The 71,795-nt window shown below is 42.0% G+C and overlaps 3 protein-coding genes across 3 annotated transcripts; all 3 read right to left on the bottom strand.

The window, feature by feature from the left end:
• Positions 1–12,503: 12,503 nt before the first annotated feature.
• LOC139160265 (vomeronasal type-2 receptor 26-like) lies at positions 12,504–32,129 on the bottom strand. The gene is made up of 7 exons (XM_070738368.1): positions 31,897–32,129; positions 29,536–29,827; positions 28,335–28,544; positions 21,486–22,310; positions 20,766–20,984; positions 15,368–15,497; positions 12,504–13,399 (listed from the first exon to the last, which is right to left on the bottom strand). The coding sequence occupies exons 1-7, from the start codon at positions 32,127–32,129 to the stop codon at positions 12,504–12,506; spliced, it is 2,805 nt and encodes a 934-aa protein (XP_070594469.1).
• A 4,612-nt stretch (positions 32,130–36,741) lies between these two features.
• Positions 36,742–49,836, bottom strand: LOC139159516 (vomeronasal type-2 receptor 26-like). Its single transcript, XM_070737173.1, has 6 exons — positions 49,607–49,836; positions 47,948–48,239; positions 46,667–47,488; positions 45,419–45,637; positions 42,438–42,567; positions 36,742–37,646 (listed from the first exon to the last, which is right to left on the bottom strand). Exons 1-6 carry the CDS (start codon positions 49,834–49,836, stop codon positions 36,742–36,744), a joined length of 2,598 nt encoding a protein of 865 aa, XP_070593274.1.
• Positions 49,837–55,151: 5,315 nt separating this feature from the next.
• On the bottom strand, positions 55,152–68,609 carry LOC139158550 (vomeronasal type-2 receptor 26-like). Its single transcript, XM_070736206.1, has 6 exons — positions 68,241–68,609; positions 66,918–67,268; positions 60,298–60,516; positions 59,868–59,921; positions 59,612–59,741; positions 55,152–56,056 (listed from the first exon to the last, which is right to left on the bottom strand). The coding sequence occupies exons 1-6, from the start codon at positions 68,607–68,609 to the stop codon at positions 55,152–55,154; spliced, it is 2,028 nt and encodes a 675-aa protein (XP_070592307.1).
• Positions 68,610–71,795: the final 3,186 nt, after the last annotated feature.

Here is a 71,795-nt window from a genome sequence, read left to right as displayed (position 1 = left end):
AGTAATCGAACCTCGAGGTGATAAGGGCATGAGTGACTGTGAGTAATGACTCCCTGTCCAAGTAGGGCCGCAACTGGTGCACCAGGCGAACCTGGGCAAACGCCCTCCTCGCCACAGCCGAAAGATGATGTTCCAATGTCAGCTGTGGGTCGAGGAGGACGCCCAAGTTGCGCACCCTCTCTGAGGGGGTCAGTAGTTCCCCCCCAGGGTAATGGATGGACAGATGGAATTGTCCTTGGGAGGCAACACCCACAGCCACTCCGTCTTGTCTGGATTGAGTTTGAGTTTGTTGACACCCATCCAGTCCCCAACAGCCTCCAGGCACCGGCACATCACTTCCACTGCTTTGCTGACTGGACATGGGGTGGAGATGTACAACTGGGTATCATCCACATATTGATGATACCTCACCCCATGCCCTTGGATGATCTCACCCAGCGGTTTCATAATGTCTGGTAAGTCCTCATTTTTCTCCTCCCTAAGGTTTTGAAATCTAAGGAAGTGGTTAGCTTTTTCACTCTCAAGTTGGATTACAGTATTTTCTAGTTCTTTATTGGAATGGACTAATTTTTCAGTCAGGTCTTCCATTTGTTTATGATCCTGGTCAATCCTATCTTCCAAATCCTGAATTTTTTGTTCTTGTTTTAACATCTGTTGTTGAAAAGCCTCATGCCTTTTATCCATATTTTGCATCCTTTCTTTTAACTCGGATGTATCGTTTCTCACTTCACCTATTTCTTTTTTGATATCTTCATGATTTTTAAGCATTAACTCCTGCATTTGGAGCAACATAGATTGGAGATCTTTGTATGAATTAGACCTTTCCCTGGGCAGCATATCATCCAGTGATCTTTGGGTAGAGGGGCTAGGTATAGCTGAAGTGGATTGATTGATTGACCTCTTCCCTGATCCCAATCTAGTCAAGTTAGATAGGCTTGTCATTTTAGCAATATTCCACCAGCTAGCCCACTTATATAAATCTCTGATAGTCCGTTCCAGAGTTAGATATAGAGAGAATGCTTAATTAGTGTATTAAGTACTCAGATGGAGAAATAGCAATTCAGATAATTAGTATTGAAGATCCTCAGATCAGTTGGCATATAGAAATAGAAGGGTAGGTGATGAAAGAAAGATGAGAGTGTAGTTTTTATCAGGCAGAGCAGATAGATATGGATAGCACTGTACCCAAATATGCGAAGTTATTAGAAGGGAGTACAGTAACTTAGCTTCGATTGCATTCAATAATTATAGGATTTGTGAGTAGATCTTCCCAGCTAAGAAGTTCAATCAAATTTTATAGTAATAACAGTATATATATATCAATGGGGATATTTCCTTATATTTTCTAGAAAATAGTGAACCGTCAAAAAGAGGGATTTATAATTCAATCAAAATTCCTTAAAAGGCAGGAACCTTACAACACTACAGACAAATGGTTATCCAACATCTTAAAAACTTCCAATGTTGGAGCATTTACAACTTCTGGAAGCAAGTTGTTCCATTGATTAATTGTTCTAACTATCAGAAATTTCTTCTTAGTCCTAGATTGTTTCTCTCTTTGATTAGTTCCCCCCATTGTTTCTTGTTCTACCCTCAGGTGCTTTGGAGAATAGTTCAACTCCCTCTTATTTGTGGCAGCCTCTCAGATATTGGCACACTGCTATCATGTCTCCCCTAAACCTTCTCTTCACTGGACTAGACATACCCAGTTTCTGCAACTGTTCTTCATATGTTTTGGCATCCAGTCCCCTAATCATCATTTTTGCTCTTCTCTGCACTCTTTCTAGAGTCTCCATATTATTTGTTTGTTTGTTTGTCAAGCATATATAAGATAACAGATATAAGTATAAATGTGATTATGAATACAGGATAAGGATACAAATAAATGGGGACAGTAGGATGGTAGGCACATTGGTGAATGTATGCACACCCCTAACAGACCTCTTAGTAATGGGGTGAGGTCAAAAGTAGACTCAGGTTAAGGTTTTGGGGGTTTGGAGCGGAAACCACAGAGACAGTTAGTGCATTCCAGGCATTGACCACTCTGATGCTGAAGTTATTTTCTGCAATCGAGTTTGGAGTGGTTTATTTAGGGAAAGAAAGGCTATCGAAAAGCTCTTTATTGAAATTACCCTGCATTAAATTGGTTAAGGGCAGGAAATTTGACCTGTGGGGGAAGGTGAGTTTAGCTCAATAAACTAAGATGCTCTGCTGAAAACTATGAATACTTTGAAGCATGTCAATCCTATCAAAAATTAATCGGAAACTTCAGATCGTGCAGAATGCAGCTGCGAGAGCAATTATGGGCTTCTCTAAGTATGCCCATATTACTCCAACACTCCGCAGTCTGCATTGGTTGCCGATCAGTTTCTGGTCACAATTCAAAGAGTTGGTTATGACCTATAAAGCCCTTCATGGCACCGGACCAGAATATCTTCGGGACCGCCTTCTGCCGCACGAATCCTAGCAACCGGTTAGGTCCCACAGAGTCGGCCTTCTTCGGGTCCCATCGACTAAACAATGTCGTCTTGTGGGACCCAGGGGAAGAGCCTTCTCTGTGGTGGCTCCGACCCTCTGGAACCAGCTCCCCCCTGAGATTGGATTGCCCCCACCCTCCTTGCCTTTCGTAAACTCCTTAAAACCCACCTCTGTCGACAGGCATGGGGGAACTGAAACATCTCCCCCTTGCCCATGTTGTTTTGGTGTTTGATTGATTGTGAGCTTGTTTTTTATATATATTGGGGTTGTTTTATGAATTTCTTAACTTAAAATTGTAATTGGATTGGTGGGTATTGGATGTGTCACTATGCACTGTTTTTACCATTGTTGTGAGCCACCCCGAGTCTGCGGAGAGGGGCGGCATATAAATCCAATAAATCTAATCTAATCTAATATGAAAACATTTATATCTGCTGAATGGTGTCTTTTTGAAGACCTAATTTTGAAGTGCAATCTACCTGTCCTATCAGAAATAGTCCCTTCTGGACAAGGGTCACATTGGTAGCAGCAAACCTCCTTGCCCTCTGGAACGCTTCTCCTCTCTCCTGCCTGACACCTCTTCCTGCCACACCTGGCAAAGGGCACCTTCTGAAAGAGAAAAGAATAATCCTTGAGATGGCCTAAGCAAGGAATACACTTCATTATTGATTTACGTATTTATTTTTCAATGTTCAGAAGGACTTCAAAATAAATGGTTCATTGTGGTTTACCAGGAACAGCTCTTGAGAAATTCAGGCCAGTAGCATTCTTGACTCATCAATGGAGATTGGGGATTGGAACGCGGAACTCAGTCTTGAGAGAAAGAGGAAAACCTTGAGCTTTGTTTTAAAAAAATATTCATGAGGATCCAACTGAACAGGAATGGTCTATGGAAATTGTTCTTGTCTCCTCCAATTGCATCCTGGGTTTCAAGCAGAAGGTTTTTCCAGTCCTGAACCTTTGAAGATCTGCCACATGTCTGACCTCAGTTGTGTTACATGCAAAGAATATTTTCCACCAAATGTCTGCATGTTTTCAAATTCAATAGTTCCATTTCCAGTTAGAAGGTTATTCTGCATCCCCAGGAAAGAATAAATCTTTCCCTGAATTTAAAGCATTTCCTTCCATCTCACCTTTGTGGCCCAGATGATTGCATCAGACCGGATGGTGAAATCTTGACCTAGGGGAGCCCCAGGATCTATTTGCCCAACTTTCATAGGGACAAAAGATTGATTGGGGAGGAAAACCCAGTTGAAAAGATCATATTGAGAAGATCCAAGTCCATTTTCTGAGAAGGAAACTTCATCTCCAGCACTGTTGTTAAAGTGGACATTCCTCAAATAGGCAAGGATCTGAAAGAGAAGAAATTGTCAGTAATTAAAGTAATAAACCACAAAGGTGACATCATAGCTTTGATCCTTCTGTGTCAGGTCCCATTGACCTCTATCAGGACCTTACCATTCTGGTGGGAGGGAGAAGGTTGGGAGCTACGCTTATATGGGGTTTTCATTTGTTCCTTTCTATGCTTTGGTGTACCTTTTGGAAAGTTGGGAAGGAAGAAGAATGTGCCTTGGGACATCTGTTCTGTCTCAGCACTGGAGGAGTGAGATCATAACTCACTCATAACTACAGGCCAGTCAACTTGACATCAGTTAAAATGATGGAGACTCTACTAAAAAAGAGGATAATTCAGCACCTAAAATCCAATAACTTATTGGACCCAAACCAGCATGGTTTTACTGAGTGCAAATCATGTCAGACTAACCTCATTGATTTCTTTGACTATGTCACAAAAGTGTTGGATGAAGGTGGTGCTGTGGATATTGCTTATCTGGACTTTATTTTTTATTTATTTATTTTTATTTATTTTTGTCCAATACACAATACATATTGAAGAGAATAGAAATGTAGAAATATATTTAAAGAAAAGGATAGAAGAAAAGTTATAAAAATAGAGGAGAAGATATATGAAAAGTAGAAAAGATATATGAGATAAAGGAGAGATAATTGGTCAGGGGACAAAAGACACACTGGTGACTTCAGCAAAGCCTTTGATACGGTTCCACTTAAAGAGCTGTTAGATAAATTAGTGAAGATTGGAGTTAATCCCTGGATAGTTCAGTGGATTTGCAGCTGGCTGAAGTGCAGATATCAGAGGGTTGGTGTTAATGACGAGTATTCTGAGCAGAGACTGGTTACAAGCGATGTGCCACAAGGGTCTGTTCTGGGTACTATTCTTTTTAATGTTTGTGAGTGACATAGGGGAAGGTTTGGTAGGGAAGGTTTGCCTGTTGGCCGATGACTCTAAAGTGTGCAATAGGGTTGATATTCCTGGAGGCCTCTGTAATATGACAAATTATTTGGCTTTATTAGATAAGTGGTCAAAGCAATGGAAACTGCAGTTTAATGTTTCCAAATGTAAAAAAAATGCACTTGGGAAAAAGGAATCTGAGTATTGTATTGGCAGTTCTGTGTTAGCAAAAACTTCAGAAAAGAAGGAATTAATTTAATTTAATTTAATTCATTTGACTTCTATGCCTCCCAATCCCGGTGGGACTCAGGGTGGCTTACAACAGTATAAAATACAGTACAAAAATAAAAAATCAAATATGAAATATTTTTTTAAAAGAACAATAAAACCCATTATAAAACTGTGTAAAATATCCAGTCATACAGACATCCATACCAAACACTCACATTTGGGCCATGACAATATGTCAACATTCACGTCCCCCAGGCCTGCTGGAAAAGCCAGGCTTTCACAGCCTTTTGGAAGGGTGGGAGCAGTCCAGACATCGGGGGAGAGTTGGCTCCATAGAGCTGGGACAGCCATAGAGAAGGCTCTTCCCCACAGCCCCATCAACCTGCACTGCTTAGTGGACAGGACCTGGAGAAGGTCCATCCTGTGTGATGTTATTGGAAAGTATGCGGCAGGAGACGGTCCCATAAATAGTCTGGTCCTAAACCATGTAGAGCTTTATAGGTGATAATTGAATTTTTGATCGGAGACTAATCGGTAGCCAGTGCAGCACATGGAGCATCAGTGTTATATGGGTGTATCTAGGTACACCCATGACAGCTCATGCAACTTCATTCTGGACTATCTGCAGTCTCCAAACAATCTTCAAGATTCATTTAACAACCACATGATTTGTGTAAAAATGTCATAAAATGGGTCAAAACTCACTTAACAACTGCCTAGATGAGCAAATTTTGGACTCAATTATTTTGTATTTTTATACTGTTTTAAATTTATTTATTTATTCATTCCTTTATTACTAGAGTTGGAGGGGACCTTGCAGGTCATCAAGTCCAACCCCTTGCTCAAGCAGGAAAACCTGCATCACCCCATATTGATGCAGTCCAATTTTATTTTGAATGTATCACATGATGGAGCATTCACAACCTCTTCTGGCAGGCTGTTCTACTGGTTGATCGCTTTCATTGTCACCCCCTCCTCTCTGTGGCAACCCCTCAAATGCTCTGAAGTTGTTCTGAGATAGGCTGATACATTAGCATACAGATATTGAATCAGTAAATTCAAGAAATACATACAGGAAGCTTTCTTTCTAGGGCTCTATGGACTAAATAAAAAGTCACATAGATTACCTGCCATGGATGGACATTTGAGATCTTATTTCCAAACCTCATCATGGATGATCGGGCTCTGGATCCAAACATCATATGTAATGCATGTGCCAGAGCAAAAATGGCATTATAAATATTGTAACTTTCACCTGTCATGCTTATTTCAAAAATGTGAGTGGGCACATTTTGTACATTCTCCTTTCCTGTACATTTCTTCTTATTCTTTGGAATGATCCTTCCTGGTTTCTGGATCTCGCAGTCAAATATCCTTTCCCACCACTTTGGGAGAAAGAGGTCCCTTTTTGGGTTCAAAGGGTCTAAAGATATGAGAAAATGGCTGAATTGTGAGATATCTCCTGTGTGCTCCCTTAACTGCAAAGCTCCATGGAAGGGCTTTATAAGTGGCAATGCATCTTTAACTGCTCCCACATTATGTTTCCATTGGGAAGTTAGGATCCAAACTTTCTGGGGTGGTGACTTTGTGGACGTTATGAAAAAATGCAGAGCTGACTGTACATTGGCATTAGTGTGAGGGTCTCCAAAGAGAATAATCACTTCAACTTGACAACAGTTTTTTAAAAAAAGAATAAATGCATTCCATGTATCAAGAAAATCATCCAATTTCAATATTTCAGTGAAGGCCACGCAGATCTCCTTCTCCTTCAGCATTGGCATCAGAGATGAGATGAAACGTTCTCCACTCTCAGCTTTGTTGACCACCAGCCCAACCCAGTTCCAGTGGAAATACAGGAGCAGTTGAACTAAACCCAGATACTGAGGAAATTCCTTGGAATTTATCTGGAAGAAGGAAGGATAAACTCCTCTGTCTCCTTGAGTGAACTCAAAGCCAACACCAAGCTGGAGAAAGTGAGATTCTTCTTTCAAAGGCAAAGTAAAGTTTTATGGTGACTTTAGGGGTCACCATTGTATGGTGGATGGCCACACTAGTCAGTCTGATTCACTCTAAATGGCAAGCTTAAGCTTCTTCCTTCTTAGGAAGAACAAAAAGTTACATATTTTGATTGGTTCTGACAAGTCAGAATTTGATTAATTTAATTTATTTAATTTATAGGACACCCAACTCCTTGCAGACGCTCTGTGGAGTACAACAAATAAAACCAGTATAAAAACAGTTTAAACCCTTGAAATAAAAGCTTTCATATCTTCTTGGCTGGAGCTAGATGGTATAGCTCAATGGCCCCAAGCCTGGCATGCTAACATGTTGTAAGCCGTCCTGAGTCTAATGAGAAGGGCGGCATAAAATTCTAATTAATAAATAAATAAACGAACAAACAAACAAACAAACAAACAAACAAACAAAACAAAACAAACAAACAAACAAACAAATGAATAAATAAATAATAAATGAATAAACAAACATACAAACAAACAAACAAACTCTGTGGGCCCTAATCGGTCACTGGGAGATATGCGGCAGAAGATGGTCCCGTAAGTAGACTGGCCCTAAGCCACGTAGCATTTTATAGTTGATATCCAACACCTTAAATTGCATCTGGAGACCGATTGGAAGCCAGTGCAGCTCGTGGAGTGTTGGTGCAATGTAGGTGTACATTACACTCAACAGCTTGCGTGGCTGCATTCTGGACTGGTTGTAGTCTCTGAACTCTTTTTAAGAGTAGCTACATGTAGAGCACATTGCAATATGATAAGGGCATGAATGACTGTGAGAAGAGACTCCCAATCCAAATAGAGCTGCAACTGGTGCACTAGACAAATCTGTGTAAAGCTCTCCCTACCCACAGCTGAGAGATGTTCCAATCTCAGCTGAGGATCTAGATTCTAGGAGGACATACAGATTGTGAACCCATTCTGAGGGGATCAATATTCCTCCCCGCAAGAACAAGAATTAACAGATGGAATAGTCCTTTGGAGGCAATGCCCACAGCCACTCAGTCTTGTGGGTTGAGCTTGAGACTGTTAACTCCCATCCAGACCCTCACCGCCTCCAGAAGACAAGGAAATAAACCATCCACCTGATAGAAGGAATAAATTACATTGAAAGGGTGACTACAATTTATGAAATATTAGTTCATTAGGAAGCAACTTCGACATATAAATTTCCTCTTGGCATGGTCAGCCTTTAGGAAATATCTCATTATCTATCTCTATCATAGAATAACAGAGTTGGAAGGAAACCTGGAGGTCTTCTAGTCTAACCCGCTGCTTAGGCAGGAACCCCTTTACCATTTTGGACAAATGGTTACCCAGCACCTTCTTAAAAACTTCCAGTGTTGGAGCATTTACAATATCTGGAGGCAAGCTGTTTAATTGATTAGTATTAGTATTAACCCTTCACGTAATCTTGATTCTATTCCTCTGTTTATGCAACATAGAACTGTGTTGGCTTTGTGGCAACTGTAGCACACTGCTGGATCATATTGAAATGATTGTCATGTTATATAAAAAACTATCTTGACACATCAACCTAAAAATAAATTCAGCTGTCATGTGGATTCTCTAAGTCACATATTTGTGACGTACGCCAGTAAACATTTTTGGTTTCTCTTTTGTTTGTCTGTGTCAGTATCCATCACTGGATCCCCCTTACCTGTGGGACCTTGAAGACGCTGAATATGGAGGCCATCTGCCTTGAAGATTTGGGGATGAAGCCTCCAATGACAGAGAGCAGAGTATCCTGTCTGTCACATTTATAACCTGGAATCATCCAGCCTCGTGTGGCGAGCAGGGAGAGGCTGATTATTGAAGTACTTCTCTCAAACTGGTGATTGTCAGAAATTTGGAAGCTGAGTGTGATATTGGGGAGCAGAACCATATCCTTGTTGACCTCTCTGATTGCAAATACCACGGCCAGGAACTGCTGGTAGCTCTTCGGTATGAGTCTATCATGAGAAAAATCATTGAGGAAATTTTCAGAAAAGATCCTGCTGTTGGATTTGCCTTGCCTTTTCCCTGTGTGTGTGTGGGTGTGTTGGTTGGAGTCAGTTTCATTGGGAACAAAGATTTGAACTACACTAGATGCCAGTACAGGTATTTTTGAAAGGAGTCCCTGAATTTAAAACAAAGCAAACACTTATCTACATCATATCTGACCAACCGCACCCAACAAGTTGTCCTCAGCAGTTCCAAATCCACATGGAAGAACGTAGGCAGTGGGGTACCACAGGGTACCACAGGGTTCAGTCCTGGGCCCTGTGCTCTTCAACATTTTCATCAACGACTTGGATGAGGGAATAGAAGGGCAACTGATCAAATTCGCAGACGACACCAAGCTGGCAGGGGTAGCCAATACCGTAGAAGACAGGCTCAAATTACAGAAAGACCTAGACAGACTAACACAGTGAGCCCACACCAACAAAATGATGTTTAACATCGACAAAAGCGAAGTCCTTCACCTAGGCAGAAAAAACCCTGGACACACATACAACCTGGGAGCATACAATCTTAGCAGTAGCGACTGGACAAGAGACCTCGGAATCTTGGTGGACAATCAACTAAACATAAGCCAACAATGTGCAGCAGCAGCTAAAACAGCCAACACAATCCTAAGCTGCATCAACAGGGGAATACACTCCAAGACCAGGGAAGTCTTAATACCACTCTACTATCCCTTGGTCCGACCACACCTGGAGTACTGTATTCAGTTCTGGTCACCACACTTCAAAAGAGACATTGGAACTCTGGAGAAGGTGCAAAAAAGAGCAACCAAGATGATTAAGGGATTGGAAACCAAGACTTATGAAGAGAGACTGAGGGAACTGGGCATGGATAGCCTAGAGAAAAGGAGGGCCAGAGCGGACATGATAGCAGTCTACAAGTATACGAGGGGATGTCACAGAGAGGAGGGGATCACTTTATTCTTCAGGGCACCAGAGGGCCGGGCGAGGAACAACAGCAGGAAGCTGACCAAGGAGAGATTCAACATGGAGATAAGGAAGAACTTCCTGACGGTCAGAGCGATCAACCAATGGAACAACCTACCAGCGGACGTTGTGAACTCCAACACTCTGGACATTTTTAAGAGAAGATTGAACTGCCACTTGACTGGTGTACTATAGGGTTCCTGCTTGGGCAGGGGGTTGAACTCGATGGCCTTCATGGTCCCTTTCAACTCTAACAATAAATAAATAAATATTTCTCCAGGTGAGACTTACATACTTGGCACAGAAAGCAAGAATGGGTCTTTCTGGAAGTCTGGAACAATGAAAAGAATAATGACTCCCAGATGCACATTCCCACCAATAATGAGATCACCAGGCCTATAGTAGCTTTCCTGTGACCGGAAATAGTTCCTCAATACACATACAGTTTGCATCTTCTTAGCAGCAGTTGGAGGCAGGAGCCAGAAGAGTAGCAGCAGCAGAGGCAGCCCAGTCATTCTTCTCTCCTTCCCTCCTAGATCATAAGTCAAGGTGTTTGGAGAAGCCAAATTGCAGGTGGCCCTTGAAATCTCACCAAGGCTTTAGCACAATACACACCACCCATGCTATCTGGATGGTCTCAGGGAAACTTTATATCAACCACATTTCCTGTTATCTGTGTTCAAGCTATGGCTAAACAGAAAACAATGGCAAGTTGTGTCTCAGCAAACCTAGGGATTTCTATTTGCAAGACAAGAGAAAGTGACAGACATGCCCTGTCTCCATTGGGAAAACTAGGAGTATATTTTTATCCAGGTTTTATCCTGAAAGATTTGTGAGGGTAGAAATCTTCAGGGGATACATTCACAATTACTGTTCTGACATATTGTCCTGGCACTAGAAGGGGAAAAACATGTTTCTATCTCTTGTTGCTATTTCACAGATCATATGGACTTGAGAGTCAAGGTGGAGCTGGGTGTTTAAGCTGCATAAAACTGAGCACTTGTGTCATACTTTTTTCAGATATGATGAAGACTTGGAATAACTTTAATGTTACTATGAATGTATACTAATTGGCATACATGAAAATGAAATTTTGTTGCATACAGTTCTCAAAGGGATAGCATCTCCAATATACACTACATAAACATGACAAAAGAAATACATAAATACATGGAAATGTAAATACATAAATATGTAAATACATACATAAATACAAAATTATGCATATACCCATATATATACTCTGGCTGCAGAACGAAGCTTTAGAAAAATGGGAAAGCCCAGTGAATCCAAGCCAAGGGCATTGGGGTGCTTGAGGTGTAGGAAGGAGGGGCACTGGGCAGCTGAGTGCTTTGTGAAACCTGTGCCGAGGGGGACCCCTGCTGGTGGCAAGAAATCTGAACAATGCACAATGAAACCTCCAGTGGGAGGGCACCAAGGGAAGGAGGCTGTAGAGGTCACTCCTCCCCAAAGGTGGAACCTCTAGTCTCCCTAACCATTGAGGACAGTGAGCCAGAAGATATTGCTTTGGAAAGTCCCCTCTGTGGATCCTTTTACATCCCTGTCATATTGTGGGACCCAACGGGGGGGGCAGGGAAATGATATCAGCCCTTTTGGACTCTGTATGCACCCGAAACCGCATGAGCCCAGAGGTGGTAGAGAAGATGGGTCTAAAACTAAAGGCCATGAAGGACCTCATCTCTTTTTGCCAGTTGGATGGGTCAGGGCTGGCGGGAAACTGGCCAAGAATGAGACTGAGCCAATATTGAGGGTGATGGGGCCTCACTGAGAGACTATAAAACTTGTTGTGGGCCCTGGGATGGAAAACGCTCTGATTTTGGGGCTACCATGGCTGAGGAAGTGGAACCCTAATATTAAGTGGCGCACCGGGAAGGTGATAATTGCATACAAGAGGGAGGGAGAGCTGGGCTTCGCCCTGAAAGAATCCGGTTTAAAAGGAATAATTGGGAAGGAGCAGATCAACAAAGAGGAGAAAATCCCAAAAGGGTACTGGGACCTCAAAGGGGCATTCAGTGGGAGGGATGTGGATAAGCTACCACCCCTCGGGCCACGGACTGTAGTATTGAAATGTCGCCTGAATGTGATTTGCATGGAAAATGTATATCTCCTGCCCATCATGAAGGGCATGTTGGCTTATATGGGGAAAGGGAATTTTTTTTACCAAACTAGATTTACTTGAGGGGTACTACCGGGTTCAAATTAAAGAAGGAGACGAATGGGCCCCACGTACCCGAAAGCAGCTACAGAGTTTTGTGAACATTGATAGTGAATGAAAATCATCATACCAAAAAAATCCTTTGATGAAAACAACTAAAGTGGTCAACTGTCCGGGAGGAAATGAATATCTATATTTTTAATATCTAGTTTCGAAGTTCATCACTAGAACCTCAATTAGGAAAAATCGTATTAATGCAAAATGAAAAGTTGACTGATTGTTCCTGATTAACAGAAACTTTATGATTAATCACATCACCTGATTTTCAATTACTTAATGGCAATGCTCCTCTTATTTCATGTTTTAGAAATGAGATCAAATACAAAAAATGTTAAACCAAAATAAAAGTTTCAGAGATTCTAGTGCCTCATTATATTCTCTCGACAATTCAGATTCGGTCTTAGGAGAATAATGTAGCATTTGGGGAAAAAGATGCAAACCAAAAGACCAGCCCCAGAGGCCAAGATAGAGAAGATCTCCACAGCCACCATGGATTTTCCTTTGGTGCTCAGATAGGTCGGAAGGAAGGTGATCCAAACACAGCAAAAGACCAGCATACTAAAAGTAATGAACTTGGCTTCGTTAAAGCTGTCGGGCAATTTTCTAGCCAGAAAGGCTACCATGAAACTTATGAGAGCCAAGAAACCCAGGTAGGCCAGCACTGTGTAAAACATTGAAGCTGAACCTTCATTACATTCCCAGATAGTTTCTCCTACCAAGGAGTGGAAGTCAACATTGGGAAATGGGGGAGAGGTTATCAGCCAGGTGGCACAAAGAACTGCTTGGACCAGGGGACAGGCTATGACAATGGAGTTGGTCAATGGTTTTCCTAAGAATTTCCTTGCCGTGTTCCCTGGCTTGGTAGCCATGAAGGCCAGAACCACCATGACAGTTTTTGCCAAGATGGAGGAAACTGCAAGAGAAAAGAGAATGGAAAAAGCAGTTTGTCGCAAGAGACAGGTGAGCTTCCTGGGTTGACCAATGAAGAGGAAGGAGCAGAGGAAGCAGAACAGTAGAGAAACCAGGAGGATGTAGGTGAGATCTCGGTTGTTGGCCTTGACGATTGGTGTGTCATGATGTTTATAGAAAATTACCAGTATTGCAGATGTGATCAGAGAAAGGAAAAGAGCCAGAGAAGCCAAAATGTATCCTAGGGTCTCTTGATAGGCAAGGAAGTGGATCTTCTTGGCAATGCATTGGTTCTTGTCCTTGTTAGGATATTGATCTTCTGGGCATGGGTCACAGTGGGCTGCATCTGAAAATAAGAATTTTTGTGTCAGGATCATTTACCATAAGCATTATCCCTCCTGAAGGATTGACATGCCGGTCCCTTTTTGCTCTGGCCAACCCATAAATGATGTGGGTAGTGATAGCATCTTTAATCTTTAATCTATTTCTCTTTCACTTGAAACTGAAACGTCCAGAAGATGAATGCATCTATCATTCAGGAATTCTATTTTATTCTTCTATTTTACATTTACATTGTTGTTTATCTCTCGCTTTGTAGGAGAGGACCAGGCTGAGGATGAGAAAGGGGTCAAATGCATCATCAATCTGGAGTCTTCTCATATCCACAAGAGATCTAAGTCCAGCCCATCTTGAATTCCATGGATTCTTACCAACCGCCAATTTGCTTTGACCATCAGTAATTCAGATTCTTGTAGGGAGCTAAAGATTGCAGTTATATTGCCATCTTTATATTAGGGTGAAATCCAATTTTTTTACTACTGGTTCTGTGGGTGTGGCATGATGGACATGGTGTGTCTTGGTTGGCATGGCATGGAAAGGATACTGCAAAATCTCCACTCCTGGAGAAAGGATACTAAAAAATCTTCATTTCCATGTGCAGCGGCAGCCAAAAAAGCCAATGCAATCTTAAGTTGCATAACAGAGGGACACAATCTAGGACTAGGAAGGTACTAATACCTCTCTATAAATCCTTAGTTAGACCACTAGTATTGCATCCAGTTTTGGTGATCACACTACAAAAAAGACATTAAAACTCTAGAGAAACAGCAGGAGAGAGCAAACAGGGTAATAAGGGGACTGGATATGAAGAAAAGTTGCAAGAACTGAGCATGGCCAATCTGGCGAAGAGAAGAATCAGGGGTGACAGTTTTCAAGCGAACACCCGCCCACCCTCCGCTATCACCAGTGTGTCCAAAGGAGGTCGCCTCAGGGCCGAATAGGAATTTTTTGCGGCCTCCCCTTTAGAGGCGGCCGTTTTTTCACCTATTCCACACTGACAGGTGCGGATTGGATTGGTTAGGGGGTGTGGCGCATTTAGATAATAAATAGGCCTCCCTTTGGTCATTGGGGTTTGGCAGGTTTGGGGCGGAAATGGGCAATTAGAAGCAACTGCGCATGCTCCTTTCGGGCATCCTTAAAGGGTGATGGACCGCCTCTCTCCAGGAACTAGAGGTTCGAGCAACGTCGGGGATTGGAGAGAGGATGTCCATGGGAATCACCGGATCCAATGTCCCACTGGGATTGGAGGGTGAACTCCTCCCACACGACGAAGGGGCATGGCTAGGATCCAGGTGAAGGTGGTACCTTCACCAGGTTCAGCAAGGAGTTATTGCCCAATGTTGCCAAGGAATTTTATGGTAGGAATTTCCGCCCCGTTAGTTTTGGCTCTGCAGGTCCTTAGTTTGTTTTGAATTAAATATTCAAATTTACGTATTCAAATTTATTTAAAGTTATTTAAATATGTTAATTAATAAATGACTCTTAATTAATCCACAATCCATGTCTCAGCATCTTTACTCCGCCTCCGGGGGCAATAGTATTTGTGCAGTCAGATGCAGGGCATTTCTGGATGTGAGGAACTATAAGATGAGACAGACTTTCAGTGATTACCCATGTACATTGCCATAAACAGTATGCAAGTATTTTAATATTGAAGACATGCAGTATTATAAGTGATACTTATATATAACAATTTTAATTAAGCAGGTACATTGAATAAAGATAAATTTGAGTTTCAAACAACATTAATTTTGTTGTTGTCTTGGGTGACCTCTGTGAAAAAAATTAAGGTGAAAAAATATCCAGCTCAGACACTAAACCTTTCTGCCTACCCTGAAAAAAAAGTAGAGGGAACATTGCCTTCCACGTCTAATAATTGCATCTAATCGAATCTTACAAAAGTGACAAAATCAACACCTATTCTATTGAATGGCTTCATTGCTCTTGGAAGGTTGAAATTTGAAAGTTGCTCTACCTGTCTGATTAGAAAATGTCCCCTCTGGGCAAGCGTCACACTCATAGCAGCAAACCGGCTTTCCCTCTGGAACTCTTCTCCTCTCTCCTGCCTGGCACCTCTTCATGCCACACCTGGCAAAGGGCACCTTCTGAAAGAGAAAAGAGAAAGAGAGGGTTATTTGATCACATGATTGCAGGGGGCCATAATTTTGAGGATCAGGCATAAATAACATTCAGTTAGTGCTGACATAACTTCAAATAACACCTGGCAAATGGCATCTTTTAAAACCCTGCTGTTCTGTTCAAAATGACTATACATTTCAACTGTTCGGGTCGTATACGACCCGGACCAAAAAAAGGTTTACCTTAGGTACTTATATTTGGTCTTTTTGGAAAACAATTTCACTGGGATACTAATTTGGACTTTTCTGAACACAATGAGAGTAAAATTGAGATGAAAAAATTAATGCTTGTATTTTTATTTTGCTCGTAAATCCCGCCCCTAGCATTTTTGCAAACATTTTCCAATTTATAGATAGTTTAGTCTGCAAACTGCATACAATTTTGCTATATTTGGTGTTGGATTACTAGTGTGAACATTTCTGAACAAAATGAAATGAAAATTGAATTGAAACAATCGATCCTTATTTGTTTATTTTGCTCATAATTGGGCCACCCCCATTTTTTCAAGCATGTCACTTTATAAATTTTTCTAGGCCCCAAATTCTAAATAATTTCAATAGTTTAGGCATTGAATTACTAGTTTGAACATTTCTGAACATAATGAAATGAAAATTGAACTGAAAAAATAATGCTTTTGTTAATTTTGCTCAGAAAAGGCCCCCATCAGGATTATTATTATTATTATTATTATTATTATTATTATTATTATTATTATTATTATTATTATTATTATTTATTGGATTTGTATGCCAACCCTCTCCAGAGACTCGGGGCGGCTCACAACAACAGTAAAACAATTCATGACAAATCTAATAATTTAAAAACATTAAAAAAAACCATTATTAAAGCAGACATACCATACATAAATTGTATAGGCCCAGGGGAAATGTCTCAATTCCCCCATGCCTGACGGCAGAGATGGGTTTTAAGTAGTTTACGAAATGCAAGGAGGGTGGGGGCAGTTCTAATCTCTGGGGGGAGCTGGTTCCAGAGCGTCGGGGCCGCCACAGAGAAGGCTCTTCCCCTGGGACCTGCCAAAAGACATTGTTTAGTCACCGGACCCGGAGAAGGCCAACTATGTGGGACCTAATTGGTTGCTGGGATTCGTGCGGCAGAAGGCGGTCCCGGAGATATTCTGGTCCGATGCCATGAAGGGCTTTATAGGTCATAACCAACACTTTGAATTGTGAACGGAAATTGATCTGCAACAAATGCAGACTGCGGAGTGTTGGTGTAACATGGGTATACCTTGGGAAGCCCATGATTGCTCTCGCAGCTTCATTCTGCACGATCTGAAGTTTCCAAACACTTTTGAAATGTAGCCCCATGTAGAGAACGTTACAGTAGTCTAATCTCGAGATGATGAGGGCATGAGTGACTGTGAGCAGTGAGTCCCGGTCCAGATAGGACCAAAACTGTTGCACCAGGCAAACCTGGGCAATCATCCCCCTTGCCACAGATGAAAGATGGTTCTCTAATGTGAGCTGTGGATTGAGGAGGACACCCAAGTTGCGGATCCTCTCTGAGGGGGTCGATAATTCCCTCCCCAGGGTTATGGATGGATAAATGGAATTGTCCTTGGGAGGCAGAACCCACAGCCACTCCGTCTTATCCGGATTGAGTTTGAGTCTGTTGACACCCATCCAGACCCCAACAGCCTCCAGGCACCGGAAAATCGCTTCCACTGCATCGTTGATTGGACATGGGGTGGAGATGTACAACTGGGTATCATCTGTGTACTGATGATACCTCACCCCATGCCTCTGGATGATCTCACCCAACGGTTTCATATAGATATTGAATAGCAGGGGAGAGAGCACTGACCCCTGAGGTACCCCAAAAGGGTGAAACCTTGAAGGCCACCTCTGACCCCCCCCACTAACACCGACTGCGACCAGCCGGAGAGGTAGGAGGAGAACCACTGAAGAACAGTGCCTCCCACTCCCAACCCTTCCAGCCAGCGCAGAAGGATACCATGGTCGATGGTATCAAAAGCCGCTGAGAGATCAAGAAGCACCAGGACAGAGGATAAACCCCTGTCCAGGGCCCGCCAGAGATCATCCATCAATGTGACCAAAGCAGTTTCCGTGCTGTAGTCGTGCCTGGATCCTGACTGTTGAGGGCCTAGATAATCAACTTCTCCAAGGAGTTGGAGTGCCACTGCCTCCTCAACAACCTTCCCCATAAAAGGAAGGTTGGAGACTGGCTGATAGTTGTTAAGAATGGCCTCGGTACAGGGAAGGCTTATTGAGGAGGGGGCGCACAAGTGCCTCCTTGTAGGGATCCAGAAAGTGGCTCCTTGTAGGGATCCCCTCCCCAGAGAAGTGTTGACAATCTTCTGGACCCAGCTCCGTGTCACCTCCCTGCTGGCGGAGACCAGCCAGGAGGGACACGGATCCAGTAAGCAGGTGGCGGAACTCACAGCTCCAATGGCCTTGTCCACTGCATCAGGTGTCACCAGATCAAACTCTTCCCAAACAGGTGAACAAATACGGGCCCCAATCACCTCGACTAACTCGTTTTCAGTCGACTCTGCTATCCAATTGGAGTTGAGGTCCGCCCGGATCCGAGCGATTTTATCAGCGAAAAATGTGTTAAAATCCTCGGCACTACTCTGTAAGGGCTCCCCAACTCCCCCCTGGTTAAGAAGGGAGCGGGTCACCCTAAACAGAGCGGCCAGGCAGGATTCCGCTGATGCAATCAAGGCGGCAGGATACGCGCATCTGGCTTGAGCGCCACTTTGTAAGTTTTAATAAAAGCTCTTACATGTGTTCGATCGAATTCAGACTTACTCTTCCTCCATCGCTTCTCTAGACATCTCTTTTGGCGTTTCAACTCCCGGAGCTCCTCGTTGAACCATGGAGCTCTATGGGGTCGAGTGCTGCAGAGAGGTCGCAATGGCACAATCCAGTCAAGAGCCTTGTTCCAGGCCTCAGCAAGAGACTCCGCCAAACTGTGGATGAGTGCCTCTGTAATAACCCCAAGCACCCTCTGAAAGCCCTCTGGGTCCATCAGGAGTCTGGGGCGGAACTTCCCAATCAGTTCCGCCTCCCTGTGGGGAAGGATTGGAGCCAGGAAGTCAAGCCGCAATAGAAAATGGTCTGACCATGACGAAGGCAACACTTCTAAGCCCCTTAATGTCCGACCATTACTCAATTGCTCAGAGAGGAATACCATGTCAGGTGCGTGCCCCCCCTCATGAGTCGGACCCTGTACTACTTGAGTCAGGTATATACAAATTAATGCTGTTAATTTCAAAATTACATACTTGTTTTTAGTAAAATGGATTTATTTCATATAATGAGCTGTCTGGCCATCATGTACTTGCTTTTCAAAAGGATATTTCAAATATTTTCAGCCAAATCTATATAAAAACTGAAAATAATGGAAAACAGCAAGGCCGGGGGGGTACTATTTCTGAGCAAAAAACCCAAAGCAAATAAGCACCAATTGTTTCAGTTCAATTTTTATACCATTATGTTCAGAAATGTTCAATGTATCATATCAATACCAAAGTGGGATAATTTTTTTGAGATTTGGACCCTAAAAAAATTGAAAACTGTAAAAACATCACCCAAAAATTGGGGGGGGGGGCATTTATTAGCCAAAAAAAAGCATCAATTGTTTCAGTTCAATTTTCATATCATTATCTTCAGAAATGTTAAAATTAGTATCCCACCAAAAAAGGTTTTCAAAAAAGTTGTAACTGGCAGGCTAAATAAAATGTAAAGTGGAAATAACTGCACACAGCCGAAATGTGTATTTGGATTTCTGAGTGAAATAAAAATATAAGCAATAATTTGAAACTTTAGGGAATATTTTTCTGATGATCAGCAATGTTCAGTTTAGTAAATCAATGCCTAGGGTATTAAAAATATTTTGGATTTGGAGCCTTAAAAAAAGTTAAAGTGCAACTGATTGAACACAGCTGGGGGAGGGAGGCCCTATTTTTGGGCAAAAGAACCCAATAAGCATAACTTTTTTCAGTTTAATTTTTATATCATTGTGTTCAGAAATGTTCAAACTAGTAATTCAATGCAAAACATTTTAATAATATTTTGATTTTGGAGCCTAAAATATATATAAATTGAAAACAATTGCACACAATGTGTGGGGACATTTATGAGCAAAATAAACTAATAAGCTTCTCTTTTTTTTCAGTTCAATTTTCATATCATTATGTTCAGAAAAGTTCAAATTAGTATCACAGTGAAAAATGTTTTCAAAAAAGTTGGAGCTGGCAGGATTTGGAGCCTAAAAATCGGTAAAGCGAAAATGATTGCACACAGCCGGGGGTGAGGAATCCCTATTTCTGAGCAAACAAAAAACAAAAAAACAATAAGCATAACTTTTTTCAGTTCATTTCTATTTTTCTAATGATCAGGGATGGTCAAAATAGTGATCCAATGCAAAAAGGGGGGGAAAAGTTTGAACAGGCTGCCTGAGCTAGATAAAAATGAACAAAATTGCACAAAAACACTAGGGGCAGGCATGTGAGCAAAATAAACAAATAAGCTATACTTTTTTCCTCTCAGGTTTACTTTCATTGTGTTCAGAAAAGTTCAAATTAGTATCCCAGTGAAAAATGTTTTCAAAAACACCAAATCTAATACCTAAATTAAACCTTTTTCAGTCCAGGTCGTATATGACCCGAACAGTACAAGTGTGACTTTTTTTGCCCAGCAAAAACTAAGGCCCCCCCCCAAAAAAAAATTCTCAAAGAAAGAACCCCTCAAGTGATAAAAAGTCATGAAGTTTCAAGTTTCAGATATGCAGGGAAATCTTTCTACAGGTCCTCAAATCTGGCTTCAGGTCACATTCGACCCGAACAAAACAGCTTAAGAGAAAAAAGGGAACTGTTTGAGGTAACCCACATTCCTGTTTTTATGTTGAGAATGTCTCAACTCTGGATCTTGAACCTCAGAGTGCACAGCAAAGATTGTTACATTGAGATACAGCTTTTATAAAACCAAGAATGATGAAGAATGGTCCATGGAAATCAGTGTCTGATCTAATTGCCTCCAGGATTTGGCAGACGTTCTTCCTATTCCCACCCATTGTTGAATCTTTCATAAATTAGACCGGGAATTTGTTAACCTCAAGTGCAGGTAATTCACCAAATTCCAAAAGTATTTCCTGATTTTATAGACGTGTTTTCACCTTAGAAGGATATTCAGCACCCCCAAGAGAAAGTGATTCATTTACTTAATTTACAACATTTCCTTCCAGTTCACCTTTGTGGCCCATGTGATTGCATCAGAGTTAATGGTGAAATCCTGGCCTGGAGCAGCCCTGGAATCCTTGTGCCCAACTTTCACAGGGATGAAATATTTTTGGGGGTGGACAACCCAGTTGACGAGATCATAGCGAGCAGATCCCAGTCCATTTTCTGAGATGAAAACTTCATCTCCTGCACTGTTGTTGAAGCGGATATTCCTCAAATTGGAAACAATCTGAAACAAAAGAGATCTTCAGCAATTGGGTCAATTAGCTGAAAGGCAGAAATGAGACAGTGTAGCTTCTATCATTTTCTGGTGACCATCATATTAGGGAACAGGTGTATATCTGAAAAGCTCCAGTTGTTCCCTTCATTGAAACCAGTCATGGGCTCCTCCCCCCACGAGGGTGGGGGACACACCGTCTGGGTAGTGGAAATGGCCCAGGAATGGCAGAACCGACAGATTAATGGCAAAAATCACTTGTTTTTTGCTTTTGCGCATGTACGGAAGCCAAATCTCACATGAGGCACGCAAGTGCATGTGTCGGAAGTGACTGCGCTGGCTGCCAAGGACCGTCCAGGTAGGGAGGTAAGTGGGAGCCCACCACTGGTTGAAACATGAGCAGTCAGGGGTAACACCAAATATTTGGCTATATTAGTTCAACAGTAATTTCAGATATAAATATAAGAAACATCCTCAATATTGATTTATGGACTGGATTGTCTCAGAGATTACCTGCCATGGCTCCACATTCGAGATCCTCTTTCCAAACTTCAGCACAGCTGTTCGTGCTCCTGATCCATAAATTGCATGCAATGCGTGTGCCACAGCATAAATAGCATTATAGATATTGTAACTTTCATCTCTCATCCTTATTTCAAAAATAAAATCTGGAATATCCTCAAAACTCTCCTTTCCTGTACATTGTTCTTCCCCTTTTGGAGGGACCTTGCCTGGTTGGGGGATATGGCAGTTAAATAGTGTTTCCCACCACTTCAGGAGAAAGCTGGCCCCTTCTTCGATCAAATGGTATAAAGACAGGATGAAGTGTCTGAATTCTGAGACCTCACCACTGTGTTCTCTAAACTGCAAAGCTCCATGCAAATTCTTTAAACCTTCAGAAATGTCTCCAACCAGAGTAAATTTCCAATGAGATGTCATGATCCAAACAGTTTTAAGTGATATCTTTCCATGTTTTACAAAATAATTCAGAATTGACAAAAAACTTGCAATATGATCAGAATCTCCAAACAGAATAATAACTTCAGCTTTAAACAAAATTTTGGTAGTTAATTCCTTTAAGAAGCCACTAAGTTCATCAGATTTCAGCCATTCAGTGAATGCCAGGCAGATCTCCTTCTCCTTCAGCATTGGCTTCAGAGTTGAGATGAAATGTCCTCCACTGTCATCTTCAGAGGTCACAAGCCCAACCCAGTTCCACTGGAAATGCAGGAGCAGCTGAACTAAACCCACACACTGTGGAAAGTCACGGGGATTAATCCGGAAGAAGGAAGGATAAACTGGTCTGTATTCCTGAGGGAACTCAAAGCCAACACCAAGCTGGAGAAAGGGAGATTTCTCTTTCAAAGTCAAAGCAACATTTTGTGCAGACTTTATGGAGTCACTATTGCATGCCTTTCTACCTATCAGTCTGGCAGATTTACTTTGATTAAAGAAAGCTTTAGCTTCTTCTCTTCCTAGGAAGAACTGCTACTTCCATGTTCTTTTCTGGTTGTGACATGTCAGAAGCTGAGGGAAGAAGTTGTTAACCTGATACAAGTAATAAATTGCAATGAAATGGTGGCTAAAGTTTTATGAAAGTTACAAATTAATTCTTCTTGGCAAGTCCAATAGTTCACAGTTATTTCATTATCTATCTGTTTGGAGTTATATAAAAATATATATATTGAAACATAAAATGTAAAAATCAATTCAATTGAAGGATATCCTTTTACTACCTGTAACCAACCCAAAACCTACTCCCAACACAAAATTATTAAATGCTGGAAGTATAGTCAATAAGATGTCAGAATTCCTCCTCCTTCTTGACCCTCAGTCTTTGATATTATCTTTGTCTGTGAAACATGGCTTAATGCATATTTTACAAAAAATCTCTAAAAATAAAAAACATCAAATTGTGCAGCATCTATTACACACTGAAACTATTGTCTGTGATCTATCCCTAAATATCACAATTTGCTTCTTACTGTGCTACAGAGCTCCTGACTATGACATCACACATGCAAACAAATTATCAGCACTACTAACGTGGGCTACCCACTGCGCATACCCCATCATCTTCCTTGGTGACCTCAACCTACCGCACATTAACTGGACATTAAATGAATGCAGCACCGAACCTATCCACTCTACAATATATAACACAGTCACCAGTCTGGGACTTGACCAACTAGTAAGTGGCAATACTAGATTAGATAACTGTCTAGTTCTCATCTTCTGCAACAGCAAAAGTACAATACAGTGATCCCCCGTTTATTGCGTCCCCAACCATTGCGAACAGGGTACTTCGCTATTTTTCAACCCGGAAGCCAAAAATACCATCTACGCATGCGTGCCGGGCACGCATGCGTAGATGGCAGCGGCTTCCCTGGGTCTTCCCCCTCTTGCTGGCGTCAGCGAGGAGTTTCCCCACCGCCCACGCAAACTCCTCGCTGCCGCCCGCCCTTCGCCCGCCCACACCGTTCATTCTCGCGGCCAGAGCGAGCGCGGACAAGCTGTTCGCTGGCGCTAGCTCTCGCCTGCCTGCCTGCAAGCGAGGAGCCGCCTGCCTGCCCGCTAGCGAGGAGCCGAAGATTGGGGGCGGCGCGACGTCGCCACCGGCATGGGGGGCTTACCAGCACCCCCCGGACCCCCAACCCGGGTTTGGGGGGCTGCTAGGAAGCCCCCCATGCCGGCGGGGACGTTTTAAAACACCCGCGCGACTTTCCAATGAGTCCCGAAGACAAACGCGTTGTCTTCGGGACTCATTGGAAAGTCGCGCGGGTGTTTTAAAACATCCCCGCCGACATGAGGGGCTCGCTAGCACACCCCCAAACCCGGGTTGGGGGTTCGGGGGTGTGCTAGCGAGCCTCCCATGTCGGCGGGGATGTTTTAAAACACCCGCGCGACTTTCCAATGAGTCCCGAAGACAAACGCGTTGTCTTCGGGACTCATTGGAAAGTGGCGCGGGTGTTTTAAAACATCCCCGCCGACATGAGGGGCTCGCTAGCACACCCCCAAACCCGGGTTGGGGGTTCGGGGGTGTGCTAGCGAGCCTCCCATGTCGGCGGGGATGTTTTAAAACACCCACGCGACTTTCCAATGAGTCCCGAAGACAAACGCGTTGTCTTCGGGACTCATTGGAAAGTGGCGCGGGTGTTTTAAAACATCCCCGCCGACATGAGGGGCTCGCTAGCACACCCCCAAACCTGGGTTGGGGGTTCGGGGGTGTGCTAGCGAGCCTCCCATGTCGGCGGGGATGTTTTAAAACACCCGCGCGACTTTCCAATGAGTCCCGAAGACAAACGCGTTGTCTTCGGGACTCATTGGAAAGTGGCGCGGGTGTTTTAAAACATCCCCGCCGACATGAGGGGCTCGCTAGCACACCCCCAAACCCCCAACCCGGGTTAGGGGGGTGCTAGCGAGCCCCCCATGTCGGCGGGGACGTTTTAAAACACCCGCGCCGCCCCCAATCTTCGGCTCCTCGCTAGCGCTGCGGAAGTAAAAACACCATCTGCACATGCGCAGATGGTGTTTTTACTTCCGCAGCGCTACTTCGCGAAAACCCGCTCGTTGCGGGGGGTCCTGGAACGGAACCCTCGCAAAGAGCGGGGGATCACTGTATATGGCTTAGAAATAAAAGAACCTTTTTCTAACAGTGACCACAGCATGATAAACTTCAGTCTCAACCTAAACCACACTAAGATCCACCCAAATAACGTGACTCCAAAATTCAACTTCAAAATTATTATTTATTTATTATCATTATTATTTATTGGATTTGTATGCCGCCCCTCTCCGCAGACTCGGGGCGGCTAACAACTGCAGTAAAACAGTACAACAAAATCCAATACTAAAAACCCATTATATAAAAACCAATCATACATACAAACATACCATACATAAAATTGGGAAGGCCTAGGGGGAAAGTGTATCTTAGTTCCCCCATGCCTGGTGACAGAGGTGGGTTTTAAGCAGCTTACGAAAGGCAAGGAGGGTGGGGACAATTCTAATCTCTGGGGGGAGTTGGTTCCAGAGGGTTGGGGCCGCCACAGAGAAGGCTCTTCCTCTGGGTCTCACCAAGCAACATTGTTTGGTTGACAGGACCCAGAGAAGACCCACTATGAACACATTGATGCCCAAGCTGGTAACTACAGGCCAGTTAGCTTGACATCAGTTATAGTTAAAATGATGGAGACTCTACTCAAAAAGAGGATAAATCAGCACCTAAAAAAACAATAACTTTTTGGACCCAAATCAGCATGGCTTTACTGAAGGAAAATCATGTCAGACTAATCTCATTGATTTCTTTGACTATGTCACAAAGCTGTTGGATCAAGGTGGTGCCGTGGATATTGCCTATCTGGACTTCAGCAAAGCATTTGATACAGTTCCACATAAAGAGCTAATAGATAAATTAGTGAAGATTGGACTTAATCCCTGGATAGGTCAGTGGATTTCAAGCTGGCTGAAGCATAGACATCAGAAAGTTATTGTTAATGGCGAGTATTCTGAGCAGAGACAGGTTACAAGCGGTGTGCCACATTGGTCTGTTCTGGGTCCTATTCTTTTTAATATGTTTGTGAGTGACATAGGGGAAGGTTTGGTAGGGAAGGTTTGCCTATTTGCCGATGATTCTAAAGTGTGCAATAGGGTTGATATTCCTGGAGGGGGCCTGTAATATGGTAAATGATTTAGCTTTACTAGATAAATGGTCAAAGCAATGGAAACTGCAGTTTAATGTTTCCAAATGTAAAATAATGCACTTGGGGAAAAGGAATCCTCAATCTGAGTACAGTCATACCTCGTCTTACGAACCTAATTGGTTCCAGGGGGAGGTTCGTAAGACGAAAGGTTCGTAAGACAAAACATTGTTTCCCATAGGAAACAATGTAAAGTCAATTAATCCGTGCAACCAAAAACCCCCCCCCCGCAAAAAAACCACTGCCGCCTGGCTGTCACCTTTTAAAACAGCCTGGGGGCTTCTCAGCGACCTCCCGAACGCCGAAGCCAAACCCGAACTTCCGGGTTCGGCGTTCGGGAGGCTGCCGAGAAGCCCCCAGGCTGTTTTAAAAGGTGACACCTGGGCGGCGGGGCTTCCCAGCAGTCTCCGAATGCTGAACGCGGAAGTTCGGGTTTGGCGTTCGGCTTCGGGAAGCTGCTGGGAAGCCGCCCGGCTGTTTTAAAAGGTCACAGCCGGGCTGGGGGTCTTCCCAACAACCTCCCGAACCCCGAACTTTTGCCGAACTTCCGGGTTTGGGGTTCAGGAGGTTGCTGGGAAGCCCCCCAGCCCGGCTGTGACCTTTTAAAACAGCCGCGCGGCTTCCCAGTAGCTTCCCGAAGCCGAACTCCAAACCCGAACTTCCGCGTTCAGCGTTCGGAGACTGCTAGGAAGCCGCACGGCTGTTTTAAAAGGTGACAGCCGGGCTGGGGGGCTTCCCAGCAACCTCCCGAACCCCGAACCCAGACGTTCGGCAAAAGTTCGGGGTTCGAGAGGCTGCTGGGAAGTCCCCCAGCCTGGCTGTGACCTTTTAAAACAGCTGGACGGCTTCCCAGCAGCTTCCCGAAGCCGAACGCCAAACCCAAACTTCTGCGTTCAGCGTTCGGAGACTGCTGGGAAGCCGCACGGCTGTTTTAAAAGGTGACAGCCGGGCTGGGGGGCTTCCCAGCAACCTCCCGAACCCCGAACCCAGAAGTTCGGCAAAAGTTCGGGGTTCGGGAGGCTGCTGGGAAGTCCCCCAGCCCGGCTGTGACCTTTTAAAACAGCCGGGCAGCTTCCCAGCAGCTTCCCGAAGCCGAACGCCAAACCCGAACTTCCGCGTTCGGCGTTCGGCGGCTGCTGGGAAGCCGCCCGACTGTTTTAAAAGGTTGCAGCCGGGCTGGGGGGCTTCCCAGCAGCCTCCCAAACCGAACCCGGGGTTCAGAAAAATTTTGCCTCTTCTTACGAACTTTTTTCGAGTTATGAACCGGCATTCGGGAGGCTGCTGAGAAGCCCTGCCGCCCGGCTGTATTTTTAATAGGAAGTATTTTTAATAGGAAAGTGAACACAAGAACAAGGGGACACAATCTGAAGTTAGTTGGGGGAAAGATCAAAAGCAACGTGAGAAAATATTATTTCACTGAAAGAGTAGTAGATCCTTGGAACAAACTTCCAGCAGACATGGTTCGTAAATCCACAGTAACAGAATTTAAACATGCCTGGGATAAACATATATCCATTGTAAGATGAAATACAGGAAATAGTATAAGGGCAGACTAGATGGACCTTTAGGTCTTTTTCTGCCGTCAGTCTTCTATGTTTCTATCTTTCAACATTAAACTGGCAAAATTTATTCTCTAACTGCAACTCTATGGATGACCTCTACAACACATTCTTGCTTGAGATGAAAATAACCATCAGACTTTACGTACCATTTGCATCTGCCTCAACCAAGAAAAATAACCTCCCATCTCAATAAGAAAATTACAATTAAAAAAATCTCTCTGGCGTAAAAATAAAAAAGGACAAGTAGTAAACTTCAAAAGCCATTATAAAAGCATATGCAAACAAATAAAAGCACAATGTCTCAACTACCACAGCATACAAGAGGAAAACCTCCTACGAACCAAATCCAATCATGCCTTCTACAACTTTGTGAACAACAAACTCAATGATTCTAGACCTATCCCACCTCTCAAAGGACCCAACAACAAAGAATACAATGATGATTCATCCAAAGCTAACCTTCTCAATTCATTCTTTGGCTCTGACTTTGTCAATAGCAACGGCTCATCCCCCAAATTCATCACCCGCACCTCAAACTCTCTCAATGACCTAACTCAAATAGACTTCACTGAAGATCGAGTTGAAAAAGCATTACGTGACCTTAAACCTTCCCTATCAGTCGGACCAGATGGTCTATGGGCATATTTCCCAAAAAAGATTTCTTCTGCTATAGCTGAACCACTAAACATAATTTTCAAAAAATCCTTCAGTATCTGCACACTTCCTAAGCTATGGTCAAAAGCAATGGTCATCCCCATCTTCAAAAAAGGAGACTCCTCTCTTATCGATAACTACAGACCAATATCACTATGCTGCATCCCATGTAAAGTTATGGAATCAATTATAAACCAATCAATTACTCTCAACCTAGAAACTAATAATCTGCTCTCTAACAAACAATATGAATTCAGAAAAAAACTATCCTGAAATCTACAGCTCCTTCACTGCAAAAACATATGGACAACTCATCTTGTTAAAGGAAAATCTATAGATGCAATTTATATTGACTTCTCCAAAGCCTTTGATTCAGTGGTCCATGACAAACTACTTCTAAAACTCAAATTCTATGGCATCTCAGGATCCCTCCACAGCTGAATTACAGCATTCCTGTCTAACAGGCAACAAGTGGTCAAAATAGGAAGCTCCATATCCACATCTGTCCCTGTTAAATCGGTGCCCCCCAAGGTAGCGTACTGATACCTACACTCTTCATTCTCAACATCAATGACCTTTGCGATCTCATCACAAGCAGCTGTGTTCTTTTTGCAGATGATGTAAAACTCTTCAGCACCACTGATAACAAAACTACTCTACAAAAAGAACTAGACTCGGTTTCTGACTGGTCCAACATATGGCAACTCCAAATCTCAACCAGCAAATGCTCTGTCCTACACATTGGCAAAAGGAATCAGAACTTCAAATACAAATTGAATAAACAAATGATCACAGATAATCCCCACTTGGTCAAGGACCTCGGAGTACTAATAACTAAAGATCTAAGTGTAAAATGTAACAACAAAGCCTACTGCAACAACATTGCCAAGCAGACCTCAAGAGTAGTTAATCTAATCCTATGTAGCTTCTGCTCTGGAAATCTCACACTACTTACACGAGCTTACAAAACTTTCACCAGACCCATCATAGAATACAGCTCATCTGTTTGGAACCCATACCTCATTTCTGACATTAACACCCTTGAAAATGTCCAAAAGATACGTCACCAGAAGAGCCCTTCACTCCTCTACTCGTAACAGAATACTCTACGAAACTAGACTTACAATCCTGGGTCTTGAAAGCTTAGAACTATGACGTCTTAAACAGGATCTAAGTATTGCCCACAAGATCATATGCTGCCTGTCAAAGACTACTTCAGCTTCAACCACAACAACACAAGAGCACACAACAGATTCAAGCTAAATATTAACTGCTCCAAACTTGACTGTAAAAAATACGGCTTTAGTAATTGGGTTGTCGAAGCGTGGAACTCATTACCAGACTCTGTAGTATCATCCCCTAACCCCCAACATTTTACCCTTAGACTATCCATGGTTGACCTCTCCAAATTCCTAAGAGGTCAGTAAGGGGCGTACATAAGCGCACTAGAGTGCCTTCCGTCCCCTGACCTATAGTCTCTCCTATATCTCCTATATCTTCTCTACTATATCCTCTATAACCTTCATTGTGTAATATTGCGTATTGGACAAAATAAATAAATAAATAAATAAAACTAAATAAATAACATTGTTTTCATCCTGGACTTCTATATAAGCTTCCATACTGTATCCAGTGAAGCCCCCTTACCTGTGGGACCTTATAGATGCTGAAGATGGAGGCCATTTGCCCTGAGGATTCGGGGTGGTCACCTCCAATGACAGAGAGCAGAAGGTCCTGCCTGTCACATTTATAACATGGAATCATTTGACCTCTTGTGGATAGAAAGGAGAGGCTGATTAAAGAAATCTCCCTCTCCATCTGAAGATTGTTACAAATGTGGAAGCCAAGTGTGATGTTGGGGAGGAGAACCAAATCTTTGTTGATCTCTGTGACTGCAAACACTAAGGCTAGGAACTGCTCGTATTTCTTCAGTATGGGTCTATAGTAAAAAAAAAAAATTGGGAATGTTACAGGGAAAATGTGTGTGCTTTTTAAATTTGCCTGATGGTATTTGGAATAGCAAGTCCCAGATTTCTCTGAATTATTTTCATTGATGCTTTTTGATTAAACTTGAATGGCTTAATGACAAAAGAGAAAGGCAAACCGTTCCATTGGTTAATTGCTCTCACCATTAGGAAATTTCTCCTTAGTTCTAACTTGTTTCTCTTCTGGTTAGTTTGCAAACATTGTTTCTTATCTTGGTTCTTTGGAAAATAGTTCCATCCCCTTTTCTGTGTAGGAGCCTCTCAAATATTAGAACTGTGTTATCATGCCCCCCACCCACTTCTTTTAATTAAATAGACAAAACTCAATTCCTGTAACTGTCCTCTGTATGTTTTATCCTCCAGCCTCCTAATCATCTTTGTGGCTCTTTTCTGCATGCTTTCCAGAGTCTCAAAACCTTTTTTCTTTAATTGTGATGATCAGAACTGGTGACCACAATACAAAATTAATGTTATTATAAAACCATACAATGAAAAATGACTAGGTTTTTCTTTGAGTTTTCTGCTGTGTTTATCTGTCCATATTAGCATTATGTTATTTTTCTTAGGTCAGCAGAATTTCAAATTTGTTGTCTCTTCTCACTTTTTTTGGGTGGCCTGTCCTCTTCCTGATATAAGACTAGAATGATATGAGAATTCTAGCCTGTTTTATGATGAAAGTCAAGAACTACACTATACTACACATTGGAACAATGTTTCTAAAAGCAATCCCTGTATCCAGAATACAATAAAAAATTAATGCATCTTTCTCTGCCAGGTGAAACTTACAAAGTATAAAAACGAAGCCCAAATGGTTCTTTCTGAAATTCAGGGTAAGGGGGGGACCCAATTTCCAGGGGTAAATTCCCACCAATAATGAGGTCACCAGGCCTGTAATAATGCTGTGTTCCTTTAGGCTTGAACAAATTCCTCAACACACATACAGTTTGCCTCCTCTTAGCAGTAGTTGGAGGCAAAAGGCAGAAGAGCAGCAGCAGGGAAGGCAAACGTTGCCAAATAAACCCAGGCATTATTGTCCTTCCTCAATCAGAAATCAAGATTCGTGGAGAAGCTGAATTGCATGCATGGACAAAGAGAAAAGTGAGGAGAGCTGAGTCTCAACAAAACCAAGAATGATTCTTTTCAAGACATGATGACATGATGCCCCTAGTGGAGGACCTAGGAACATATTTTCAAGCAGGTTTTATCTTGGAATAATTTGGGGGACAGAAATCCAGAGGGATACATTAAGAATTGTTCTTTTGATAATTGTAAGGAAAAGGTATTCTCCTATCTACTCAGCAAAAGATTTTATTTACACACCTGAATGAGAAAAACATGTTTGTGTCTCTTGAGAATCAAGATGAAATTAGGTATTTGACCTACATGACAGTGACGCAAGATGGAGTTTGGCCTGAGCTATATGTTTATTTGGATAGTATTGAGAGGGGCGGCATACAAATCAAATGAATAATAATGATAATGATAATGATAATGATAGTGATAATAATAATAATAATAATAATAATAATAAGCATGATAATAATAATATTTTTATAAATTAATATTCTTATTCTTATTCTTATTCTTATTCTTATTCTTATTCTTATTCTTATTCTTATTCTTATTCTTATTCTTATTCTTATTCTTATTCTTATTCTTATTCTTATTCTTATTCTTATTCTTATTCTTATTCTTATTCTTATTCTTATTCTTATTATTATTATTATTATTATTATTATTATTATTATTATTATTATTATTATTATTGCACAGGAAAATCAGTTGTATTCTATTAAGTTTGAGCAATCATTCCAAACTTTATACCAAATAACTGGTTTAGTTATACTTGGCAGGAGGTGAAATTAGAAAGTAACTTCTTCCATTGAACCTAATAGAATTATTTATTGGCCAAGTTTGATTGGATACACAAGAAATTTGTCTTTGGTGAATGAAATAATTAGGGGGATAAGTGTTGCATATAAATAAGTAGGAAGATCTCTCAAGATGCAACAGTAATTTAAACTTGTTCAACCCAGAGATTGTGTTCTGCTTAAGGAACATAGCCACCTCTGATGAAGGTTTCCCTTTGGGTGACCTTTCTGCTCTTGACTCCCTGGCTGCTTGTGGTGGGGCCAGGAGGGTGTGCATGCATGGGGAGACCCTCAAGTGAGTGCCATATTCAGGAGGGTCTTTGGATGCAGCGTCTATCCTGCCATAAGGATCTGGCCATTGCCTTGCCGTCTCCTGTCCTCCCATCCTGCAGCTTTTCAGCCAACCTGGGTGGGCAGGAAGCAAAGGCTGCCTTCACTCTGTTGACATTCCTCCCTCTCCTTCTCTTCTCATGCAGGTGGGGAGGGCATGGCTTGGCAATGGCTGGATGCTGCAGACAGGAGAGAAACGGCCCTGTTGTCCCATTCATACCAAATTTGCACATAACGCAGCCTTTGCTTCCTGCTGCTTTGGGCTCATGCCCACCCCACTCAGCCAACGAGCTGTGGGGAGAGGGGATGGGATGGGACATAGCAAGGTATTGGCCAGATCCTTAGGGCAGAAGAGAAGCTGCATTCAAAGACCCTCCTTAAGCAAGAAGCTGCCTGCCCTCTGCGTGCACCTTTGCTGTAGTTTGGCGCTTGGTTGAGGAGAGTCTCCCTGCATGCACAACAGCCAACCATGGAGTCACGAGAGGGAAGAAAGGCTGCCCAAAGAGAAGCTGGGGTGTCGATGGTTCCTCAGCACTCAAAGGGAAAATGGAAGAGAGAGGGTGAAAGAAAGAAATGAGGGGGGAGGAGGAGAGACAGAGATATAAAACACAGAGCTACAAAACCTGGTTAGGTGTGGCTAGGGGTCATGTGGCTCAGTGGGTCATGTGTCTCATATTTAATCATAGAAGAAACCAAACAAAGAAATTGTGGATGCTTGGTTCTCCCAATATTGGGACTTTTCATATTTGGTTCTGGATAACACAATAGCAGAGAGAATCTTGGAGATTTTTCAGTCCAATCCCATGCTCAAGCAGGAAACCTATACCATTGCAGTGGCTATCCACTATGTTCTATAAATAGTTCTAATTATTGGTGATGTGGTTGCGGCCTGTTGGCTTCCAGCAGAGCTAGCAGCATTCAAGGACGAGATTGACAGGGAGCCTGGGCCAAATTTTGTACCTCTGGAAGGCTCTGATGAAGAAACAACCAGTGGAACAACCTGCCTGTGTAGCTTGTGAACTCCCCAACTCTGGACACTTTCAAGAGGAGATTGGACTGCCATTTGGCTGGGGTGCTATAGGACCTCCTACTCAGGCAGGAGGTTGGACTTGATGACCTGCATGGTCCCTTTCAACTCTAACAATAAATAAATAAAGCAGGATCAGAAGCAGATGCATAGCTGGGGCCTTCCATCTGATCCCAAGCTGTCTTTGAGGCCTTGTTTCTTGTTGCTCTCTTGAAATGATATTCAAATCTCCACACACACACACACCGGTTTTGTGGCAAGCTGAGAAGCAGTAATGGCTGCCGCAACAGTGGTGGATTAATTATTTTTACTACCTGTTGTGTGGACATGGCTTGGTATGTATGGGTTGGTGGGCATGGCAGGGAAATGATACTGTCAAATCTCCATTCCCATTCCACTCCAGGGAGTCCCTACTAACAGTCGCTCCTGCCCTTGAGGTTCGACTACTGCAATGTTCTCTATATGGGGCTACCTTTGAAAATGTTCAGAAACTACAAATCATGCAGAAAGCAGCAACGCCGGCGGTCATGGGCTTTCCCAGATGTGCCCATGTTTCTTCAGCACTTTGGAGTGTGCACTGGTTGCCGATTGGATTCAGAACACAATTCAAAGTGTTGGTTATGACCAGTGAAGGGCTACCAAAATTATTACTACCACACTGAGGGCATGGCTTATGCAGGATGCCCTGTATTTTCTTTCAACATCTTTGAGTGCAAATTGGTTGCTCTTGGGTGAAGCTCCATTTTCACTACCCCATTGCATTCCCCCCCATCGGGGCAGTAGCCCACCCCTGGTTATGACCTATAAAGCTCTACATGGCATCAGAACAAATTACTTGCGAGACCACCTTCTGCCACACAAATCCCAGAAACCGGTGATGTCCCACAGAGTTGATCTTCTCCAGGTTCCAGCAAAAAGACAATGTCATTTGGTGGGGCCTAGAAACATAGAAACATAGAAACATAGAAGTCTGACAGCAGAAAAAGACCTCATGGTCCATCTAGTCTGCCCTTATACTATTTTCTGTATTTTATCTTAGGATGGATATATGTTTATCCCAGGCATGTTTAAATTCAGTTACTGTGGATTTATCTACCACATCTGCTGGAAGTTTGTTCCAAGGATCTACTACTCTTTCAGTAAAATAATATTTTCTCATGTTGCTTTTGATCTTTCCCCCAACTAACTTCAGATTGTGTCCCCTTGTTCTTGTGTTCACTTTCCTATTAAAAACACTTCCCTCCTGGACCTTATTTAACCCTTTAATATATTTAAATGTTTCGATCATGTCTTTTCTGTGGGGGCTCCCGACCTCTGGAATCAGCTCCCCCCGGAGATCCGTACAGTCCCCATCCTCCTCGCCTTCCGTAAGAGCCTTAAGACTCATTTACGCTGCCAGGATTGGAGCCATTGGATCATAGCCCCTGGCCAAACAAATGTATGTAGGTTTTCCGTGTGAATGGTAGCGATTGATTTTATTTATTGGGGTTTTAGATTAATTGTCTTTTATATTAATTGGATTTGATGTTATATTGTGTTTTTATATGTTGTAAACCACCCTGAGTCCTGGGAGAGGAGCAGCATAAAAGTCAAATAAATAAATAAATAAATAAATAAATAAATAAATAAAACAAAGAAACAAACAAGCAAATATCCATCTGATCTGCTGGGATTTGGGAGACTGAGAAGAGATGGGAGTGGGGGTGGTCAGAGGTGGTATTTACCGGTTCTCCGATCTACTCAAATTTTCCACTACCAGTTCTCAAGAACTGGTCAGAACCGGAGGAATCCCAACTAATTAAAAGTAAAAGTTTTGTCACTTCCCCAAAGTCATTAGTCACAAGATCCAATCAGCACACAGTCCATTTGATCTCAGTCTCCTCTTTCTGCATGAATGTCTTTGGTTCCCAAGATAAATAATTTTATTTTGACTACAGCAGCCCAGTTATCTCTACTTCCCCCCCCTTTCGGCCTCTCAGCTCCAGTCTGTGTTAGCCCTGAAGCAACAGGAAAGGAAATGGCCTCAGTCTGGCCAGATTCAGGGTTGACAACATGGCTGTGGAAGTGGTACAATGGTTGTAATTTTGGGCACAGTTTGGAACTTTCTTTGTTGAGTGCTGTCCCAATTTCAAATAGTCACTGAACATGTAGTAATAGGTTATCATCTGCCTATGCAATACAAACATTGAGGGTGAACACAATCCAACATTGTTTGAAAGACTCTTTTCATGAAAACAAATAAAATGGGAAATTGTCCTGTTGCAAACTACATCCTAATCTTTAATATCAATGATTATTCCTAAGTAGATCACTGGTAGTTTGGAGGGGACAAGTGGAACTAAGAAGAAATAAAATGATGGATGAGGTGATGATAACATGGGGACAAAACTTTATTTCTAACATAGATTTGGAAAAGGTCTGAGGCAAAAGCTGTAAAATGACAAAGGTCCATCGCATATAAAGAAAACACCTTCAAAATGTTTTACAGATGGCACCTTCCACCAGCACGGATTGCAAAAATGTGCACCTGCAGAAGCCTCATTTCCAGCGCTGTGCATGTTCTGCCGTCTTGTTTTCATCTTTTTTCTTTTGAGGTGGGGGGAATTTTGGGCACTGTGCCTGCCTGTAACACACACACACATGATGCAAGAGAAAACAAACTAGCGGTGAGGTAAGTTAGAACCCACCCGAGAGCCAGGATTGATGCAAATTTAGTTCAATATGAATCTTTATTAATGCCTAATAAAGCCAGTGAATTTTGGAGTTAAACAAACAATCAAACACATTTTCAAAGCTTAATAAATTCAAATTGTTGTACTGAAAGTTGATTTCTTCATCAAACACAGCTGTCTTTGATACACAATTCTTTAACCATACTTTTGTTGCAAATGATTTGAGATTACAGACTTTATATTATTGTTGTCTTTATATTACACATACATATTGTTTCCCAAACAACCAATTTTTAAAGCATTTCCTATACTTTTATATATAGGTTTATTAACCAAGAAAGAGACTATTCCACAATGTTCCCTTCTCAATAAAAACTAGTCATTTATTCTCACCCATCCTTCATTTCATTCTTCCATCTACGTGCCCACCACTTTCTTCATAATTATTGAAAAATAATAATTAATTTGTAAGAATAGCAAGGATAGGAATCATTTATGTCTACATTATATGATCTTACTTAATAATAAAGTTTGTCTCTCAACTAACTGAAACTAAAATAGTGTAGTTCATTTAAACTCAACCTTAAAAATGTTTAATAATTGACTGAATGCAAAAGAAATTAAAAATCATCAAAGATATTAAGAAATGAATATACTTATAAACACTGATAGTGAATGAAATTCAACATACCAAAAATCCTTTGATGAAAACAAGTAAACTAGTCAAGTATCTGGTAGGAAATGAATATCCATATTTTTAATATCTAGTTTTGAACTTCATCACTAGAATCTCAATTGGGAAAAATTTAATTATTGAAAAACAAAAATGTGACTGGTTGTTCCTGATTAACAGAAACTTTATGATGAATAACATCACTTGATTTTCAATTACTTAATGGCAATTCTCCTATTATTTCATATGTTACAAATCAGATCAAATATAAAAAACGTCAAAAAAATTAAAAGTTTCAGAGATTCTTGTGCCTCATTATATTCTCTCGACAATTCAGATTCGGTCTTAGGAGAATAATGTAGCATTTGGGGAAAAAAATGCAAACCAAAAGACCAGCCCCAGAGGCCAAGATAGAGAAGATCTCCACAGCCACCATGGATTTTCCTTTGGTGCTTAGATAGGTAGGAAGGAAGGTGATCCAAACACAGCAAAAGACCAGCATACTAAAAGTAATGAACTTGGCTTCGTTAAAGCTGTCAGGCAATTTCCTAGCCAAAAAGGCTACCATGAAACTTATGAGGGCCAAGAAACCCAGGTAGGCCAGGACTGTGTAAAACATTGAAGTTGAGCCTTCATTACATTCAAAGATGGCTTCTCCTACTAAGGAGTGGAAGTCAAAATTGGGAAATGGGGGAGAGGTTACCAGCCAGGTGGCAGAAAGAACTGCTTGGACCAGGGGACCGGCTATGACAATAGAGTTGGTCAATGGTTTTCCTAAGAATTTCCTTGTCCTGTTCCCTGGCTTGGTAGACATGAAGGCCAGAACCACCATGACAGTTTTTGCCAAGATGGAGGAAACTGCAAGAGAAAAGAGAATGGAAAAAGCAGTTTGTTGTAAGAGACAGGTGAGCTTCCTGGGTCGACCAATGAAGAGGAAGGAGCAGAGGAAGCAGAACAGTAGAGAAACCAGGAGGATGTAGGTGAGGTCTCGGTTGTTGGCCTTGACAATTGGTGTGTCATGATGTTTATAGAAAATTATCAGTACTGCAGATGTGATCAGACAAAGAAAAAGAGACAGAGAAGCCAAAATGTATCCTAGGGTCTCTTGATAGGCAAGGAAGTGGATCTTCTTGGCAATGCATTGGTTCTTGTCCTTGTTGGGATATTGATCTTCTGGGCATGGGTCACAGTGGGCTGCATCTGAAAATAAGAATTTTTGTGTCAGGATCATTTACCATGAGCATTATCCCTCCTGAAGGATTGACATGTCGGTCCTTTCTTTGCTCTGGCCAACCCATAAATGATGTAAGTAGTGATAGCATCTTTAATCTTTAATCTTTTTCTCTTTCATTTGAAACTGAAACCTTCAGAAGATGAATGGATCTATCAGTGAGGAATTCTATTTTATGTTTGTACATTGTTGATTACCTCTCGCTCTGTAGGACAGGACCAATTTGGAGTCTTCTCACATCCACAAGAGATCTAAGTCCAGTCCACCTTGAATTCCATGGACTCTTACCTAGCACCAGTTTGCTTTGGCCATTAGTAGTTCAGATTTATCTATCTATCTATCTATCTATCTATCTATCTATCTATCTATCTCTATCTATCTATCTATCTATCTATCCATTATTTATTTATTTATTTATTTATTTATTTATTTATTTATTGGATTTGTATTCCTCCCCTCTACGTAGACTCGGGGCGGCTAACAACAATAATAAAAAACAACACATAAATCCAATACTAAAACATCTAAAAAACCCTTATTGTAAAACTAATCATACATACAAACAAACAAACATACCATGCATAAATTGTAAAGTATAGCCCCACTCCAGCCTAATCTGAGTGGTCTGTGCTTGAACACAAACTGCCAATAAAATTGTCCCTTACAGCCAGTAATATCTACCCCACCTCCTTGAATTCAAAAAATACAAAATGTAAGGAGCACTACCTTTCTCTCCTGTATCTGTGATCTGAAAGTGTTTTAAGGAGCTTACAAAAGGCGAGGAGGGTGGGGGCAATTCTAATCTCTGGGGGGAGTTGGTTCCAGAGGGCCGGGGCCGCCACAGAGAAGGCTCTTATCCTGGGCCCCACCAAACGACATTGCTTAGTTGATGGGACACGGAGAAGGCCCACTCTGTGGGACCTAACTGGTCGCTGGGATTCATGCGGCAGAAGCCAGTCCCAGAGATAATCTGGTCTGGTGCCATGAAGGGCTTTATAGGTCATAACCAACACTTTGAACTGTGACTGGAAACTCGGTAGTATATATAGAATGCTATTGCAAATGGAAGAAGAAGTAACAAAAAGTTTAACAAGATGTTGGCAGGATGATTTACAAATAGATGAAAGAGAAATGAAAGAAATAATAGAAAATATATACAAGATTAAAAATATGAGAGTTAGAGAGATGAGAAGAAAAATCTTACATAAATGGTACTATACACCTGTACAAATTGCACACTTCCAGGGGAAAGAGAAGGGCATATGTTGGCACGGATGCCAGAAAAAAGGGATTTTTATGCATATGATTTGGGAGTGTGCAGAAATTCAGAAATTCTGGAATGTAGTCCAGAATGAAATTAATAAAATGTTAAACATTAATTGGATTATTACAAAAGAAATAGCAATTTTAATCAAATATAGAGAACTAGGAGAATTTAAGGAAATTAAAACCGCAGCATTGGAAAGTGCTCAAGCGGTGATGGTATTAGGTTGGAAAGATTCTACAAAATGGACACTACAAAATTGGTACTGGTATATGGTGGATCACATACATTTTGAAATTATGGAAATAAGATTAAATAATTTTGATAAGAATAAATTGGAGAAGCTGATGGTGCGATGGAACAAGGTAAAAGATTATATGTTAAGTAGAATCTGTGATGTAAATATGAAAAATAAATTGCAATCACTCTTTTAATAATACTTGATCAAGATAGAGCCAAAGAATAATAGATAAACAATTAAATTTTTTTGAATCCTCCTGTATGGGTGGTGGGGGTGATGGGGGGGGGCTTGTTGTTGTTAGGTGATGGGCACATGCACTGTGCACTGTTATATGTTTGTTTTATGTAAACTTTTAAAAATAAATAAAAATTTATTAAAAAAACAAACTGTGACTGGAAACTGATTGGCAACCAATGCAGACTGCGGAGTGTTGGTGTTATATGGGCATTTTTGGGAAAGCCCATGATTGCTCTTACAGCTGCATTCTGCACGATCTGAAGTTTCTGAACACTTTTCAAAGGTATCCCCATGTAGAGAGCATTACAGTAGTCGAGCCTCGAGGTGATGAGGGCATGAGTGACTGTGAGCAGTGACTCCCGGTCCAAATAGGGTCGCAACTGGTGCACCAGGCGAACCTGGGCAAACGCCCCCCTCGCCACAGCTGAAAGATGTTTCTATAATGTGAGCTGTGGATTGAGGAGGATGCCCAAGTTGCGAACCCTCTCTGAGGGGGTCAATGAATCTCCCCCCAGGGTAATGGACGGACAGATGGAATTGTCCTTGGGAGGCAAGACCCACAGCCACTCCGTCTTGTCTGGATTGAGTTTGAGTTTGTTGACACCCATCCAGGCCCCAACAGCCTCCAGGCACTGGCACATTACTTCCACTGCTTCGTTGACTGGACATGGGGTGGAGATGTACAACTGGGTATCATCGGCGTATTGATGATACCTCACCCCATGTCCTTGGATGATCTCACCCAGCGGTTTCATGTAGATATTAAATAAAAGGGGGGAGAGGACCGACCCCTGAGGCACACCACAAGGGAGATACCTCGAGGTCAACCTTTGACCCCCCACTAACACCGACTGCGACCGACCGGAGAGGTAGGAGGAGAACCACTGTAGAACAGTGCCTCCCACTCCCAACCCCTCCAGCTGGTGCATAAGGATACCATGGTCGATGGTATCAAAAGCCGCTGAGAGGTCAAGAAGCACCAGGACACCCCTGTCCCGGGCCCGCCAGAGATCATCCATCAACGCGACCAAAGCAGTTTCCGTGCTGTAGCCGGGCCTGAATCCAGACTGTTGAGGACCTAGATAATTGGCTTCTTCCAAGGACTGCTGGAGTTGAAGTGCCACCACCTTCTCAACAACCTTCCCCATAAAGGGAAGGTTGAAGACTGGACGGTAGTTATTAAGCATGGCTGGGTCCAGGGAAGGCTTCTTGAGGAGGGGGCGCATGAGTGCCTCCTTATAAAGGGCTGGAAAGGACCTCCTCCCCAAGGAGGCATTGACAATCTCCTGGACCCAGCTCCGTGTCACCTCCCGACTGGCCGAAACCAGCCAAGAGGGACACGGATCCAGTAAACAGGTGGTGAAACTCACAGCTCCAATGGCCTTGTACACTTCATCAGGTGACACCAAGTCAAACTCCGCCCAGACAGGTGGACAGAGACGTTTAGCCCCAGTCACCTCGACTGACTTGTTGTCAGTCGACTCTGTTTTACAATTGGAGTCGAGGACCGCCCGGATCCGAGCGATTTTATCAGCGAAAAATGTGTTAAAATCCTCAGCACTAATCTGCAAGGGCTCCCCAACTCCCCCTGATTAAGAAGGGAGCGGGTTACCCTAAACAGAGCAGCCGGGCGGGATTCCGCTGATGCAATCAAAGCGGCATGATACACGCATCTTGCCGCCTTGAGCGCCACTTTGTAAGTCTTAATATGAGCTCTTACAAGTGTTCAATCGGATTCAGACTTACTCTTCCTCCATCGCTTCTCCAGACATCTCTTCTGGTGCTTCAACACCCGGAGCTCCTCGTTGTACCATGGAGCTCTACGGGGTCTAGTGCCCCGGAGAGGTCGCAATGGCGCAATCCAGTCAAGAGCCCCTACTGCAGCCTTGTTCCAGGCCTCAGCAAGAGACTCTGATGAACTGTGAACAAGTGTATCTGGAATCACCCCAAGCGCCCTCTGAAAACCTTCTGGATTCATCAGGCGTCTGGGGTGGAACAACGTAATCGGTTCCGCCTCCCTGCGGGGAAGGATTGGAGCCAGGAAGTTAAGCCGCAATAGGAAATGATCTGACCATGACAAAGGCAACACTTCTAAGCCTCTTAGTCTCAGACCATTACTCAATTGCTCAGAGAGGAATATCATATCGGGTGCGTGCCCACCCTCGTGAGTCGGACCCTGAACTACTTGAGTCAGGTCCATGGCTGTCATGGTGGCCATGAACTCCTGTGCCAGTCCAGAGGAACTGCCAAGTGACGGCAGATTGAAGTCCCCAAGGACAATAAGTCCGGGGAACTCCACCGCCAATACGGCCACCTCCTCGAGCAGCACAGGCAGGGCTGTTGACACACAGCTGGGAGGCAGGTACGTGAGTAACAAGCCCACCTGAACCCCTAAGTCCAACTTCACCAGAAGGGACTCGCAACCCGCAGCCTCTGGAGCAATGAGCCTACGCAGGCAAAGACTCTCCCTGGCTATAATAGCCACTCCTCCTCCCCGTCCCTGGGTTCGAGGTTGGTGCCATACCCGAAACCCAGCTGGGCAAATTTCTGAGAGAGGAACTCATCCCTCCGGGCCCAGCCAGATTTCGGTCACACAAGCCAGGTCGGCCTCCTCATCCAGGATCAAATCCTGGATGAGGAGAGCTTTATTTACCACCGACCTGGCATTGAGCAGCAGCAACTTGAGCCCAGGGCCAGAATTATGCAGTATTATAAGTGATACTTATATATAACAATTTTAATTAAGCAGGTACATTGAATAAAGATAACTTTAAGTTTCAAACAACATTAATTTTGTTGTTGTCTTGGGTGACCTCTGTGAAAAAAATTAAGGTGAAAAAATATGCTGCTCAGACACTAAACCTTTCTGCCTACCCTGAAAAAAAAAGTAGAGTGAACATTGCCTTCCAAGTCTAACAATTTGATCTAATCAAATCTAACAAAAATGACAAAATCAACACCTTTTCTATTGAATGGTTTCCTTGCTCTTGGAAGGTTGATATTTGAAAATTGCTCTACCTGTCTGATTAGAAAATGTCCCCTCTGGGCAAGCGTCACACTCATAGCAGCAAACTGGCTTTCCCTCTGGAACTCTTCTCCTCTGTCCTGCATGGCACCTTTTCATGCCACACCTGGCAAAGGGCACCTTCTGAAAGAGAAAAGAGAAAGAGAGGGTTATTTGATCACGTGATTGCAGGGGGTCTGCACTGGCCATAATTTTGAGCATCAGGCATAAATAGCATTCAGTTAGTGCTGACATAACTTCAAATAACACCTGGCAAATGGCATCTTTTCAAACCTTGCTGTTCGGTTCAAAATGACTATACACTTGTACTGTTCGGGTCGTATACGACCCGGACCAAAATCGGTTTATTTTAGGTACTTATATTTGGTCTTTTTGAAAACTTTTTTCACTGGGATGCTAATTTGAACTTTTCTGAACACAATAAGAGTAAAATGGAGATTAAAATATTAATGCTTATATTTTTATTTTGCTCGTAAATGCCCGCTCCTATCGTTTTTAATACATTTTTCCAATTCATAGATAGTTTAGCCTGCAAATTGCATACAATTTTGCTATATTTGGTACTGGATTACTTGTTTGAATATTTCTAAACAAAATGAAATGAAAATTGAACTGAAAAAATTGATGCTCATTTGTTTATTTTGCTCATAACTGAGCAAAATTATTTTGCCCATCCCCCCATTTTTTCAAGCATGTCACTTTATAAATTTTTCTAGGCCCCTAAATCCAAATATTTTCAATAATTTAGGCATTGAATTACTAGTTTGAACATTTCTGAACATAATGAAATGAAAATTAAACTGAAAAAAATCATGCTTATTTGTTTATTTGGCTCAGAAACAGCCGCCACCAGGGTGTGCTCAATTTTTTCAGGTTATATACAAATCAATCTGTTGATTTCAAACTTACATGCTTGTTTTTAGTAAAATGGATTTATTTCATAAAATGAACTGTCTGGCCATCATGTACTTGCTTTTCAAAAGGATATTCCAAATATTTTCAGCCAAATCTATATAAAAACTGAAAATAATGGAAAACAGCAAGGCTGGGGCCCTATTGCTGAGCCAAAAACCCAAATAAGCATCAATTGTTTCAGTTCAATTTTCATATCATTATGTTCAGAAACGTTCAAATTAGTATCCCAGCAAAAAAATGTTTTCAAAAAAGTTGTAACTGGCAGGCTAAATAAAATGTAAGGTGCCAATAATTGCACACAGCCGAAATGTGTTCTTGGCTTTCTGAGTGAAATAAAAATATAAGCATCAATTTGAAACCTTAGGGAATATTTTTCTGATGATCAGCAATGTAAATCAATGCCTAAGGTATTACAAATATTTCCGATTTGGAGCCTAAAAATAAGGTAAATTGCAACTGATTGCACACAGCTGGGGGGGGAGAGGAGGCCCTATTTCTGTGCAAACCCCCCCAATAAACATAACTTTTTTCAGTTAAATTTTTATATCATTGTGTTCAGAAATGTTCAACCCAGTAATTCAATGCAAACAGTTTTAATAATATTTTGGTTTTGGAGCCTGAAATATATATAGATTGAATAAATTGCACACAGTGGAGGGTGGGACGTTTATGAGCAAAATAGACAAATAAGCATCATTTTTTTTCAGTTCAATTTTCATATCATTATGTTCAGAAACGTTCAAATTAGTATCCCAGTGAAAAACGTTTTCAAAAGGTTGGATCTGGAAGGATTTAGAGCCTTAAAAAAGGTAAAGTGAAAATGATTGCACACAGCCTTGGGGCGGGGGAGGAAGGAGGCCCTATTTTTGAGCAAAAAACCCCCAATAAGCATAACTTTTTTCAGTTCATTTCTATTTTTCTAATGATTAGGGATTTTCAAAATTGTGATCCAATGCAAAAAAAGGGGGGAGGGAGTTTGAACTGGCAGCCTCTCAGTCAAAGGAGTGAGATAAAAATGAACAAAATTGCACAAAAACGCTAGGGGTGAGCTTTTATGAGCAAAATAAACAAATAAGTAATGATTTTTTATAGCAAAATTGTATGCAAAATTGTTAACCTCAAGTGCAGGTAATTCACCAAATTCCAAGTATTTCCTGATTTTGTAGACCTGTTTTCACCTTAGAAGGATGTTCAGCACCCCCAAGAGAAAGTGATTCATTTACTGAATTTACAACATTTCTTTCCAGTTCACCTTTGTGGCCCAGATGATTGCATCAGAGTTAATGGTGAAATGCAAAAAGGGGGGAGGGAGTTTGAACTGGAAGCCTTTCGGTCAAAGGAGCTAAATAAAAATGAACAAAATTGCACAAAGTGCTAGGTTTAGGCTTTTATGAGCAAAATAAACAAATAAGCAATATTTTAATAGCAAAATTGTATGCAGTTTGCAGGCTAAACTATCTATAAATTGGGGAAATTTCGCAAAAATGCTAGGGGTAGGCATTTACGAGCAAAATAAAAATGTAACCATTATTTTTTTCATCTCAATTTTACTCTCATTGTGTTCAGAAAAGTTCAAATTATTATCCCAGTGAAAAAAGTTTTCAAAAAGATCAAATGTAAGTACCTAAATTAAACGGGTCATATACAATCCGAACAGTACAAGTGTGACTTTTTTGCCTAGCAAAAACTAACCCCCCCAACCCCCGAATAAATTCTCAAAGAAAGAACCCCTCAAGTGATAAAAAGTCGTGAGGTTTCGAGTTTCAAATATGCAGGTAAAATTTTTTAGAGGGTCTCAAACGTGGCTTCGGGTCACATTCGACCAGCTTAAGAGAAAAAAGGGAACTGTTTGAGGTCACCTAGGCAAAGAATAAACCTCATTTCCACATTCCTGTTTTTCTGTTGAGAATGTCTCAACTCTGGATCTTGAACCTCAGAGTGCACAGCAAAGATTGTTACATTGAGATACAGCTTTTATAAAACCAAGAATGATGAAGAATGGTCCATGGAAGAGAAAGTGATTCATTTCCTGAATTTACAACAATTCTTTCCAGTTCACCTTTGTGGCCCAGAGAATCGCATCAGAGTTAATGGTGAAATCCTGGCCTGGAGCAGCCCTGGAATCCTTGTGCCCAACTTTCACAGGGACTAAATATTTTTGGGGGTGGACAACCCAGTTGACGATTTCATAACGAGCAAATCCCAGACCATTTTCTGAGATGAAAACTTCATCTCCCGCACTGTTGTTGAAGCGGACATTCCTCAAATTGGAAAGAATCTGAAACAAAAGAGATCTTCAGAAATTGGGTCAATTAGTTGAAAAGCAGAAATGAGACCCGTGTAGGATTTGGAAATTTCTAGTGACGTTTTGACGAGGTCCCACTCATCATCTTCAGGCTGGTGTTTCTGTCCTTGTTCTAGAGCGAACAAATAGTAGCAAATAGATTGGGTGACTATGTTTTAAAACATAGTCACCCAATCTATTTGCTACATTCAAACCAAATCTCCACCCCCAACACTATATATAAGGAACAAATGTGCAAACATTCTATATTTACAACAGCATGAAGCTTATAACTTCAGCCTGATGATGGTGAATGTGAGACTAGGATGGTCCCATTTCGGCCTTGTACTGGCCTCATCAGCTAGCCACACCCTTCCTTACTGGGATTTGATCCTGTGGACTCTGCCTTGTAAGGCAGAGACTTAGCAGAGGTGCTATCAGATCATCCTAGTCTCCCTTAATTTTTTAAAAAATTCCAGCTAAAAAAAATACACACACATAAAAAAACATATAGCCCCTCCCTGGTACAGAGCTGGAGGGATTGGGTCTGATGGCTCAACTGCTAATTCTTTGCCTTACAAGGCAGAGGCTACCAGATCGAATCCCAGTAAGGAAGGGTGTGGCTAGCTGGTGAGGCCAGAACAAGGCCGAAATGGGACCATCCTAGTCTTCCTTAATTTTAAAAATTCCAGCTAAAAACCATCTGGGTAGTAGAAATGGCCCAGGAATAGCAGAACCGACAGATTAATGGCAAAAATGGCTTCTTCTTTTTTGCTTTTGCGCATGTATGGAAGCCAAATCTCACATGAGGCACGCATGGGCATGTGTCGGAGGTGCCTGCGCTGGCTGTCAAGGACCGTCCGGATAGGGAGGAAAGTGGCAGCCCACCACTGGATGAAATGTGAGCAATCAGGGGTAACACGAAATATTTGGCTATATTAGTTCAACAGTAATTTCAGATATAAATATAAGAAACTTCCTCAATATTGATTTATGGATTGGATTAAATGTCTCAGAGATTACCTGCCATGGCTCCACATTTGAGATCCTCTTTCCAAACTTCAACAGGGCTGGTCGTGCTCCTGATCCATAAATTGCATGCAATGCATGTGCCACAGCATAAATGGCATTGTAGATATTGTAACTTTCACCTCTCACCCCTATTTCAAAAATAAAATCTGGAATATCCTCAAAACTCTCCTTTCCTGTACATTGTTCTTCCCCTTTTGGAGGGACCTTGCCTGGCTGCGGGATATAGCAGTCAAAGAGTGTTTCCCACCAATACAAGAGAAAGCTGGCCTCTTCTTTTATCAAATGATATAAAGACAGGAGGAAGTCTCTGAATTCTGAGACATCACCACCGTGTTCTCTAAACTGCAAAGCTCCATGCAAATCCTTTAAACCTTCAGAGGGGTCTTCAACCAAAGTAAATTTCCAATGAGATGTTAGGATCCAAACAGTTTTAAATGATATTCCATGTTTTATGCCAATATTAAGAACTGTCAAAAAAACTGTAATATCAGCGGAGTCTCCAAACAGAATAATAACTTCAGCTTTAAACAAAATTTTGAATCTTAATTGCTTTAATAAACCACTAAGTTGATCAGATTTCAGCCATTCAGTGAATGCCAGGCAGATCTCCTTCTCCTTCAGCATTGGCTTCAGAGTTGAGATGAAATGTCCTCCACTCTCATCTTCAGAGGTCACAAGCCCAACCCAATTCCACTGGAAATGCAGGAACAGCTGAACTAAACCCACACACTGTGGAAAGTCTCTGGGATTAATCCGGAAGAAGGAAGAATAAACTGGTCTGTATTCAAGGTGGAACTCAAAGCCAACACCAAGCTGGAGAAAGGGAGATTTCTCTTTCAAAGTCAAAGCAACATTTTGTGCAGACTTTATGGAGTCACTATTGCATGCCTTTCTACCTATCAGTCAGGCAGATTTACTTTGATTAAAGAAAGTTTTAGCTTCTTCTCTTCCTAAGGAGAACTGCTACTTCCATGTTCTTTTCTGGTTGCCACATGTCAGAAGCTGAGGGAAGAAGTTGTGAACCTGATGCCAATAATAAGTTACAATAAAATGGTGGCTAAACTTTTATGAAAGTTACAAATTAATTCTTCTTAGCAAGCACAGTATTTCACAGTTATTACATTATCTATCTGTTTGGAATTATATAAAAATATATATTGAAACATAAAATGTAAAAATCAATTCAATTCTAGGATAACCCTTGCAATAACATTGTTTTCATCCTGGACTTCTGTGTGAGCTTCCATACTGTATCCAGTGAAGCCCACTTACCTGTGGGACCTTGTAGATGCTGAAGATGGAGGCCATCTGCCGTGAGGTTTTGGGGTGGTCACCTCCAATGACAGAGAGCAGAAGGTCCTGCCTGTCACATTTATAACTTGGAACCATTTGACCTCTTGTGGATAGAAAGGAGAGGCTGATTAAAGAAATCTTCCTCTCCATCCGGAAATTGTCACAAATGTGGAGGCCAAGTGTGATGTTGGGGAGGAGAACCAAATCTTTGTTGATCTCTGTGATTGCAAACACTAATGCAAGAAACTGCTGGTACTTCTTGAATATGGGTCTATAGTAAAGAAAACATTGGGAACGTTAGAGGGAAAACGTGGGTGCTTTTTAAATTTGCCTAGCTATAATTTGATGGTATATGGAATAGCAAATCTCAGATTTCATTGAGCTTTTTTCATACATGCTTTTTGATTAACCTTGTATGGCTTAGTGACAAAGGAGAAAGGCAAGGTGTTTCATTGTTTAATTGTTCTTACGATTAGGAAATTTCTTCTAAGTTAAAACTTGTTTTTGTTCTGGTTAGTTTCCAACCATTGATTCTTATCTTGGTTCTTTGGAAAATAGTTTGATCCCCTTGTCTCTGTCAGAACCCATTAAATATCAGAACAATGCTATCATGCCCCTCTTAGTCCTTGTTTACATTAAATAGACATAACTCAATTCCTGTAACTGTCCTATGTATGTTTTAGCCTTCAGCCTCATAATATTCTTTGTAGCTTTTCTCTGCATGCTGGCCAGATCTTTTTGTTTAATTGTGATTATCAGAACTGGTCACCACAATCAAAATTGATGTCATTATAATACCATACAATGAAAAATGGCTTCATACTATGCTTATCTGTCCATATTAACATGTTATGTCAACTTTTTTTTAGGGCAGCGTAATGTCAAATTTATTGTCCCTTCTCGATTTTATTGTGGCGTATTATCTTCCTGATGCAAGACTGCAATGACTGAGAATTCTAGTCTGTTTTAATAACCAAAGACAGGAACTACCCTAGGATATTAGATCAGTAGAATAAGGATTTTTAAAAGGAATCCCTGAATTCAGAACACAGTAAAAAATTAATGCATTTTTCCTTGCCAGGTTATTTATTTATTTGTCAAACAATTATAGGGTGGTAATTTGTACAAATAAAACATTAGATAAGTAATGATAAAAAGTAACAAAAGAAGACAATAGGACAGGGACGGTAGGCACAGTGGTGCACTTATGCACACCCTTAAAGACCTATTAGAAAGGCGGAGAAGTCAATTGTAGATAGTCTAAGGTTAAAGTCGTCGGAGAGGGGTGGCATACAAATCTAATAAACTATAACTATGAAGCTTTTGGGGTTAGGAGTAGAAACCACAGAATCTGGTAGTGCATTCCAGGCGTTCATTACTCTGTTGCTGAAGTCGTATTTCTTGCAGTCAAGTTTGGAGCGACTGACATTTAGTTTAAATCGATTTCGTGCTCGTGTGTTATTGTGGTTGAAGGTGAAGTAGTCGTTAACAGATAGGACATTTTGGTATATAATTTTATGAACTATAATTAAGTCGGAACGGAGACGATGGAGTTGTAAGTTGTCTAAACCAAGAATTTCAAGTCTGGCGGAGTAAGTTATTTTGTTGTGAGAAGAGACTTGCAAAATTGGTACTTACAAACTTACAAAACGAAGACCAAATGGTTCTTTCTGAAAATCAGGTAAACTGGAGGACATAACATTTTGCAGGGGTAAATTCCCACCAATAATGAGATCACCAGGCCTGTAATAGTGCTGTGTTTCTTTAGGCCTGAACAAATTCCTCAACACACATACTGCTTGCCTCCTCTTAGCAGTAGTTGGAGGCAAGAGGCAGAAGAGCAGCAGCAAGAAAGGCAAACCAGGCATTATTGTCCTTCCTAAATCAGAAATCAAGATTCGTGGAGAAGCTGAATTACATGCATGAACAAAGAGAAAAGTAAGGAGAGCTGAGTCTCAACAAACCCAATTATGATTCTTTTCAAGACAAGATGACAGATCCTGCCCCTAGTGGAGGACCTAGGAACATATTTTCAAACAGGTTTTATCTTGCAATAATTTGGGGGATAGAAATCCAGAGGGATAATTAAGAATTACTCTTTTGATAATTGTAAGGAATAGGTATTCTCCTATCTACTCATCAATAGATTTTATTTACACACCTGAATGAGAAAACCATGTTTGTGTCTCTTGTTTAATTCCTAGGGCAAATAGTCTTGAGAATCAAGATGAAATTGGTTATTTGACCCACATGAAAGTGAGTCCCTGGAAACAAGATGGAGTTTGGTCTGAGCTATAAATTTATTTGGATAGTATTGAAACAGGAAAATCAGTTGTATTCTATTAAGTTTAGAAAATCATTCCAAAATTTATACCAAATAACTGGTTTAGTTATACTTGGCAGGTGGTGAAATTGGAAAGTAACTTCTTCCATTGAATTATTTATTGGCCAAGTGTGATTGGACACACAAGGAATTTGTCTTTGGTGAATAAAATAAGTGGTGCATAATAATAGGTAGGAAGATGTCTCAATTTAAACTTGTTTGACACAGAGAATGCTCTGCTATATTTTGCTGATCAAGCAGAGCTGTCAAAAAATTGTCCTAGTGCAGGGGTTGGCAACCTGCAGCTCTGGAGCCGCATTTGCCTGTTTGGGCCCCTGCAATGGCTCCCTGTCCAATCAGTGCCTGGCCTCGCTTCCACTCCCTCCCCTGGTCTGAGCAGGTAAGGGAGATGACAGGAATAGAGAAGTGGCCTGGGTTGATTCTCCGGCACTGGTTAAGAAACATAGCCACCTCCGGTGGAGGTGTCCCTTTGGGTGACCCTCCTTTCCTCTTGTGACAACCTGGCTGGTTGTGGTGGGGCCAGGAGGGTGTGCATGCATGGGGAGAACGTCAAGTGAGTGCCATATTCAGGAGGGTCTTTGGATGCAGCGTCTATCCTGCCATAAGGATCTGGCCATTGCCTTGCCGTCTCCTGTCCTCCCATCCTGCAGCTTTTCAGCCAAGCTGGGTGGGCAGGAAGCAAAGGCTGCCTTCACTCTGTTGACACTCCTCCCTCTCCTTCTCCTCTCAGGCAGGTGGGGGAGGGCATGGCAAGGCAATGGCTGGATGCTGCGGACAGAAGAGAAGCGGCCCTGTTGCCCCGTTCATACCACATTTGCGCATAAGGCAGCCTTTGCTTCCTGCTGCTTTGGGCTCATGCCTACCCCACTCAGCTGAAATGCTGTGGGGAGAGGGGACAGGATGGGACATAACAAGGTAATGGCCAGATCCTTAGGGCAGGAGAGAAGCTGCATCCAAAGACCCTCCTTAAGTGAGAAGCTGCTGGCCCTCTGTGTGCACCTTTGCTGAAGTTTGGCGCTTGGTTGAAGAGGGTCTCCCTGCATGCACAACAGCCAGCCATGGAGTCACAAGAGGGAGGAAAGGCTGCCCAAAGAAATGGGGCAGAGATATAATTTTTTCTAATAGAAAAGAAAACACAAAGCCACAAAACCTGGTTAGGTGTGGCTAGGGGTCATGTGACTCAGTGGGTCATGTGTCTCATATTTAATCATAGAAGAAACCAAACAAAGAAACTGTGGATAATTTGTTCTCCCAATATTGGGACTTTTCATATTTGGTTCTGGATAATACAATAACAGAGAGAATCTTGGAGATTTTTCAGTCCAATCCCATGCTCAAGCAGGAAACCTATATCATTGCAGTGGCTATCCACTCTCTTTCTAAAATCCTACAGTGTTGGAGGATCCAAAACTTATGGAGTCAAACTGTTTCATTGATTAAATTATTTATACTATGTTCTATAAATAGTTCTAATTATTGGTGATTTTGTTGTGGCCTGTTGGCTACCAGCACAGCTAGCAGCATCCAAGGAGGAGGTTGACAGGGAGCCTGGGCCAAAATTTGTACCTCTGGAAGGCTCTGATGAAGAAGCAACCAGTGGAACAAACTGCTACTGGAGGTTGTGAACTCCCCAACTCTGGACACTTTCAAGAGGAGTTTGGACTGCCATTTGGCTGGGGTGGTATAGGATTTCCTGCTCAGGCAGGGGGTTGGACTTGATGACCTGCATGGTCCCTTTCAACTCTAACAATAAATAAATAAAGCCGGATCAGAAGCAGATGCATAGCTGGGGCCTTCCATCTGCTCCCAAGTGGAGGGGCATCTGTCTTTGAGACCTTGTTTCTTGTTGCTCTCTTGAACTGATATTCAAATCCCCCCGTTTTGTGGCATGCTGAGAAGTAGCAATGGCTGCCGCAACAGTGGTATATTAATTATTTTTACTGCCTGTTGTGTGACATGGCTTGGTAGGTATGGCTTGGTGGGCGTGGCAGGGAAAGGTTACTGAAAAATCCCCATTGTGTACAGGGAGTCCCTACTCACAGTCGCTCATGCCCTTGAGGTTCGACTACTGCAATGTTCTCTATATGGGGCTACCTTTGAAAAGTGTTCAGAAACTACAAATCATGCAGAAAGCAGCAACGCCAGCAGTCATGGGCTTTCCCAGATGTGCCCATGTTTCTTTAGCACTTTGCGGTCTGCACTGGTTGCCGATTGGTTTCTGAACACAATTCAAAGTGTTGGTTATGACCAGTGAAGGGCTACCAAAGTTTTTACTACCACACTGTGGGAATGGCATATGCAGGACACCCTGTATTTTCTTTCAACATCTTTCAGTGGAAATTGGTTGCTATCAGGTAGAGCTCCATTTTCACTACCCCACTGCGTCCCCACTCCCCATCCAGGCAGTAGCCCACCCCTGGTTATGACCTATAAAGCTCTACATGGCATCAGACCAAATTACTTGCAAGACCACCTTCTGCCACACGAATCCCAGAAACCGGTGATGTCCTACAGAGTTGGTCTTCTCCAGGTTCCATCAAAAAGACAATGTCATTTGGTGGGGCCTAGGGGAAGAGTCTTTTCTGTGGAGGCTCCGGCCCTCTGGAATCAGCTTCCCCCGGAGATCCGTACAGTCCCCACCCTCCTCACCTTCCATAAGAGCCTTAAGACTCATTTACACTGCCAGGATTGGAGCCATTAGATCCTAGCCCCTGGCCAAACAAATGTATGTAGGTTTTCTGTGTGAATGGTAGCGATTGATTTTATTTTGGAGGGTTTTAGATAAATTGTCTTTCATATTAATTGGATTTGATGTTATATTGTATTTTTTATATGTTGTAAACCACCCTGAGTCCTTGGAGAGGAGCGGCATAAAAGTCAGATAGATAGATAGATAGATAGATAGATAGATAGATAGATAGATAGATAGATAGATAGATAGATAATAAATTGACAAACAGATAAACAGATAAACAGATAAACAGATAAACAGATAAACAGATAAACAGATAAACAGATAAACAGATAAACAGATAAACAGATAAATAAATATAACAAACAAACAAACAAATATCCATCTGATCTGCTGGGATTTGGGAGGCTGAGATGAGATGGGAATGGGAGTGGTCAGAGGTGGTATTTACCGGTTCTCCGATCTGCTCAAATTTTTCACTACCAGTTCTCCTGAACTGGTCAGAACCTGATGAATCCCAACTAATTAAAAGTAAAAGTTTTATCACTTCCCCAAAGTCATCAGTCACGAGGTCCAATCAGCACACAGTCCATTTGATCCCAGTCTCCTCTTTCTGCATGAATGTCTTCGGTTCCCAAGAGAAATAATTTTATTTGGGCTACAGCAGCCCAGTTATCTCTACTTCCCCCCTTTCTGCCCCTCAGCTCCAGTCTGTATTAGCCCTGAAGCAACAGGAAAGGAAATGGCCTCAGTCTGGCCAGATTCAGGGTTGACAACATGGCTGTGGAGGTGGTACAATGGTTGTAATTTTGGGCACAGTTTGGAACTTTCTTTGTTGAGTGCTGTCCCAATTTCAAATATTCACTGGACATGTGGTAAGAGGTTATCATCTGCCTGTACAATACAAACATTGAGAGTGAACACAGTCCAACATTGTTTGAAAGACTCTTTTGATGAAAACAAAGGAAATGGGAAATTATCCTAATCTTTAATATCAATGATTATTCCTAAGTAGATCACTGGTAGTTTGGAGGGGACAAGTGGAACTTGTCCCCTCCAATAAAATGATGGATGAGGTGATGATAACATGGGCACAAAACTTTATTTCTAACATAGAATTGGAAAAGGTCTGAAGCAAAAGCTGGAAAATGACAAAGGTCCATCGCATATAAAGAAAACATCTTCAAAATGTTTTACAGATGGCACCTTCCACCAGCACGGATTGCAAAAATGTGCACCTGCAGAAGCCACATTTCCAGCGCTGTGCATGTTCTGCCATCTTCTTTTCAGCTTTTTTCTTTTGAGGTGGGGGGAGTTATTGGCTCTGTGCCTGCCCGTAAGACACACAAATACATGATGCAAGAGAAAACAAACTAGTGGTGAGGTAAGTTAAAATCCACTCCTGAGAGTCAGGATTGATGCAAATTTAATTCAATATGAATCTTTATTAATGCCTAATAAAGCGAGTGAATTTTGGAACAAAACAAACAATCAAACACACTTTCAATACTTAATAAATTCAAATTGTTGTACAGAAAGTTGATTTTTTTCATCAAACACAGCTGTCTTTGATACACAATTCTTTAACCATACATTTGTTGCAAGTGATTTGAGATTACAGGCTTTATATTATTGTTGTCTTTCTTCATAAATATTGAAAAATAATAAGTAATTAGTAAGAATAGCAAGGACAGGAAAGAATCATTTATGTCTACATTATATGATCTTACTTAATAATAAAGTTTGTCTCTCAACTAACTGAAACTAAAATGATGTAGTTCATTTAAACTGAACATTAAAAAAATATTTAATAATTGACTGAATGCAAAAGAAATTAAAAATCATCAAAGATTTAAAGAAATGAATATACTTATAAACACTGATAGTGAATGAAATTCAACATACCAAAAAATCCTTTGATGAAAACAAGTAAACTAGTCAACTAGCTTGGAGGAAATGGATATCCATATTTTTAATTAAAAAATTTAATTATTGAAAAACAAAAATGTGACTGGTTGTTCCTGATTAACAGAAACTTTATGATTAATAACATCACTTGATTTTCAATTACTTCATGGCAATTCTCCTCTTATTTCATATTTTAGAAATGAGATCAAATATAAAAAATGTCAAAAAAAATAAAAGTTTCAGAGATTCTTATGCCTCATTATATTCTCTCGACAATTCAGATTCGGTCTTAGGAGAATAATGTAGCATTTGGGGAAAAAGATGCAAATCAAAAGACCAGCCCCAGAAGCCAAGATAGAGAAGATCTCCACAGCCACCATGGATTTTCCTTTGGTGCTCAGATAGGTAGGAAGGAAGGTGATCCAAACACAGCAAAAGACCAGCATACTAAAAGTAATGAACTTGGCTTCGTTAAAGCTGTCAGGCAATTTCCTAGCCAAAAAAGCTACCATGAAACTTATGAGGGCCAAGAAACCCAGGTAGGCCAGGACTGTGTAAAACATTGAAGTTGAGCCTTCATTACATTCCAAGATGGCTTCTCCTACTAAGGAGTGGAAGTCAAAATTGGGAAATGGGGGAGAGGTTACCAGCCAGGTAGCAGAAAGAACTGCTTGGACCAGGGGACAGGCTATGACAATGGAGTTGGTCAATGGTTTTCCTAAGAATTTCCTTGTCCTGTTCCCTGGCTTAGTAGCCATGAAGGCCAGAACCACCATGACAGTTTTTGCCAAGATGGAGGAAACTGCAAGAGAAAAGAGAATGGAAAAAGCAGTTTGTCGTAAGAGACAGGTGAGCTTCCTGGGTCGACCAATGAAGAGGAAGGAGCAGAGGAAGCAGAACAATAGAGAAACCAGTAGGACGTAGGTGAGATCTCGGTTGTTGGCCTTGACAATTGGTGTGTCATGATGTTTATAGAAAATTATCAGTACTGCAGATGTGATCAGACAAAGAAAAAGAGACAGAGAAGCCAAAATGTATCCTAGGGTCTCTTGATAAGCAAGGAAGTGGATCTTCTTGGCAATGCATTGGTTCTTGTCCTTGTTGGGATATTGATCTTCTGGGCATGGGTCACAGTAGGCTGCATCTGAAAATAAGAATTTTTGTGTCAGGATCATTTACTATGAACATTATCCCTCCTGAAGGATTGACATGTTGGTTGTTTTTTTGCTCTGGCCAACCCATAAATGATGTACAACTGTATGAACTATCCCTTTTATCAATAAAAGTTTTTAAAAAAGAAGTTTTCTAGATAAGAACCGGATACTCAAGATTTTTTTTGCCTCCCATCCAAATTCCGACCATTTACTTCTTTCCTAAAGTGTTTGAACGAATTATTTGCTTTTACATTGATTCCTATGGGAAAAATTGCTTCTACTTAAGAACCTGGTCACAGAATGAATTAAGTTCTTAAGTAAAGGTACCACTGTATTTTAATATTGAAGACTTGCAATATTCTAAGTGATAGTCTAAGTGATAGTCTAAGTCAGTGTTTCCCAACCTTTTTTGAGCCGCGGCACATTATTCATATTTTCAAAATCCTGGGGAACACTGAACAGGGGGAAGGGGGCGGGCACGGGGGGGCTAAAGAAAAGTTTGGACAAAAAAAATATCTCTTCCTCCATTTCACTCTATTTCTCCCTCCCTCTTTCCTCCCTCCCTCTTTCCATTGTATCTCTCCCTCCCTCTTTCCTTTCTATCTCTCCCTCCCTCTTTCCTCCCTCCCTCCCTCTTTCCTTTCTATCTATTTTCTTTCTATCTCTCCCTCCCTCTTTCCATTGTATCTCTCCCTCCCTCTTTCCTTTCTATCTCTCCCTCCCTCTTTCCTCCCTCCCTCCCTCTTTCCTTTCTATCTATTTTCTTTCTATCTCTCCCTCCCTCTTTCCATTGTATCTCTCCCTCCCTCTTTCCTTTCTATCTCTCCCTCCCTCTTTCCTCCCTCCCTCTTTCCTTTCTATCTATTTTCTTTCTATCTCTCCCTCCCTCTTTCCATTGTATCTCTCCCTCCCTCTTTCCTCCCTCCCTCTTTCCTTTCTATCTCTCCCTCCCTCTTTCCTCCCTCCCTCCCTCTTTCCTCCCTCCCTCTTTCCTTTCTATCTCTTTTCTTTCTATCTCTCCCTCCCTCTTTCCTTTCTATCTCTCCCTCCCTCTTTCCATTGTATCTCTCCCTCCCTCTTTCCTTTCTATCTCTCCCTCCCTCTTTCCTCCCTCCCTCTTTCCTTTCTATCTCTTTTCTTTCTATCTCTCCCTCCCTCTTTCCATTGTATCTCTCCCTCCCTCTTCCCTCCCTCCCTCTTTCCTTTCTATCTCTCCCTCCATCTTTCCTTTCTATCTCTCCCTCCCTCTTTCCTTTCTATCTATTTTCTTTCTATCTCTCCCTCCCTCTTTCCTCCCTCCCTCTTTCCTTTCTATCTCTCCCTCCCTCTTTCCTTTCTATTATTCTCTCTGTCCCTCAGCGGCGGCAAAGAAGAAGGCAGGCAGGCTGCAGAGGGCACCGAGGACAAGAGCACTCGTTCGCTCCCTCGCCCTCTGACTTCCCTCCCTCGCTGCTGAAGGGATGAGCGCGGGCACGAGCGTGCACGCGGGCCAATTGCAAGAAGGTTTTTTTTCCTTCCCCCGGCTCACGGGAGAGAGAGAGAGAGAAAGAAAGAGCGCAGCCAGGGAAAGCGGCCTCGAGCCGAGTGCAAACTGCAGGATGCGGCAAAGGACTCATTGCCAACCAAAAAGGGGGTGGGGGTGGTGAAGGCAAAGCCTGGGAGGTGGGGAAGGGAAGAGCGGGAGACCCCCAGACAGAACGGCTGAGGGGAAGGAAAGACGGAAGGAGGGAGGGATTGAGAAGCGAAGCCAGGGAGGGCTGAGAGAAAAGTTTAGTTTAGTTTAGTTTAATCAGATTTGTATGCCGCCCCTCTCCGCAGACTCGGGGCGGCTCACAGCAACAGCAATACAAGATAAATCCAATATTAAATTAATTTTAAGAACACCACAAGTTAAAAACCAATCATACACACTAGCATACCATACACAAATTTTATAAGCCTAGGGGGAAGGAACATGTCAATTCCCCCATGCCTGACGACAGAGGTGGGTTTTAAGGAGCTTACGAAAGGCTAGGAGGGTGGGGGCAACTCTGATATCTGGGGGGAGTTGATTCCAAAGGGACGGGGCCGCCACAGAGAAGGCTCTTCCCCTGGGTCCCGCCAAACGACATTGTTTAGTTGACGGGACCCGGAGAAGGCCAACTCTGTGGGACCTAACTGGTCGCTGGGATTCGTGCGGCAGAAGGCGGTCCCGGAGATATTCTGGTCCGGTGCCATGAAGGGCTTTATAGGTCATAACCAACACTTTGAATTGTGACCGGAAACTGATCAGCAACCAATGCAGACTGCGGAGTGTTGGTGTGACATGGGCAAATTTAGGAAAGCCCATGATAGCTCTCGCAGCTGCATTCTGCACGATCTGAAGTTTCCGAACACTTTTCAAAGGTAGCCCCATGTAGAGAGCGTTAGAGTAGTCGAGCCTCGAGGTGATGAGGGCATGAGTGACTGTGAGCAGTGACTCCCGGTCCAAATAGGGCCGCAACTGGTGCACCAGACGAACCTGGGCAAACGCCCCCCTCGCCACAGCTGAAAGATGTTTCTCTAATGTGAGCTGTGGATCGAGGAGGACGCCCAAGTTGCGGACCCTCTCTGAGGGGGTTAGTGATCCCCCCCCCAGGGTGATGGATGGACAGATGGAATTGTCCTTGGGAGGCAAAACCCACAGCCACTCCGTCTTATCCGGGTTGAGTTTGAGTCTGTTGACACCCATCCAGACCCCAACAGCCTCCAAGCACCGGCACATCACTTCCACTGCTTCGCCGACTGGACAAGGGGTGGAGATGTAAAGCTGGGTATCATCTGCATACTGATGATACCTCACCCCATGCCCTTGGATGATCTCACCCAGCGGTTTCATGTAGATATTAAATAGTAGGGGGAGAGGACCGACCCCTGAGGCACCCCACAAGGGAGTAACCTAGAGGTCGACCTCTGACCCCCCACTAACACCGACTGCGACCGGCCAGAGAGGTAGGAAGAGAACCACTGAAGGACAGTGCCTCCCACTCCCAACCCCTCCAGCCGGTGCAGAAGGATACCATGGTCGATGGTATCGAAAGCCGCTGAGAGGTCAAGAAGCACCAGGACAGAGGATAAACCCCTGTCCCGGGCCCGCCAGAGATCATCCATCAGCGCGACCAAAGCAGTTTCCGTGCTGTAGCCGGGCCTGAATCCGGGAGCGGCGCGCACGAGAGAGGGGGGGGGGCGGGCATTCCCGAAACGGACGGAGAAAGCCCTCTCTCGCAGCGAAAGCGCTCCAGCCAGGGGGCTGCGAGAGAGGGCATTCTCCGTCCGTTTCGGGAAAGCTCGCCCTGGCACCGGCAGCGCCCCGCCCAGCTGGAGCTTCCCTAGGAGCTCTGCAGCACACCTGGCTGTGTCTCGCGGCACACTAGTGTGCCGCGGCACACCGGTTGGGAAACGCTGGTCTAAGTGATAGTCATATATAACATTTTTAATTAATCAGGTACATTGAATAAAGATAACTTTGAGTTTCAAATAACATTAATTTTGTTGTTGTCTTGGGTGATGTTTGAAGGTTGCTCTACCTGTCTGATTAGAAAATGTCCCCTCTGGGCAAGCGTCACACTCATAGCAGCAAACTGGCTTTCCCTCTGGAACTCTTCTCCTCTCTCCTGCATGGCACCTCTTCATGCCACACCTGGCAAAGGGCACCTTCTGAAAGAGAAAAGAGAACGATAGTGTTATTTGATCACGTGATTGCAGGGGTTCTGCACTGGCCATAATTTTGAGGATCAGATATAAGTAACATTCAGTTAGTGCTGACATTATTTCAAATCACACCTGGCAAATGGCATCTTTTCCAGTTTTTCTGTTGAGAATGTCTAAACTCTGGATCTTGAACATCAGAGTGCATAGCAGAGTTTGTTACATTGAGATACAACTTCTATAAAACCAAGAATGATGAAGAATAGTCCATGGAATGGTCCATGAAAGTCAGTGTCTGATCTAATCACATCCTGAGGGGCGGCATATAAATCCAATAAATGAAATGAAATCCTGGTTTCAGCAGAGGTTCTTCCTATTCCCACCCATTGTTGGACCTTTCACAAATTAGATCTGTAAAATTTGTTAACCTCAAGTGCAGGTAATAAACCAAATTCCAAAAGTATTTCCTGATTTTATAGACCTGTTTTCACCTTAGAAGGATGTTCAGCACCCATACAAAAAAGTGATTCATTTACTGAATTTACAACATTTCCTTCCAGTTCACCTTTGTGGCCCAGGTGATTGCATCAGAGTTAATGGTGAAATCCTGGCCTGCGGCAGCCCTGGAATCCTTGTGCCCAACTTTCACAGGGACTAAATATTTTTGGGGGTGGACAACCCAGTTGACGATTTCATAACGAGCAGATCCCAGTCCATTTTCTGAGATGAAAACTTCATCTCCCGCACTGTTGTTGAAGCGGACATTCCTCAAATTGGAAAGAATCTGAAACAAGAGAGATCTTCAGAAATTGGGTCAATTATTTGAAAGGCAGAAATGAGACATCGTGGCTTCTATCATTTTGTGGTGGCCATCATCTTAGGAACCAGGTGTATATCTGAAAAGCTCATGGGCTCCTCCCCCTGGCTGCCTGGGTAATGGAAATCATTATTATTTTTTGCTTCCGTACATGCGCGGAAGAAAAAATACTGGCGAAAATAGCCAAAAAGATTTCATTGATTTTCACCGTTTTTTTCTTCCACGTACGGAAGTAAAAGTATTGCAAAAATAGCCAAAATCTCACAAAATTTGGCTTGCTGCGCACACACAAAAGTCAAATCTCACATGAGAAGTGCATGCACATGTGTTGGAAGTGCCCGCAGTGGCTGCCAAGGATCGTCCGTGTAGTGAGGTAAGTGGCAGCCTAGCACAGGTTGAAACGTGAGCAGTCAGGGATAACACCAAATATTTGGCTCCTTTGACATAACAACACAAGATTCTTGTTATCATTGGACATTTATATTTTGGCTTCCATAAGTTTTAACTGAGGATAGAATTAACTACATACAAAAACTTTAAGCCCATATTCCAAATTTTTATTATACAAGTTCCCTCATGTGATATTTATAATAATAACAGAGTTTGAAGGGACCTTGGAGGTCTTCTAGTCCAACCCCCTGCTTTGGCTGGAGACCCTACATTACTTCAGACAAATGGTTGTCCAACATCTTCTTAAAAACTTCTACTTTTGGAATATTCACAACTTCTAGGGGCAGGCTGTTCCGCTGGTTAATTGTTCTAACTGTCAGGAAATTTTTCCTTAGTTGTAAGTTATTTCTATCCTTATTTAGTTTCCACCCATTGCTTCTTGTTCTACCCTCATATGCTTTGGAGAATAGTTTGATTCCCTCTTCTTTGTGGCAATCCCTGAGATATTGGATCATGTCTCCCCTAGTCCTTCTTTTCATTAAACTAGCCTAGATCTTCAGCCTTGGTTTTTATCCCAAATCACCTGCAGAAAGAAAGCAAAGGATTTAATACAAAATTTTCAGGTGGCAGATTCCCCCTTCCATTTTTGGGGAGCGGGAATCTTCCACTTGGTATCTTTTTCCTTCAGTTCCTCATGTTTTAGGCACCCTTTTTGCACTTGGGGAGGGAGATCTGCCACCTGAAACCTTTGTATTAAATCATTTGCTTTCTTTCTGCAGGTGACCTGGGATCAAAACCAAGCCTGGAGATCCCAAGCACTTGCTTGGTTAGGCATTCAGAAGAGCAGTCTGTCCCAGGCAGAGGCATTTTTTGCCTCTTGTTCAAAAATCTTAATGGATGGCATCTACCCCCAGCAAGACTGTCTAAAATGTCCCCCAATTTCCCCCCTAATTGCTGGAAATGCAAAATAAAATCTGGAACATACTACCATGCATGGTGGACCTGCATATATGCAGAAAAATACTGGACAAGCATTAAAAACTTAATAGACCAAGTCATGTCCATCAATTTACCATTCAAACCTGAAATATATCTCTTCGGCATATTCAGGCAAAATCTTATGCAAACACAAAAATATCTCATTCTACAAATCCTGACCGCAGCAAGAATTTAATTTGCCCTCTTTTGGAAAGAAGAAAAAACCCCACCTCTACTGGTAGTCATCACCAAAGTCATGGAATGTCCGGAGATGTCCAAAATAGCAATGGAAATTCAAAACAAAAAAGACTCAGAATACTACAAAATATGGGATAACTGGTACAAATGGGTTTCAGCAAAAAAATATCAAACTTTTATACTATGAAAGTAATAAGCCTATCTCATCTTTGAACGTTCAAAATTGAATCAAACTAATTTATAAAACAACTCCAAAACCAACCAAATTGTAATCAAATTCGAAAAAGATTCTATATCATATCTCTTTTTATTCGTCTTTAAATCAATAGATTATTGACCATACACCATACACCATACAACATATCAACACAAATACTTATTAATTTTTATATCAATTCTTATATTTTATTTTTTTATATACAACAACACACTTACTACATTATACATATACACCCTCTATCTTTTTTTTAACATAATGTCGTATCACCTAAAAACGTCTGCACCATACACAGATTTACCTTCTTCCATATTTTTTCTTTCTTTCCTTTTTTCTTTCTCAAACTCTAAATTTCTTTATTTATATCATTTACTTAAATAAACTTCAAATCTTTCTAACTCCTTTGCTCTTACTTTCCTCTTTCATAAATCATCTTTACTTATCTTTTATTAACTAATATATATATATATGTATATGTATATGTATATGTATATGTATATGTATGTATGTATATATGTTTTCGTAGATTTTCACGGGTACAGGTATGACGGTCTTGGTATATTCGGGTTTCTTCCCGTGTAGGATTTGGAAATTTCTGGCGACGTTTTGACGAGGTCTCACTCATCATCTTCAGGCTGGTGTTTCTGTCCTTGTTCTCAGGCGAACACTGCGAGACCTGAGCTGCCTTCCTTCTATAAATACTGGTGGCTGGGTGTGGTTTGATGGCTCAGCAATTGCCTGCTGTGTAGAAACTTCCTGGTGAGTCAGTGGGGTAACAATTGGGGTCATTGATGTAGCTGAGGTATACTGATTAGTTAATGGTTGTAGATTAGGCGTGATATCCTGAGTAGTTGGAACTTGCAGGCTACTTGATTGTTTTACAATGTGTGTTCTGAGTCTGGTTTCTATGGCTGGGATACGTTTGAGGGCTGGTTTCCAGATGTCTGGTAAGCGGGAGGTATCATCCCGCTTGTTCATATTTTGGGGATGTTTTTCTATCTCGATGGCTTCCATGATTATTCTTTTGCTGTAGTGTTCTGTTTTGGAAATTAATTTGGTACTGTCAAAATCAATTTCATGTCCTGTAGTTTTGAAGTGTTGGAAAAGGGAGGAGGTTTTTTTCTTTTTTTCTTTAATGCATTCTTATGTTCTGCAACACGTGCATTTACTCTCCTGTTAGTTTGTCCAATATATGTGGCTGGGCAGATTTTACACGGTATTTGATAAACTCCCTGGTTTTCTAGTTGGATATTGTCTTTCGGGTTTCTTAGGATGTTGGCTATTTTTTAATCTGTACCAAAGGCTGTTTTGATGTTGTGTTTGCGGAGAATTTTACTCCACAAACTCGGGGCGGCATATAAATCCAATAAACTCTTATGTATTACTATGTATAACACTACCATTTTTCCAAATTCCTTGATTTTGTATCCCCTCCCCTTACCCTTTTTCTCTTTCTGTTCATACTTCCCTTCCCCCTTTTTTGTATTCATAAATAAATTATATTCTTTTTTTTAAAAAAAATCTTAATGGAAAGCTCCTCATCTCTGAGAACATCCACATCTCTCAAATCCGGAGCTGCCACAGTTACAAGGGAAGCGAGCCCCCTAGCAGTTCTCCCAGGGACCCGAGTTACCCCTGACTTCTGCATCACACTTTCAACCCCCCCTCCTTCTCTCTTTGTTTCGTTAGGACTTCGCTCCGTGTTTTAGCAGCTGGGAAGATCCCAGTGTGGTGTCTCCTTTTCCCTCCTCCTGAACTTTCTCCCCTTTTTCCCCGAGTTAGTGATGTTTTATTTATCTATTTTTATTTATTTATTTTGTCCAATCCACAATAATCCACAATGAAGGTTATAGAGGATATAGTAGAGAAGAAATACGAGATATAGGAGAGACTATAGGACAGGGGACGGAAGGCACTCAAGTGCGCTTAAGAACCACTGAAGAACTGCTTCTCAAAGCAGTTCCCTCAGCTGCTTCTGACCAAGACAGCAAAGGCGTAGGGGGTGCTGGGAAGCCCAGTAGCATGTGTACGGACTGGCAGGTCTAGAAGAACCGATGTGCTGCCTCTCTATCGGGCCTTGCTGTGAGAAAGCCCAGCTTTCAATGCCTACAGCTATAGGTAAGAAGAATGGGGAATTTGGGGAGTGGAGCCAAGTCTGCCTTCTGCCCCCATGAAAGTCCCACTCACTCCAGTTAAATTCCATCCCAGTTTATGCAGAAAAAATGTCAATAGATGCATAATACAACAGAAAGTCTGATTAAAGATTTGAAGAGTATGTGTTTTAAAGAAATCTTAATCTTCTATGTTTTCCTTCTTGATTTAGTCACCTTATACAAGTAAACTGACTACAGTAATACCTCATGATACAAACTTAATTGGTGCAAGGAGGAGGTTCGTAAGTCGAAAGGTTCATAAGACAAAACATTGTTTCCCATAGGAAACAATGTAAAGTCAATTAATCCGTGCAACCAAAAAAACCCCCGCCCCAAAACAGCGTTCCGCGACTGCTGGGAAGCCGCATGGCTGTTTTAAAAGGTGACAGCCGGCCTGGGGGGCTTCCCAGCACCCCCCCCGAACCCCGAACTTGTGCTAAACTTCCGGGTTCGGGGTTCAGGGGGTGCTGGGAAGCCCCCCAGGCCGGCTGTGACCTTTTAAAACAGCCGCGTGGCTTCCCAGCTGTCTCCCGAAGCCGAACGCCAAAGCCGAACTTCCGCATTCGGCTTCGGGAGACAGCTGGGAAGCAGCGCGGCTGTTTTAAAAGGTCACAGCCAGCCTGGAGGGCTTCCCAGCACCCCCCCCGAACCCCGAACCCAGAAGTTCGGCACAAGTTCGGGGTTCGGGGGGGTGTTGGGAAGCCCCCCAGGCTGGCTGTGACCTTTTAAAACAGCTGTCTCCCGAAGCTGAACGCCAAAGCCGAACTTCCGTGTTCGGCTTCGGGAGACAGCTGGGAAGCAGCGCGGCTGTTTTAAAATGTCACAGCCGGCCTGGGGGGCTTCCCAGCACCCCCCCGAACCCCGAACCCGGAAGTTCGGCACAGGTTCAGGGTTCGGGGGGGTGCTGGGAAGCCCACCAGGCGGCCTGTGACCTTTTAAAACAGCCGCGCCGCTTCCCAGCTGTCTCCCGAAGCTGAACGCCAAAGCCGAACTTCCGTGTTCGGCTTCGGGAGACAGCTGGGAAGCAGCGCGGCTGTTTTAAAATGTCACAGCCGGCCTGGGGGGCTTCCCAGCACCCCCCCGAACCCCGAACCCGGAAGTTCGGCACAGGTTCAGGGTTCGGGGGGGTGCTGGGAAGCCCCCCAGGCCGCCTGTGACCTTTTAAAACAGCCGCGCCACTTCCCAGCTGTCTCCCGAAGCCGAACGCGGAAGTTCGGCTTTGGCGTTCGGCTTCGGGAGACAGCTGGGAAGCCGCACGGCTGTTTTAAAAGGTCACAGCTGGCCTGGGGGGCTTCCCAGCAACCTCCCGAACCGAACCCGGGGTTCAGAAAAATTTTGCCTGTTCTTACGAACGTTTTTCGAGTTACGAACCGGCATTCGGGAGGCTTCTGGGAAGCCCCGCCGCCCGGCTGTCACCTTTTAAAACAGCCGCGCGGCTTCCCAGCAGTCTCCGAATGCCGGTTCGTAACTCGAAAAAAGTTCGTAAGAAGAGGCAAAAATTTTCTGAACCCCGGGTTCGTATCACGAGTTGTTCGTAAGACGAGGGGTTCGTATCTTGAGGTACCACTGTACTTTCATAGCAAAAATCTGAGATTTACCTTATGCAAAAATGTTTTTTATTCTATGCTGGAGAAAAAAATAAATAAAAGGAAAAAATTGGATTTTGAAAAATCCAGGAATATCTGCTACTAATATGTTTTATTAATAATACAAAAACACCGAGGTTATAAAATCATATATGATTACTTGTAATTTCTTATTCACTTCACATTTCTGTAATCTTAGAAAGCAAAATTCCTTTTTTATTTTTAGAACTGCTGCTGCTTGTTATCAATATCTGACAGGCAGAGACAGAATTGTTTTTTTTCTTCTTTTCCTCCCCTAAAATTAAGATGTGTCTTATATTCCGGTGCATTTTAAGATGTGTCTTATATTCCGGTGCAGTAAGAGCCGGGGTGGCGCAGCAGGTAGAGTGCTGTACTGCAGGCCACTGAAGCTGACTGTAGATCTGAAGGTCAGCGGTTCAAACCTCATCACCGGCTCAAGGTTGACTCAGCCTTCCATCCTTCCGAGGTGGGTAAAATGAGGACCCGGATTGTAGGGGCAATAGCCTTGCTCTGTTAAAAAGTGCTATTGCTAACATGTTGTAAGCCGCCCTGAGTCTAAGGAGAAGGGCGGCATAAAAATCGAATAAATAAATAAATAAATTTTATACTCAGAAAAATACAATACTTTTCTTTTGCCCCCGCTTTACATAAAATTTTATTTTTAATTTATATTATTATTTTTTACAAAAATAAATGTTCTATTAATCTGCTCTGAGATGCAGTGATATGGCATTATAGAGATAGTTCAACAGTAATTTATGATGTACATCTATGAATCTTCCTCAATATTGATTTATATACTGGATTAAATGTTGCAGAGATTACCTGCCATGGCTCCACATTTGAGATCCTCTTTCCAAACTTCAGCATGGCTGGTCGTGCTCCTGATCCGTAAATTGCATGCAATGCATGCGCCACAGCATAAATAGCATTGTAGATATTGTAACTTTCACCTCTCATCCTTATTTCAAAAATAACATCTGGGATATGCTCAAAACTGTCCTTTCCTTTACATTGTTCTTCCCCTTTTGGAGGGACCTTGCCTGGTTGCGGGATACGGCAGTCAAAGAGTGTTTCCCACCACTTTTGGAGAAAGCTGGCCCCTTCTTCGATCAAATGGTATAAAGACAAGATGAAGGGTCTGAATTCTGAGACATCACCACCGTGTTCCCTAAACTGCAAAGCCCCATGCAAATTCTTTAAACCTTCAGAAAGGTCTCCAACCAGAGTAAATTTCCAATGAGATGTTAGGATCCAAACATGTTTAAGTTGTATATTTTTATATGTTACACACAAATTAAGAAATGAAAAAAATCTTGCAATATAAGTGGAGTCTCCAAACAGAATAATAACTTCAGCTTTAGAAAGTATGTAATTCAATTGCTTTAATAAAACACTAAATTTTTTAGATTTCAGTCTTTCAGTGAATGCCAGGCAGATCTCCTTCTCTTTTAGCATTGGCATCAGAGTTGAGATGAAATGTCCTTCACTGTCATCTTCAGAGGTCACAAGCCCAACCCAGTTCCAAAGGAAATGCAAAAGCAGCTGAACTAAACCCACACACTGAGCAAAGTCACTGGGATTAATCCGGAAGAAGGAAGGATAAACTGGTCTGTATCCCCGAGGGAACTCAAAGCCAACACCGAGCTGAAGAAAGGGAGATTCCTCTTTCAAAGACAAAGTAACATTTTGTGTGGAATTTATGGAGTCACCATTGCATGCATTTTCTACCTACCAGTCAGGCAGACTTACTTTGATTAACTTCTCTTCCTAGGAAGAGCTACTAGTTCCATATATTATTATTATTATTATTATTATTATTATTATTATTATTATTATTATTATTATTATTATTATTGACATATCAGAAGCCAAGGGAAGAAATGGTTAAACTGATACAGGTAATAAATTGTAACAAAATGCTGCTAAACTTTTATGAAAGTTAGAAATTAATTCTAACTTAAGTATTTAAGAAATTAAGTACAGTATTTCAGAATTATTTCATTCACTTTGGAGTTATATAAAAATATACACGGAAACATAAACTGTAGAAATAAATTCAATTGTAGGATATCCCCTTCAATAACATTGTTTTTATCCTCAACTTCTGTGTGAGCTTCCTTCTTGTATCCAGTCAAGCCGCCTTACCTGTGGGACCTTGTAGATGCTGAAAGTGGAGGCCATCTGCTTTGAGGATTTGGGGTGGTCACCACCAATGACAGAGAGCAGAACGTCCTGCCTGTCACATTTATAACCTGGAATCATTTGGCCCCATGTGGAGAGCAAGGAGAGACTGATTAAAGAAATTAACCTCTCCATCTGAACATTGTTATACATGTGGAAGCCAAGTGTGATGTTGGGAAGGAGAATCAAATCTTTATTGATCTCTGTGACTGCAAACACTAAGGCAAGAAAGAGCTGGTACTTCTTGAGTGTGACTCTATAGTAAAGAAAAGAAGTATTACAAATATTGTCAAGGCTGCGAGTAAAGGTAATAACGTTGATATGATGGTGCATCTTGGCACAAATGATTTGTCCCAGAGAAATGTTAATGTAGTAAAAAGAGATTTCCAATGTCTAAGCGTGGAGCTGGGCAGAATAACTGATTCATAACTGATTATGAATAACTGATTGATAAAACAACTTGTATCAGAGAGTTTTATGTGTGGTTAAGGCAGTGGTGTAAAGCTGAAGGTTTTGGCTATGTAAGTCATGATGTCAGTAGGAAGTCTTACAGGGAGTTGTTTAAGAGGGATGGTTTGCACCCATCATACAGAGGTGCCCAGGTGCTCGGTGAGGAATTCAGAACTTTTTTGGACAGGCATTTAAACTAGGTAAAGGGGACAGAGATATAACTGATGTGGATGATTTCTGTCCCCGACCAATGAGGATAAATCAGTTTCTGGAAGCTTATGAAAAGGGAGCTGTAAATAGAATAGATGTAGTTGTTGATGATAAGGGGCAAACTAATAATGAAAATAATGTTCTTCGGGTAATGTGTCTGAATGCTCAAAGCTTGAGCAACAAGCTCTGTGAATTAATGGCCATAATATCTAGAGATAATTTGGATCTGGTTGCCATAACTGAGACATGGTTTAAGGATTCTAATGAATGGGAAATATCCATACCAGGATATACATTGTATAGGAAGGATAGAATAGAGAGAAGGGGAGGTGGAGTAGCCATTTATGTTAAGGAAAGTCTAAAAAGAACACTAATTCAAAATACATGTAAAGATATGGAGACTCTCTGGGTTTGCATGCAAAATAAAGAAGGTTCTGTCATTAGAATTGGGACGATCTATAGGCCTCCAGGGCAATCTGAGGAATATGACAACAAGATGGTGGATGAAATTACCTAAATATCAGTAAAGGGAGATATTGTATTTATGGGTGATTTCAACATGCCTGATGTTGATTGGAATATCCTTAGTGCCCTTACATGCAAAAGCAAAAATATCGCTACTTCTGTTATGTTTTCTCAAAAGATACCTTACAATATAATAATATAGATGGATATAGCATTGCTTCCAGCTGTACGGATTCAGCTCCAGTGAAGCCAATGTCTTAGAAGAACTTGAATAATTAAAGATAAATAAGGCAATGGGTCCAGATGGCATCCACCCCAGAGTTCTTAAAGAACTCAGATCTGTCATTGCTACCCCCCTGACTGATTTGTTTAACCAATCCCTGTTAACAGGAGATGTTCCTGAGGATTGGAGAATGGCCAGTGTTGTGCCTATCCACAAGAAGGGCAGTAGAGAAGAAGCTGGTAACTATACGCCAGTTAGCTTGACATCAGTTGTAGATGGAGATTCTACTCAAATCAGGATAAATCAGCACCTAAAAACAATAACTTACTGGACCCAAATCAGCATGGCTTTACTGAAGGGAAATCATGTCAGACTAATCTCATTGATTTCTTTGACTATGTCAAAAAGGTGTTGGGTGAAGGTGGTGCCTATCTGGACTTCAGCAAAGCCTTTGATATGGTTCCACATAAAGAGCTGATAGATTAATTAGTGAAGATTGGACTTAATCCCTGGATAGTTCAATGGATTTGCAGCTGGCTGAAGCGTAGACATCAGAGAGTTATTGTTAATGGCGAGTATTCTGAGCAGAAACAGGTTACAAGTGGTGTCACAAGAGTCTATTCTGGGTCCTATTCTTTTTAATGTGTTTGTGAGTGACATGGGAAGGTCTGGTAGGGAAGGTTTGCCTATTTGCTGATGACTCTAAAGTGTGCAATAGGGTTGATATTCCTGGAGGCGTCTGTAAAATGGTAAATGATTTAGCTTTACTAGATAAATGGTCAAAGCAATGGAAACTGCAGTTTAATTTTTCCAAATGTAAAATAATGCACTTGGGGAAAAGGAATCCTCAATCTGAGTATTGTATTGGCAGTTCTGTGTTAGCAAAAACTTCAGAAGAGAAGGATTTAGGGGTAGTGATTTCTGACAGTCTCAAAATGGGTGAGCAGTGTGGTTGGGTGGTAGGAAAAGCAAGTAGGATACTTGGCTACATAGTTAGAGGTATAACAAATAGGAATAGGGAGATTGTGATCCCGCTATATAGAGCGCTGGTGAGACCACATTTAGAATACTGTGTTCAGTTCTGGAGACCTCACCTACAAAGATATTGACAAAATTGAATGGGTCCAAAGACGGGCTACAAGAATGGTGGAAGGTCTTAAGCATAAAACGTATCAGGAAAGACTTAATGAACTCAATCTGTATAGTCTGGAGGACAGAAGGAAAAGGGGGGACAGGATCGAAACATTTAAATATGTTAAAGGGTTAAATAAGGTTCAGGAGGGGAAATGTTTTTAATAGGAAAGTGAACACAAGAACAAGGGGACACAATCTGAAGTTAGTTGGGGGAAAGATCAAAAGTAATATGAGAAAATATTATTTTACTGAAAGAGTAGTAGATCCTTGGAACAAACTTCCAGCAGACGTGGTTGGTAAATCCACAGTAATTGAATTTAAGCATGCCTGGGATAAACATACATCCATCCTAAGATAAAATACAGGAAATAGTATAAGGGCAGACTAGATGGACCATGAGGTCTTTTTCTGCCGTCAGTCTTCTATGTTTCTATGTTTCTAAAACATTGAGAATGTTACAGGGAAAATGTGTGTGCTTTTTAAATTTGCCTAGCGATAGTTTGAATGTTTTTGGAATAGCAAGTCCCAGGTTTCATTCAGCTTTTTTCATAGATGCTTTTTGATTAAACTTGTATGGCTCAATGGCAAAGAAGAAAGGAAAGGTGTTCCATTGGTTAATTGCTCTCACCATTAGGACATTTCTTCTTAGCTGTAACTTTTTTCTTGTGGTTAATTTCTAACCCTTGTTTTTTATCTTCATTCTTTGAAAAATAATATGATCTCCTTGTCTGTGTAGGAGCCTCTCAAATATTGGAACAGTGCTATCATGTTCCCCCTAGTCCTACTCTTCATGAAATAGACCTAATTCAATTCCTGTAACTGTCCTTTTAGCCTCCACTCTCCTAATCATCTTTGTTGCTCTTCTCTGCATGCATTCCAGAGTCTCAAAGCCTTTTTTGTTTAATTACGATGATCAGAACCTGTCACCACAATATAAAATAGATATTATTATAATGCCACAGAAAGAAAAATGACTAGGCTTTTCTTTGAGCTTTCTACTATGCTTTTCTGTCCTTATTAACATTATGTCAAATTTT

The sequence above is a fragment of the Erythrolamprus reginae genome, chromosome 1, assembly GCF_031021105.1.
Source record: "Erythrolamprus reginae isolate rEryReg1 chromosome 1, rEryReg1.hap1, whole genome shotgun sequence".
In the NCBI taxonomy this organism is placed as follows: domain Eukaryota; kingdom Metazoa; phylum Chordata; class Lepidosauria; order Squamata; family Dipsadidae; genus Erythrolamprus; species Erythrolamprus reginae.
Note: the sequence above shows the minus strand (reverse complement) of the source record. Positions and strands in the feature narration are given on the sequence as shown.

Coding starts and splice junctions, on each gene's coding strand:
- LOC139158550 (XM_070736206.1), bottom strand. CDS start 68,609: ATGCACCATCATATCAACGTTATTACCTTTACTCGCAGCCTTGACAAT. Junction 67,269..68,240: donor GCATCTACAAGGTCCCACAG/GTAAGGCGGCTT, acceptor GGGGCTTTGCAG/TTTAGGGAACACGGTGGTGA. Junction 59,922..60,297: donor CAATCACCTGGGCCACAAAG/GTGAACTGGAAG, acceptor CTGATGTTCAAG/ATCCAGAGTTTAGACATTCT.
- LOC139160265 (XM_070738368.1), bottom strand. CDS start 32,129: ATGGGAGGACAGGAGACGGCAAGGCAATGGCCAGATCCTTATGGCAGG. Junction 20,985..21,485: donor CGAATGTGGAGCCATGGCAG/GTAATCTCTGAG, acceptor CTTTTGTTTCAG/ATTGTTTCCAATTTGAGGAA. Junction 13,400..15,367: donor GACATTTTCTAATCAGACAG/GTAGAGCAACTT, acceptor TCTTATTTTCAG/ATGCAGCCCACTGTGACCCA.
- LOC139159516 (XM_070737173.1), bottom strand. CDS start 49,836: ATGCCTGGTTTGCCTTTCTTGCTGCTGCTCTTCTGCCTCTTGCCTCCA. Junction 48,240..49,606: donor GGTCTTCGTTTTGTAAGTTT/GTAAGTACCAAT, acceptor TCTTTACTATAG/ACCCATATTCAAGAAGTACC. Junction 47,489..47,947: donor GCATCTACAAGGTCCCACAG/GTAAGTGGGCTT, acceptor CCCTTTCTCCAG/CTTGGTGTTGGCTTTGAGTT.